Source organism: Myxocyprinus asiaticus, chromosome 34, assembly GCF_019703515.2.
Source record: "Myxocyprinus asiaticus isolate MX2 ecotype Aquarium Trade chromosome 34, UBuf_Myxa_2, whole genome shotgun sequence".
In the NCBI taxonomy this organism is placed as follows: Eukaryota; Metazoa; Chordata; class Actinopteri; order Cypriniformes; family Catostomidae; genus Myxocyprinus; species Myxocyprinus asiaticus.
In genome coordinates, this window is record NC_059377.1 from 21,355,524 (window position 1) to 21,427,612 (window position 72,089).

A 72,089-nucleotide genomic window follows, 5' to 3' on the forward strand; every position below is an offset into this window, starting at 1 on the left:
ACACACTTTTCCAATTATCTGTTACCCAATGTCTGTGTTTCTTTGCCCACTCTAACCTTTTCTTTTTGTTTTTCTGTTTCAAAAGTGGCTTTTTCTTTGCAATTCTTCCCATAAGGCCTGCACCCCTGAGTCTTCTCTTTACTGTTGTACATGACACTGGTGTTGAGCGAGTAGAATTCAATGAAGCTGTCAGCTGAGGACATGTGAGGCATCTATTTCTCAAACTAGAGACTCTGATGTACTTATCCTCTTGTTTAGTTGTACATCTGGCCTGCCACATCTCTTTCTGTCCTTGTTAGAGCCAGTTGTTCTTTGTCTTTGAAGACTGGAGTGTACACCTTTGTATGAAATCTTCAGTTTTGTTTTTGTTGTTTTTTTTTTGCCATTTCAAGCATTGTATAGCCTTCATTCCTCAAAACAATGATTGACTGATGAATTTCTAGAGAAAGCTGTTTCTTTTTTGCCATTTTTGACCTAATATTGACATTAAGACATGCCAGTCTATTGCATACTGTGGCAACTCAAAAACAAAGACAAGTTTAAATAAAGACAAAATTAAGCTTCATTTAACGACCCAAATAGCTTTCAACTGTGTTTGATATAATGGCAAGTGATTTTCTAGTACCAAATTAGCAATTTTGCATGATTACTTAAGGACAGGTTTGGGGAGTAACAAAATACAATTAACGGGAATACATATTTAAAATACAAAATATAAGTAACTGTATTCCACTACAGTTACAATTTAAATCATTGGTATTTATAATACAGTTACATTCAAAAAGTATTTTGATTACTGAAGAGATTACTTTGCATTTTATTGTCATTTGTTTCATTTAATATTTAGTCCTTTCAGATGGAAAACATTTATACATATAAATGATGCGATCCAAAGTGCATTTGAACAGTGGTGAAACACTTTCTTATGATGTGTTACATTCATACGAGCAGACAGAGAAGTTTGAAGTAAGTTTGGAGCAGAAGAAATAGAAATAAACCTTGTGTAAATTGTCAGCTTTACGCTAAGCTAAAATGCTATTTCTAGCCATTTTACATGCACGTTACCAGGCGTGATCATATTTTATCAAGAAAATTCACATTGGATCATAATTTATTTTTATAATAAGACCTTTGATATTAGGGCAACATCTTAGTCTTGATAATACTTTTTGTATTGTTTTCCTGTAAAAACATCTAAAAATCCTCAAAACAAAATCAATTTGATTGATCTTGCTTTAGAAACAACACTGCATAAGATATTTAGGTTTTTCAGAGAATGTATTTTTAACGTGTGTATTTTGTCTTACTGTACTGGCAGAGTTTTTATAGTCAAAACAAGTGAAAAAAATCTACCAGTGCTGAAGAAGTAATCCAAAGTATTTAGAATACATTACTGACCTTGAGTAATCTAATGAAATACGTTACAAATTACATTTTACAGCATGTATTCTGTAATCTGTAGTGGAATACATTTCAAAAGCAACTCTCCCAACCCTGCTTAAGGATAAGGTGTTTGAGTGATGGCTGCTGGAAATGGGACCTGTCTAGATTTGATAAAAAATTACTTTTTTCAAATAGTGATGGTGCTATTTTTTTACATCAATAATGTCCTGACTATACTTTGTGATCAGTTGAATGCCACTTTGGTGAATTAAAGTACCAATTTCCTTCTGAAACAGCAAGATCTGTACATTATTCCAAACTTTTGACAGCCAGTGTATATATATATATATAAACAAAACTCTGTCCTGGAGTGCCTTTTATTAGGTTTTCTTAGGGTTCTTATTGAAGAGAGGGAAGAAAATTCTTTGATTCAGCGCTTAACACCCTTTCTCTGCATTTTCATATAATCTTGGTGGCTGAAGCCAGAAAGCCCTTTCATCTGATTCTGCCAGTGCAGGTGGGATCAATAACACCTTGGCCTGAGACTGTGAGACACTTCCTGGATCACAGTCTCCCACCATCCCCACTCCTACTGATCTTTATTACTTCCACAGGAATTTGCTATCTTTCCCAAACTCTGACCAGCCACTAAAGACCAGCAAAGTGTCTCCATCCCACAAAGTTACCTCCATAATCCACTAGTGCAGTGGATCTCAACTGGTTATTGCTTCAGGAACCAGATTTCACATTGGACATCATCATCATTATTATTATTATTATTATTATTATTATTATTATTATTTTCATGTTTGCTAAGGATGAGGGCATAACACAGAATATTTCCATGTTATCATCTGCCAGATTTGGCTAACATCTACAAAGTGACAGATTAACTTGCTCCAAAATACTGTAGAGTTTGATCGAACACTCAACCTTTAACATTAACAAAAAAAGATATGGGAAACTACGCTTGATTATATGGTTGTTGCATTATTTGCATTCAGCCTTGTTTTTGTTTTGTTTTTTTCTACTTTCTGTGACCCTATAAGAACAGACCTGTGCACCAATGCACTAGTGGTTCTTCTGTGATCAGCCTGAAAATTACAGACTGTAGGAACACCGCTGCATTGAGAGTTAGTGGTTTGTGTAAACCCTAAGGTTCAAGGTTAAGTGTCTTCAAAACCCCAAAACCCCAAGCCTTTTTTGTAAATTGTGCTAAACAAGTTTTTTTATTTTATTTATTTATTTAGGTTTCATCGCTTCATTTTATCATGAAACTTCTGGAGTGTTGAAATAGGTTGTCTCTGCTGTATTGTAATGTTGACAAGGTGACATTCAATTTATGAAATTATTTATGCATTCACACGGTGAGCCAAATATGAAATTGTATTGCACATAAATCTTGCTTAGTGAGCCATGACTGTCTGGATTATCACATTCATCCCTTCTTTCATCTTTCATTTAATACTCTGGACCCCACCACTTCAAAACTGACCTTATAGTTGTATCAAGGCATGATGTATTGCAGAAGAACCAACACAATTTGGTCTGCATAACCCATATAATAGCATGGATGACACCTGAGTTCCATAAAGCATGTGATGTAGCTCCCCGGAGACAAAGATTAAAATGATGATGACTTGCACTTAATAAGTGATGATAAACTAGTCTACTGTATCTCAACCATATGACTGAGGCTGTAACCACCTTTATTCTCCTTATTCCCTCCCTCCACCACTGCCATTCAAAGACTGCAGCTGTGAGCTCAAAGGTGAAATGAAAAGGACGGTTAGAAGAGAAGAGTGATAAACAGAAGGCACAGCAAGTAAATGAGAGCAGTTTATTGAATGGCAAAGCTCTAAGGTGCCACTCTCCCTCACTGAGTAAGGCTAATTCAATTGCTCTCCCATGTCCCATCAAAGAGTGTGCCACATCAAATCCATTCCAGAAAACACAGAATGATTGTAACTCAATTGTTGCTGGCCCATCATTGATTGCACATTAGCATAAAGTCGAGTGCGAAGACAATACACTTTCCTGTCCTTTCCTGGACTTTGTAATCACCTTTTTGATGCTTTGTGACTGCGAAACATCCACTAATGCAAATAAAGAGAGGAACACACACAGGTCAAAAGCACCACTCAAATAGAAAATGTAACTACACATAGGTCTAATTCCAACTAGGGTTGGGAATATAGAACTGATTCTTTTTCAGAACTAGTCTCTTATTTATTTTTTTAATACCAAAACCTAATGATTTTCATGATGCTCGATTCCATTAACGGCTCTTGACATCTCCTTTCCTCTGCTGATGTGGACGAAATACCATAAAATACTGTTTTTTTCTGCGCTGTTACAAAATCTACAGCATCATGGCAAACACAAATATAGGTTTAATTGAATGTGATGAGAGAAAAAGACTGGCCATTGCAAAATAATACAAAGACAATTAATAGACAGTATGTCTTTTTGTTGAATTGTCCTTGGTGGTTGCACGAAACCAGTGTAGTTGGATTCATGAGCGAATGTCTCTCATGAGCCAGTTCTTTTAAAATAATAAATCAAAAAAACTTGCAAAGTAGTCTTTAACAATGAGTTATTAGTTTTTCAGCTATTTTTATTAATAGTTTTAGTATGTTTGTGTAGTATATAGTTAGTGTTTCTTCAGAAAAACTAATCATTATTGTAACTGTTAAAGAACCAGAATCATTCAGTGGAACTGGAATCAGAACCAGAATCACTAAATACTTTATGATTCCCATCTTTACTTCTCACAGTGTTGGTCATGTATATGAAGTCAGTGAAGTTGCCAATGCATTAATTGGCATGTAGTTTAGTGAATAATAGATAGTGTATGATATGTAGATTATGTAATAACAGACCTTTCCTAGCAGCATTTCAATAAAGGGATGCAATGGTGGCTCAGTGGGTAGGTAGCACTGTTGCCTCATAGCATGAAGGTTCCTGGTTCGAGTCCCAGTTCAACATGAGCCTCTCTGTGTGGAGTTTGCATGTTCTCCCCGTGTTTGTGTGGGTTTCATCCAGGTGCTCTGGTTTCCCCCACAGTCCAAAAAACATGTGGGTTAAATTAATTGGACTTCCATAGGTGAGAGTGTGAATGTGTATGTCTGTGTATGAAAACTCTGTGATGGACTGGCCACCTGTCCAGGGTGTTTACCTGCACTTCCTGTGACCCTACATAGGTCAAGATGCTCTAGAAGATGGATGGATTTCAATAAAGGCTGCACTTACAGTAGATCCTGCTCTCCTGACTACAATTATTACAGAATAACCAACCCATTTTATATGGATCCAACAGACGAACTCCTGCACATTAGGCATGATGAATATGGCAAGCTTTTCTATGCCCTTGCGAATTGTGTGGACATATTTGTGGGATATCGTTTTAAAAGACTCTTTTGTTTTGGTCTCAACAAGCCAATTAAATCATGTCTGCAAGGAGTCAGATGTGATTTTAATATGAAGCAGTACATTCACTAGGAGGAGGAGGAGAGAGTTCCCTGCTCCAGTGGTCCCAGAGACTCCTACGATGAAGGCCCCTCCGCTCTCTGGTTCGGTGTACCCGAAGACTCCTAAAACAGAGTCCCCTCCACTCCCTGTTCCGGTGGCCCTGGAGACTTCTAGGACAGAGGCCCATCCTCTCCCTGCTCCGGTGGCCCCAGAGACTCCTATGTTGGAGGTTCCTGCTGTGGTTGTCCCAGCTTCAGTGGTTCTGGTGGTCTCAGCTTCAGTGATCCCCGTGATTTCAGCTTTGGTGTTCCCAGTGGCCTCAGCTTCAGAGGTTCTGGGGGTTCCAACTTCAGTGGTCCCTGAGGTTCTTGACAAGGCTACTGAGATCATCCCTCAGCTTTCTGAGTTTTCTGTTATGGCCAAGGAAGCCATTCATGAGTTTCCTGTCAAGACCATGGAAGTGGTTCATGAGTTTCCTTTCATGGCTAAGGAGGGCATTCTCAAGTCTCCAGAGTCCTGTGTCGAGATCGTCGCCCCTCCAGAGTCCCCTGTCGAGACATCATTCCTCCAGAGCCTTGTGAGTTCCCTGTACTAGCTGCTTCCCCTGTCAGGTCCGTCATGCCTCATTCCACTGTCAGTCGCACTTGGTAATATACTCCGGTCTGACAAATACACGGTCAGTTTTGCTTACCTACTGAAAAAAGAGTTGACTATGATCCACCTGAATTCCAAGTTGCCTTACCCTTGCCTGGATCTTTGCCTGAGTCCCCCTCCTTGCCCTGGCCTGAGTCCTCACCTAAGTTCCCAGCTGCCTTGACCTCGCCTGAGTCCCCTAGCTGCCTTGACCTCGCCTGAGTCCCCTAGCTGCCTTGACCTTGCCTGAGTCCCCTAGCTGCCTTGACCTCGCCTGGGTCCCCAAGCTGCCTTGACCTCACCTTTATTCCCCAGCTGACTTGATCTTGTCTAGTCCCCAATGTAAGGAAATTTGGTAGTATAACTGTTCATGGTGTGGATTAAAGTGGCTGCATACCTCCATCATTATGTAGGGAAATTTATAATGGAATTACCCACGTTCGACAACCATTATAACAAAGATAAATGACAAATAATTTGATTATTTGTCTGAATTCCCCACCATTAAAATTGTAATACAACGTCCCGCTCACAATTTCTATTGTAAAGAATTAGCTTCAATAAGGGAATTATGAATAATTCACTTATTGGAGTAATATTATTCTCATGGCTTAATGAAAATAATTTCACAAATATTTGAGATATAAAGCAAGATCTTTTAAAATCATGTTATGAGATTATTTATCAAAATATACCACAGTCAACTTATTTTTGGATACAAACAAGACTTTATTGCTAATCTAAACATAAAAACTAATCTAACACATACAAACATGAAACAGGTTGGTGAGTAAAGTGAATGGAGTAACTTGAATGGAAATGATCTATACAGAGAAAAGATACTTTTTGGAGTCTGTAGAAAAAGCTTTAAGAACCATTGATACTTAATTCATTCTAACTCGTTTTCTCAGGTATCTCGAATTATATTAGAGAGACACCAGCACTTTCAGCAAAGTCTGGAGATGTGCTTGCGTTTCCTTGCGTTGCTTGGTTCTTTGGCTCTGGAAAGTTCTGGTTGTTCCATCAATGTTTTGGACCTCTGATAAGATCGTGGATGTCTGTAGCTGGGATGATGAGGCGGGGCTTTGAAGCGAGGCCTTCTGCAAGGGAGACTCGTGATTCCCATCACGTGCGTGTGTCATGGTGCAGAAAATAGAAGGCTTCCTCTAAGCTTTACTCCGAGCCTTCCTGGACTTCTACATTGCATGGAATTTGAGGAGTGCTGGGGCGAGGCTGCAAGTCACGAGGCCAAGGGCACGGAGGATGCAGAGCTGCAGAGGAAGTGAAGAAGCAAGAGAAGAGAAGAACAGAGCGTTCCTCCTTGGTACCAGAGTCTTGAGTGTAGACTAGCCGCACCCCAAATGTGTCCTGAGCCAATCAGAAGTGACTTTTCAGAGTCACATGGTCAATTCCTTCCTTCTCAAAGTTGATTTACAATCCTTTGTGTAAAGGATTCTTAAAAATTCCTGCTCAAAAAAGTACATGTTTTAATCATACATTTTATATCTTGAAAACGGTGCAAGAGACATCGTTAACATCAACATTCTCTACGTAAACAAGCAAGCATTTACATACTAAATACAACATACTTTCATGAATATTCATCATGCAAGTAACAAAACATGAAAATACCTGATTAAAAATCATAATGGTTAATTCTCTGGTTTACAACATGGATAATACAAGATTAAGGATCATAATCATTGATTTGTATTTTATAAGTGATTACAAATCACTATACATATTTTAAAAAGTACATCAGGCTATAAACATTAATTTGTCAGTTATAAAAGTGATCACATGTCATAACATCATTTTCAGAATTATCTAGCAAGGCTAGGTATTGTGTACATTTTGGTACAAACAGGTAGATTCTGTGTATTTAGAGGGTTAAACCACAACTTTTGGTTAACTTGTGTGAAATGTTTATGGCTTCAGATCTCGCTCTCTTGAGTGTAAATTCAAGAAGGAGGTTCCTAGACTGAGCGCTTCCTAATAGGATACCAGATTAAAAGTTATAATGGTTACTCCATTAACTTAGAGCATGGTGATGCTTGATTATCTGTTATTGTAGATGATATAGTCAATCGAAGCCTGGGATATAAAATGATCTTGTGCGCTTTGTCCAACATGCATAGAGTCAAAACTTCGGTGCCTGTGTGGAAAGTTCAGAAGGTCATGCTCCATGTCACTGTCCCGTGGGTTGCAGGGGCCTCTCTGACCAATGGCCCTTTTGTTTTAAATCATGCTGTTTTGCTGTTTCAGCAGAATGGTTGGTCTCCTTGACCAGCCATTTGGCACTCATTAATTATCTCAAATGAACAGCCTAAAAGGAGCTTCAGTCTCCCAAGAGGGGACTCCCTGAGGGGAGTGTGATCTTCCTTTGTTCAGTGAAAGGGAGCCACAGGATGCAGCTGGGAGACTTTCGGCACCAAATGTATAGATTCATAGTTTTATGGCCTAGAAAGGCCCTGAGGTTATTCTTCCAGAATGTTCCGCTTATTGCTTTGTGTGTCTTTTGGAATGTTTGCTGCCTGGTGCACTTAAAGGCACCATCTTTGGCAGTCTCTTAGATTTATGGCTTTGAGGAATTCCAGGGTCAAAAGGTTGGGTTTTCCTGGATTCAAGTCATTTTGCATAGCAATTGTTTGTTCTTCTGCACCTAATATACTACACCAAGCTGCCTTGACCTTGCTCTTGCCCCCAAGCAGCCTTGACCTCACCTTAGTTTCCCAGCTGACTTGACCTTGGGGGGTACTTGACCTTGTCTTTGTAAAGCTGTTGATTGTGATTTCCTGCCATGTTTCTTGTGTTTTGCTTAACAATACAGGCTGCTCTTAGATCCTGTTCTCTCTGGCGTACTACATTTCAGACATTTTGAGCTGTCCAAGAGGCCCAAGCCTCATGATATTTTTCATGAACATGAGACTAATTTACTTTACTAGGTCCTCATGTTGTATCCACTCGACTTAATAACAACTTGCAAAATCCCAGCATGGCTTAGTGGTTCGGGAGCAGACTCTTAACTTCCCATTGATCAGCTTGGAGTTTCCATTAATTGAGATTCCAGTTAATAGCGTGAGTGCAGGAGTGTGTTCCTTTGCATGTTCATGAACATACACACGTGTTGTGTGTGTGTTTGAATGTGTCTTATCCTGAAATCAATAGGTCCAACCCATCAAAGAGGATCATTCTGAAGCTATTTAGTCAGTCAGCACATTTGGTATGCTTCCAGTATACATTAATGAACTGAACATTTTTGTTTTGTGTTTAGTCCATATCTGTTAGCTTTGAGGCCATCTACACACTAGTGTACTCCTAAATGTTGAGAAAATTCACTTTTAGCAGATACTTGCATTTAAATCTGACAGTCTCTCTCTCTCTTCCAAGAATACAGACTTACAATGTACTCACTCATTTTGTCCAATCAAATGCACTCTGGAATGGGAATATCCTTCCCCCTAATACCACCTACTTCTGAATAGCAATAGAAAGTACATTAGCAAATCACTTAAGGTTATTTCAGTATGTCCCACCATAACTTCCTGTTTCAATTAAACCAACCCAGGAAAGAACTGTGCACTTCAAGACAGTTCACAGGAACTTGAAAAGCCATGTAGAAAAAAAGATGAGCAACAACCACAACTCTTCAGGTGGGTCTAAATTTGAAAGGCCTGGTCCATTTGAGGCATTTTCCACAGGTTGCATCAGATAAAATGTTAGCAAGTGGGGAACAATCTGGTGCAAAGGACAGAAATATCTTCAAAATACACAGAAACTCCTTAACACAGACAGCTGATATGAAGAGAGTAAAACATAAAAATGTGTACTCTCACAAACACACTCCCCTCTGTCACTAGTCCTCACTTCGACAGCTAAAACCTAGAAGGCTGCAGACATACTGAAGTTCTCTAAACAGCTGACTTGGCTAAACGTGACATTCTGATTGCCACAGCAATTAGAAGACGGGCCTCAGATTGGCATCTACTGGCTGAGGCCAGAGCAAAACTAGGAAGGGAAGAAATGGAGGTATAATGCTGCATTCCATTAAATTTGGAAAGTAAGAATTTCCATCTTCTTACTAGAAAAAAGTACAATGGAATGCAACTTGGAAACTCGTGTGGAAATCTTCAACTCCGATTTCACCAAGATGAAGGTGCGTGACATCACACAAACATGTCAGCACCCAGGGAGATGTACAAATTTAGTGATAAACATTCACTAATTTATTAAATAATATTGATCAATGAGTCAAAGTTCCTACATGATATTAAAGCTGGTTTAACAAACGTTTGCATTGACACGTGTACAAAGCATGGTAAATTTTACTCTCTTTTGATAATCGTATACCTGTAGCACAAATGCTAGTGTTGCAGCATTGTTTATCAATTGGGTTGCTAGGAGATATCTCTGGTGATAGTCGAATACCTGCTAAGCTAAGGGGAGTGTTGCAGTTTTGTTTCCTTACACGTCATCTTCTGTACACCTGGCAATGGAATGCCTTTCAAGTCGGAGATTGGAGATATCAAGTAGAAATATCCCACATCCAACTTTGAATGGAACGCAGCATGAGAACTAGGCCAATAGGGATTACACAGAGAATAACACAGCAATAACAGACCACCTCAGATGAATGCTGGTCTTGTTCGTGAAATAAAACTTTGATACACTTTTAGACAGGAAAAGAGCACTTTACATGGGATTATGGTCTGTTTTTAAACAACATCATCACTAAGTAGAGTTTTAGGTGTCCTGCAACACTGCTTCCCCTCACTTTTGAAAAAAATCCTCAGAATTGGTATTAGTTTTTTTTTTTTTTTTTTTTTTGCTGCCTACAATTAAACTTCTTGCAAGAGTAGAACTGTTCTTCATTCTTACATCTATTTGCATATGGAATTGTTATTTGGCATGTCTTCTTTTAAAAAGACACATATGTAAACGCACACATTAAATTTTGAGGTGCAGGTAATGGCATAAATATATAAAGGAAAAAAATATAACTGCACAACTTAAATGTAAGCTTATTTATTGATCAACGCTTTGGCCATGTCTTCCTTTTTATATATTTAACCATTTATAGCTGCCTTTATACTGCACATTGAATACATGTTGATTCTTACATGTGCAGACTACAGAAAACAAGATGCGCTTTAAGTGAAATGACAACGGCAAAGCAGCTCGGATGTAGCATGTCATGTCACAAATACCAATGCTAATACCAATATAAATACTATATAAATGGTTAAATATGTGCAAGGAAGACAAGACCACAAAAACAATTCAGTAAGCAAACGTTATATTAAGTGCTTAATAAGTGTATAAGTGTATATAGTGTCAAATTTCAGCACTTTCAAAATATGCTATTAATCACGATTAATTACAAAAAAATATGCGATTAAAATTTTTAAACCACTGACAGCACTAATTTTGAATGCTTAACATTTTATGTAAGAGTCAAAGAAAGATTTTCAAACTACAATGCTAAGTTAATTTTTTTTTTTTTTTTTTTTTAATATATATAAAGCTTTCAAAGACAAAAAACAGATAAGGCTAAAATGATGAAAATCAATTGTCTGAATTATCTGCAGAAGTTCAGTACTTGGGTTAAGGAATTTAATATTTGAGGAATATCAATACAGTGCTGTCTTGAAAGCACAGGTAAAATGTCAGTCAGTATGTTTACATGCACATTAAAAGTTCCATACAGTCGTACTAAGACAATAATTTGTCGTTTTAAAATGTCATGTAACACTTTAGTCCAACTGAAATCATATCAGTCCAATTTTAGTGAAGTCAGACTAACAGACCTAGATAATGCGATTGTAGCTTGGCTTTGTTCAGCATGTATACACATTAATCGGACCACACTTGGCCTCGGCGTTGTGTGCATGCTCTGAAAGAGAGAGGTGACACACAGTGTGTATTAGCACCACTTCCTCTGTTGAAGTCCTTCCTTCAAATATTTGTTTATGCATTGTGTCATGTATACTTGGACAGGCAGAGGAAGACTGTAGTTTGACTATGCAAAATCCCACTGTAGCTCAATTATAACTGTGCATGTAAATACAGTGCATCCGGAAAGTATTCACAGCGCTTCACTTTTTCCACATTTTGTTATGTTACCCGACTGAACATCTCTGGAGAGATCTGAAAATGGCTGTGCACCGATGCTTCCCATCCAACCTGATGGAGCTTGAGAGGTCCTGCAAAGAAGAATGGGAGAAACTGCCCAAAAACAGGTGTGCCAAGCTTGTAGCATCATACTCAAAAAGACTTGAGGCTGTAATTGGTGCCAAAGGTGCTTCAACAAAGTATTGAGCAAAGGCTGTGAATACTTAGGTACATGTGATTTTTTTTTCGTTTTTTATTTTTAATAAATTTGCAAAGATTTCAAACAAACTTCTTTCACGTTGTCATTATGGGGTATTGTTTGTAGAATTTTGAGGAAAATGATGAATTTAATCCATTTTGGAATAAGGCTGTAACACAACAAAATGTGGAAAAAGTGAAGCGCTGTGAATACTTTCCGGATGCACTGTATACTATCATGAACATCCCAGCACACACTTCTTTTTGCCACATTCACATTTTCACATGTTAGCATTTTAATGAAAATAACAGAATCACAAGGTGATGTGTTTTATAGCCATCACAATCTTAGAGTAAATCAAAAACTCCACTGACTGAAGTGTAGCTGCCACAGTTCCATCATAAATAACCAGTGTTCTTTTTTCTTCGGGCTATGTCCTGAAGGCTATAAGCAAAACAGACACACTCTCACAGACCATGCCTTCTGATAAGTAAGCCACACATCTGTCACAACACAGGCCTGCAGAGACATTACCCCTTTGTCATAGGAGTTCAAGAGTAGGAGATCAAGTTGCTGGCATTTGAGTTGCCAGGTACAGTATGACAAGTCGAAGCTCTGCTTCAGCAGGACACATCTACATTCATCTGAGGTCTGACTTAGACACTTTGTGACAGCTCTCCTTTCCTCTCCCCCTTGATACCACCCCATCCTTCCCCTGGTTCAGAAGAGCACAAGTCTTGACTGCTAAGTCACAGTCTCTCTCTCACAGCCTGTTTGCCAGTTTTCCCTTGCATGGGGATCTAGTCCTTCTCCCTGACTCCCACTCTCCCCATTATAGTATATTCTTGTCCATCTTGGTCTTTAGGTTCTGACCTTTTCTTGCTTCCATTAGATTCCTGCATCCACCTTAGTCGAGTCCGAGTCAAGTCCGAGTCTTTAAAAAATCAAGTCCAAGTTAAGTCTGAGTCCAAAAGGGGCCGAGTCAGACTCAAGACCGAGTCCATAACAGGCTGAGTCTGAATCGAGTCTGAGTCCGAATGAATCTGTTCAAGAATCTGAATTAAAATTTGTAGCCTTAAACTCAACATCAATATTTTAAGCTTATTTTAACCTTCACAACTAAGAAAAACAATTTGTAATATAAAGGCAAAAAAAAAATGATTAGTATCCTGCTAAACAAATTTCAAAGTGGATTCAGAATGAAATCATATGCTTTAGGTGTAGGAAGACAAAACTGTCTTTCAACACACTTCTTATAGCGTTATGTTGACATTTCAATTATTTGTTGCTTTTCCCCTCCACTCAAAAAAAAAAAACAAAAAAAAAACTTTCACTTAAGAAAGTGAAAGCTGTGTTAGTCATTACAACCAGAGTTATTATTTCGAATTTTTTATTTCTACTTCATTTTCAATTTGTCCATTCAATTTTGTTTTGTTTTCTCTAAAATTATGGGTGAAATACGTTTAATGTAATTAATTAAATACATTTAATGTGTTTAATACATTTAATAAATGGTAAATTCTTTTTTTATAATGCCTATAAAATTAAATACAACAACATAAAATAAAAACAGAAAAGATCAGATACTGTTAAAAAAAATATATATATATTTATATACTACATAACTTTTATGTATATAAAAACTACACACTTTTTAGTCCTCCTGCTGTGTCCAGGTGCAGCCTGCTTTCCCAAACTCACCTTGACTGACGTTTCATATTTTTCACATTATATTTAGTGTGGATAATGGGTGAATAGAGACTTCTCCCATCACTTGTGTTCTTCATTGTATTTTCTGACTTTTTTGCCATTGAAACGCAAGTGCCAGCTTTACAGGCAACACACACAGAAGTTGCGCTACAAATATGGACGGACGGACTGAGTTGTACAATTTCCATCATCTCTCTCTTGCTCCACCCCCCCCCCCCCCCCCTTTCTCTCTTTCTCTCTTTCTCTCTTTCTCTCTTTCTCTTTCTCTTCTCTCTCTCTCTTCTCTCTCTCTCTCTCTTTCTCTCTCTCTCTCTCTATATATACACCGATCAGCCACAACATTAAAACCACCTGCCTAATATTGTGTATGTCCCCATCGTGCTGCCAAAACAGCGCCAACCCGCATCTCAGAATAGTATTCGGAGATTCTGTTCTTCTCACCACAATTGTACAGAGTGGTTATCTGAGTTACCGTAGACTTTGTCACTTCGAACCAGTCTGGCCATTCTCTGTTGACCTCTCTCATCAACAAGGCATTTCCGTCCACAGAACTGCTGCTCACTGGATGTTTTTTTGTTTTTGGCACCATTCTGAGTAAAGTCTAGAGACTGTTGTGCGTGAAAATCCCAGGAGATCAGCAGTTATAGAAATACTCAAACCAGCCTGTCTGGTACCAACAATCATGCCATGGTCCAAATCACTGAGATCACATTTTCCCCATTATGATGGTTGATGTGAACATTAACTGAAGCTCCTGACCCGTATATGCATGATTTTATGCATTGCACTGCTGCCACAAGGATGGCTGGTTAGATAATTGCATGGTTGATTGCTGGTGTCAGACTGGCTGGTTTGAGTAATGCTATTCTGAGATGTGGGTTGACACTGGAAGAAGTGAATCTGTCACTGGCAATGGCAATTCTGCAGGAAGTATAGCCTAAATGTCACAACAGTACTGAGAAGTGCTAATGAAATACTTGGAATAGCACCTCATCTACCTGTAGTTTAAGGTTTAGTACATTAGATGTGTTAAGGGTTATTAATATTTATGATCAGTTCCATTTAGAGACACAAATATATACTTATTTAGAATCTAGCTGTGTAGTTTATCTTCTCAGCATGAGGATGAGTTGTAAAGCTATTTTCCACAGCTTCAGGATAACCTGCTGGCTTCTGAGAAAATGTTGATGAAAGGATAATGGAGCTTCAGCCCTCTCTAGTGGTGCTTCAGTGAAATTATCATGTACCATGATTCCCCCATGCTGAAGGTTGACTACTTGTCTGTATGCTCTCTGAATCCTAATTTTGCTGTTAGGGTGAATCTCACAAAAATGGTCAGCATGTCCAGGTAATATTAAACCACAAAATAAAATAAGAAATAATAAATTACATTATGATGAAAAATTAAATGAAGTCCATTTTAAGGACAATTTTCTCATTACCATAATGGCAAAATAAATACATAAAATTAAAAAATTATATTGTATACTATATATATATATATAGAGAGAGAGAGAGAGAGAGAGAGAGAGAGAGAGAGAGAGAGAGAGAGAGTTCTAATTAACTTTTTTTTTACTGTATTTCAGTAATGAAAATTTACTGAGAATAATGAAGAAAAAAATTAAATGATCAATCTGTATCTAGCTGTTAGGCTGATAACTGGGGATATGTGGGCAGATTTGGGACAGGAATAAAGTAGGAAGGAGATTAGGCCAAGCTAGTTTGTAAATGTTAGGTAACAGACATCAAAAAATCTTACTGATGGGCAAGGAGTTAGACAGTCTGAGAGCTGAGGTATTATGTATGAAAACAAACTACTTTTGACAGCACGACAGGCGAACGTTGTATCCAATTACTCAGGGAGAGACTCGAAGAAGCAACACGACATATATTCACCCACAGCACATACTGTAGCCATGACACCACCAGCCTGAGGAAGCAAATAGCGCTTCAACCCACTGCTCCCTCAGCTACTTTGTCCTTATGTCCATTGTGATGCAGTTTTTGAAGTAAATTCAAAAGTATTTTTCCTGGTTCTTTCCCTCACTTTATTACTCTTTCTTCCTTTTTTCTTCCTACTCTTTTTTTCCTTTTTCCCTCTTTATCCTTTTCTCTCCTCTCCCTCTTGTCGTATCACAGGTATGGATGCACAAAGCTTAAGCTGGTAGCTGTGTTTTGAACATGGTAGCTGGTTTCTAGCTGGTCTAAGCTCATTATGCACTGGTCTAAGCTGCTCAGTAGCTGGTCCAAGCTGGGAGACCATCTTGGACCAGCTACCAGCTGGTCATACCAGCTCAAGGTGGACCAGCTCATGACCAGCTTGGACCAGCTCAAGGACCAGCTCAAGACCAGACTGAACCAACTGCCATATTCCAAAACAAAGTTACCAGCTTAAACTGGATTTTACCCAAAACAACTAAATAGCCTCTCAAAAGGAAAATTAAACAAAAACACAGATTTCGTACATTTCTAAGAACATACGCCAATTCAAGTGAAAACACAGGAGACCAGAAAATGAAAACAAGCATCGTTATGAAACGTTGAACACTTAAAAAGAAAAAAGGGTTGATAATTCTATTTTTTCTCACTATAAACCATGAAAACATGGTAAATAAATAATAAAATTACTTAAAAAAAAAACAAAAACAAAAAACTTTAGCATTGATATTTCTATGCGAGTATTGATCCTCTCCATTCAACATCAGTATTGGAATTATTGATACTTCAGGACGGCCCCCCGTAATTTGTCTACACCTCAACTGAACTTCAACTGACATGAAAATATGCGTGCTTATGGTGCATACATGAAAAGTAGTCCAGCATTGGAATTGACTGACTAAAAATGACTAGCTACATTAAAGCATTACTTTCTTGCGCTTGATAGTCATTAATGAGCAAGTTGAAATCAAATATTATCACACCTAACTTGAAACATTAATCTCACCTAGGTTAACTAAAAAAATAAACCCATGTCATACCATAAAATGACATAATTAACATTAAATGGAACTTAGAACATACCATAACTATAACCCCCAATAATTTTAAAATGTTAATTAATAACACCCCCAAACCATCCCCAAAACCTGCACAGATGTACCTCATTAATTATGCAATGAAAATGGCCAATAGCAAGTCCTCAAGCATAAACAACAACAGACATTACTGTATATTCCTGGTAAGGACTACAATTCAGTGTAAATTCAGCACCTGGTATTCATTTAAATAGGTGAACGTGCCATTTTGCCCTTTACACTAAGAAAAGTGAAAATATGCAGACGTCTGATTGATCCATCTAACCACTGATCTACAAAATCTTAACTCTTCAAGTCACACAATGTCAAATGCAATATGCTGCTTTAAAATCAGCATAAAACACAAGGCATATTGTGCTTGTGTAACATATTTGAATGCAGACGCAAACAATAAAAAACTGTCAAACGATTTAATAGGCACATAAAAAATAGGGACCATACAAAAGAACATGCAGTTGAACCTATAAATTGTTCCCGAAGTATCTGAAACCAAAGACAGCTGCCTCATCAAAGGTATGTGTGAACTGTGAATGTAAAGATAAGTGCATAAGCCAGTCTTTCTCTGTGCCGGTGGCACAGAAGCAGATTTCAATCTCTTTAGTTAGATTATGTCAGCATTTGAACTGTGTATGGATATTTATGTAGATAAAATCTGACAGTCTTGGAAGCTGGTCTGGTATAAATTGGCCATACTGACTGTGGAATGTTGTTGTGATGAACAAAACCAGCCCAGTTTGAAACATTGGGTGAAAATTTGGCCCATCTATTTTTATAGAGGCCCAACCAAAAGTAATTTCCTGGCTACGCCCTTGCTACATAGTATGTAAAAAGCAATATGTCAAATGAGTAGGATGTTAAAAACTACTGTATTCGTGATACAGTAAACAAACATATCCAGATGACCTGCATCCGTGTACAACTAGTGGACACTTTGCTATGCCATAAGGCCTCAAGAGCTGAGGAGCCATTAGAATCGATCAGCTGAATTATATATATACATATATATTTACAGGTGCATCTCAATAAATTAGAATGTCGTGGAAAAGTTCATTTATTTCAGTAATTCAACTCAAATTGTGAAACTCGTGTATTAAATAAATTCAATGCACACAGACTGAAGTAGTTTAAGTCTTTGGTTCTTTTAATTGTGATGATTTTGGCTCACATTTAACAAAAACCCACCAATTCACTATCTCAAAAAATTAGAATATGGTGACATGCCAATCAGCTAATCAACTCAAAACACCTGCAAAGGTTTCCTGAGCCTTCAAAATGGTCTCTCAGTTTGGTTCACTAGGCTACGCAATCATGGGGAAGACTGCTGATCTGACAGTTGTCCAGACGACAATCATTGATACCCTTCACAAGGAGGGTAAGCCACAAACATTCATTGCCAAAGAAGCTGGCTGTTCACAGAGTGCTGTATCCAAGCATGTTAACAGAAAGTTGAGTGGAAGGAAAGAGTGTGGAAGAAAAAGATGCACAACCAACCGAGAGAACCGCAGCCTTATGATTGTCAAGCAAAATCGATTCAAGAATCTGGGTGAACTTCTCAAGAAATGGTCTGAGGCTGGGGGTCAAGGCATCAAGAGCCACCACACACAGACATGTCAAGGAATTTGGCTACAGTTGTCGTATTCCTCTTGTCAAGCCACTCCTGAACCACAGACAACGTCAGAGGCATCTTACCTGGGCTAAGGAGAAGAAGAACTGGACTGTTGCCCAGTGGTCCAAAGTCCTCTTTTCAGATGAGAGCAAGTTTTGTATTTCATTTGGAAACCAAGGTCCTAGAGTCTGGAGGAAGGGTGGAGAAGCTCATAGCCCAAGTTGCTTGAAGTCCAGTGTTAAGTTTCCACAGTCTGTGATGATTTGGGGTGCAATGTCATCTGCTGGTGTTGGTCCATTGTGTTTTTTGAAAACCAATGTCACTGCACCCATTTACCAAGAAATTTTGGAGCACTTCAGGCTTCCTTCTGCTGACTAGCTTTTTAAAGATGCTGATTTCATTTTCCAGCAGGATTTGGCACCTGCCCACACTGCCAAAAGCACCAAAAGTTGGTTAAATGACCATGGTGTTGGTGTGCTTGACTGGCCAGCAAACTCACCAGACCTGAACCCCATAGAGAATCTATGGGGTATTGTCAAGAGGAAAATGAGAAACAAGAGACCAAAAAATGCAGATGAGCTGAAGGCCACTGTCAAAGAAACCTGGGCTTCCATACCACCTCAGCAGTGCCACAAACTGATCACCTCCATGCCACGCCGAATTGAGGCAGTAATTAAAGCAAAAGGAGCCCCTACCAAGTATTGAGTACATATACAGTAAATGAACATACTTTCCAGAAGGCCAACAATTCTCTAAAAATGTTTTTTTTATTGGTCTTATGATGTATTCTAATTTTTTGAGATAGTGAATTGGTGGGTTTTTGTTAAATGTGAGCCAAAATCATCACAATTAAAAGAACCAAAGACTTAAACTACTTCAGTCTGTGTGCATTGAATTTATTTAATACACGAGTTTCACAATTTGAGTTGAATTACTGAAATAAATGAACTTTTCCACGACATTCTAATTTATTGAGATGCACCTGTATATATATATATATATATATATATATATATATATATATAAATGGCAGAGATCTGTGAGTTGAGCAGCTCTTTTCAAGTGTAAGCCACTCCACTTCTAAAAGTTAGTTCCATCCTGTAATCTGATTGGACAAGGAGAATTCCAGTGCTGAGATTTAGCATATCAGCAAGGGGCGTTTCATTGTTTGTATCACTCAGCTTGTCTGTGTTCGCAGGGTTCCAGATAGACTGTCAGTCTGTGTGTTGCTCAGCAATACACAGCACTTAGCATTTATCAAAAACAGACAAAATAACTGTCCATATGTGAATAAAATGTAAGCTACTCAATATTAACCTATTGTATTACACTCTGTTGTATCATATCTATTCATGCTATTGTATCAAATATAAGCACAGACACAAATACTTGTGCCCAAATCACAGCCATGCTGATATTCAGTAGGATTCAGTGTGACATTGCTTAATCATTCATGTCCTCTCTCGTCACGTGACAACATATAAGGACAAAGACAGTAGTGTTCTACCCTTTGATGGAATGTTGTTTTTAACCAGATTGTTTCTGTATGGTTTATAAATAAACCTGGTGCTCACTTTCAGTTTGACATCTTTTGTTCTGAACTTTTTGACTTTTTGATTGCTTTCACTTTCTCCAGCTTTGATTTCTTTTCTTTTTTCTTTTATTATTATTGCTATACAGCTCCTTGTGTCACACAGAATGCATTTTATATGTAAATATATAAAGACTAATAATATAAAAAGTCACATACACACATACAATATTTATTTATTTATTTTTTATTCACATTTTAGAATAATAGTAAAGTCATCAAAACTATGGAATAACATAAAAGGAACTATGGGAATTATGTTGTGACTAAACAAAATCCAAAATAAATCAAAACTGTGTTATATTTTAGCATCTTCAAAGGATTCAACCTTTGCCTAGAATTTTCAGAAAAGTACTCTTGACATTTTCTCAACCAACTTCTTGAGGTATCACCCTGGGATGCTTTTTAAACAGTATTGAAGGAGTTCCCATCAATGTTGGGCACTTATTGGCTGCTTTTCTTTATTATTTGGTCAAAGTCATCAATTTCAAAAACTTTTTTTTTTTTCATGACATTTTAGATTTATAATGAAATAAATTAATATGGTGGCACAATTATATTTTTGTCTACAAAACTAATTTCAAACATTTAAGCATACGCCTTCATATCAAAAGATTTTTGAGAAACATTTCAGTCAAGTATTACAAAACTTTTGACCAGTATATTTTTATATTTGTATTTTATATTTTTTATATCACATCTAAAGACAAATTTCTTCCTTCATCATTGACCCAGTCCTACTAATGCACTAACTTTCTTTATTCTTATAACAAATTACAAATCTATTCTTTCACCACTGTCTCTTGCAGTCCTCTAACTTGTAATTCTCTGAGCAATTTGAAACTTTTTATTGCAGAACTTCCCATATTATTGCCTCCTTAGGATGAATCACTTTTGCTGAATTCTTTATTTGTAAGTTGCTTGGGATAAAAGTGTTTGTTATGAATAAATGTAAATGTAACAAATTTTATTCATGGCACATCAGAAATGTGTCAAATATCCAATAAAATTATGTCCAGCTTTATGAGAAAGTATTTATTTCAGGAATATAAGATGATGTTTTTTTCCTTTAGTAAAACTAAATATTGTTACTGTATGCTATGAAGGACTCATCACTGTGTGCGCAAAGAAACACATTACCACACACACGCCTATAAACACATGCACACACACACAAACATCTATAAACAAGCACAAAAAAAAAAAAAAAAAATGCTTTCCTATGAACTACTGTACATTGGAGTTCTTTCAATCTTGAGTAAACTTATTTAAGTGTTAGACAAACCTTATGTACAGTGTGTATGCAGAAGCAAAGCCCATAGGGGAGGGAAGCTGAAACAAAATGACATTCGATTAGAGTTAAAATTTTGATTTCACTTAAGTACATAACTCAGGTGCTCATACTGTAACTCAGTCCTGCCTCCTATGTGAAAGGGCACAGCCTTTCACCAATCACGTTAGTCTTGATTGTCAAAGGAGAGATTTTCTTTTTAATTCCAGGAAACAGTCAAAACCTCATACAATTTATGAAACCCCATAAGGTAAGGACTTGTGCTTTTATCAGCTCCAGTAAGGAGATTTGTTTTCAATAATTGTTGCTATTATAGCTATTATAACTCCCCTCAGTTATTTCATAGATTAATTGTAAAAGTAAAAATGATTATCTATTTTTACCATTTGTTTTCCCAGCTGAACGTACTGAATTGCTTGGTATTGGTTGACCTCGGCAGTCTCATAAGTAAAGCCAAATGCTCTTTTTGGAAGTTGCTCTGGGTAAAGTTGTTTATATATATATATATATATATATATATATATATATATATAACAACTTTACAAAAACAATGTGTCACTCAGAAGCCAGCCCAGGAGTCTTAAATAAAAAATAAGAAATAATATATATATATATATATATATATAATTTCTTATTTTTTATTTAAGACTCCTGGGCTGGCTTCTGAGTGACACATTGTTTTTGTAATAAGGTTATGCGTCAATAGAATAATATGTTACCCTAACTATGTGAAGTATTTTAATGTCTAATTTCATTTCATTCAGTGAATGATGATGTTGTATTGACAACAATGACAATAAAACAATGATGAAAACACTGATGATCAATGTCGTGGTAAACTAACAAGGACACATTCAACAGATGCACTATGTGATGCTAAATGCAGAACAATTGAAAGAGACAAATTATAAAAAATTATTACGTTTAGATAAGTAAGGTACAGATCTCAACTCCAACTTTTTCTTGAAAACACAGTTTGATATTGGGCTCCTCGTCAGTCTAACAGAACAGAAAATGAAAGTCTTCAACAATGGATATGCATCTCTTTGCTGCTTTTAGAGGCATTTGAATTGTGCCTAAAGCAACAAAAAATATTTATAAAAAATAAAATAAAATAGGAAGTCTCCAAATAACAAAAGCGTTATCCATTGTTATGTGCAGCTATCAAATTACCAGCTCCTTCATGTAAAAAAAAATAAATAAATAAATAAAAAAAAAAAGTTGAAACGGTGTTGTCTAAATGCCATTCTGAAGCTTCTTAGTAAAAAAGTATGAGTGAAAAAGAAACCTAAAATATGTTGTGGTTATTTACAGCAGGGAAATTCTGAATTCTTGCCATGTCACAAGTTTATAGCTCATTTCTTAAAGCTCTTTCATCGTAGGCATCTTCACAACTGTTTGAAATTACTATACAAATATTTTTAATGTTTATGTAATATTTGTCTAATATTCTAATATTGGAAAGGTAAAAAACAGATATTTTGTTTACAAAATATGATGTTGACTTACATATAACAAATATTTTAAGGATACTGTATTTTTAGGGTCATTGGAGTTAAAAAATAAACTTAAAACCCCTGATCTTGACAAAGGGTGGCAACTTTAAAGAAGCTAAAATAAAAGATTGTTACATAACTGCCATACTGCTATTTTTTATTTTATTTTATAGTTTTGATGATTTTACTTTTAGTCTAAAATGTGGAAAATGGTAATAATAAGTGTGTCCAAAATTCTGGTTAAAGGAATAGTTCACCCAAAAATTTAAATTCTCTCATCATCATTTACTCACCCTCATGCCATCCCAGATGTGTATGACTTTCTTTTTTCTGTTGAACACAAATTAAGATTTTTAGAAGAATATTACAGCCCTGTAGGTCCATATACAATGCAAGTGAATGGTGATCAGGCCTTTGAAGCTTCCAAAAGGAGATAAAGTCAGCAAAAAAGTAATCCATATGACTATAGTGGTTTAAACAATGTATTATGAAGAGATCCAGTTGGATTTGGGTGTGAACCGACAAAATTAGAACTACTTTTTCACTGTATATCTTGCCATTGCAGTCTCTAGGCATGATCATGATTTCAATCTCTGTAACACTTCCTAGTGCATGACACATTCGCGGAGCACTAGATGGTGCTATAGGAAGTGTAATCAAGCTTGAACTCATGATCGCTAGGAGACTGCTGTCAAGATGTACAGCGAAAAAGGAGTTACATTTTGGTCTGTTCTCACCCAAAACCAACTGGATCACTTCAGAAGACATTGATTAAATCACTGGAGTCTGATGTATTATGTTTATGCTGACTTTATCTGCTTTTGGAGCTTCAAAGGCCTGATCATCATTAACTTGCATTATATGGACCTACAAACCTGAGATATTCTTTGAAAAACCTTTGTTTGTGTTGTGACGAAGAAATTTATTTATGTATTTATTTATTTGTAGGACTCTGATGTAAGACTCTGATTTGTGGTGGCAAAGATGAACTGGGTGTACCTACAAGCCCTGCTTGGTGGGGTAAGCAAATACTCCACCGTGTTTGGCCGTGTCTGGTTATCTGTGGTCTTCGTCTTCCGTATCCTGGTGTTTGTGGTGGCTGTGCAGCAAGTCTGGGGTGATGAAAACAAAGACTTCATCTGCAACACGGCCCAGCCAGGTTGTAATAATGTCTGCTACGACCAATATTTCCCCATCTCCCACATCCGTCTATGGGCTCTCCAGATCATTTTTGTCACTTGTCCATCCCTTATGGTGGTGGCTCACGTCAAGTATCGTGAAATGAAGGATGAGAGGTTCACCACTTCCCACCAAGGCTCACACCTGTATGCCAACCCAGGGAGGAAGCGTGGAGGCCTGTGGTATACCTACATAATCAGCCTGGTGTTCAAAGCAGGCTTCGATGCTGGCTTCCTCTATATTTTGTACTTAATTTATGGCTTTGACATGCCAAGGGTTACCAAATGCAATCAGGATCCATGTCCAAATACAGTGGATTGCTTCATCTCCCGTCCTACAGAGAAGAAAATCTTCACCCTCTTTATGGTGGTCTCCTCTGCTGTGTGCATCTTCATGTGTATTTGTGAGATGATCTACCTAATTTCAAAGAAAATTCACAAGTGCTTGCTCAGGCAGCATGAACTGAAAACTGTCACACATTCCAAGTCAGTTTATTCGAGGGTAGATCCAACAGCCTCTTCCACCCAGAACCTCAACAACTTTCAAAAGGCAAAGGCTGCAGCAGAGGTGAAGGCCTGAACTTTGATTGTGGAACTATCAAGCATAATAAACAGTACTAAGACACATTGAACACTGGAAAATAAAGTAGATAATCCACAGTAATCCACTACACCGAGCAATATTGCATTTAGAATAGCTTTCAAGGAGAAGACTTCATGTGAAAATAACTTTACTAGGACTATTTCACCGTCTATGACAAAGTTTTGACCAAAGAATTTCCATTACTTTCCCATGACCTTTCCAGTCACTTATGATTACTGAAATGAGGATTCAAATTCATTAAAATTCTGTCTGATTTTCCAATGAACTGATTCATTGAAATGAACTGACTCCAAAGAATGATTCACTTACATGCACTATGGCTTGCAAGGAAATTTCCACAGAAGAGCAGTATATAGCCAATGTTATATTTTAGAGAACTATTTGGTAGCAGTTTACAATAAGGTTCTATTTGTTAACATTATTTAATGCATAAGCTATCACAAACTAACAATGAACAATATTTTTAAACAGCATTTGTTTGTCTTGGTTAATGCTATTTGATAAAAAAAAAATGTTGCTTGTTAGTTCATGTCAGTGCATTTACATTAACTAATGTCAACATATACTGTACAACTTTTAATTTTAAATTAAAAGTAAATGTTGAAATTAACATTAACCAAGATTAACAAATGATTTGAAAGTATTGTTCATTTTTATTCACGTTAACTAACAAATGTAGTTAACTAATGTTAATAAATGGAACTTTATTGTTAAGCCTTACATTTAATATATAGAAACGTACATGACAATACCTTGATTTATAAGATTGTTAATTTTCAAGACATGCCTAAAAAACAAATTTTTCAAAATTCCTTGATATTTCAAGGTTTTCCAAGACTGGAGTCTGGGTAGCTCAGCAAGTGAAGACGCTGACTACCACACCTGGAGTCGCAAGTTCAAATCTAGGGTGTGCTGAGTGACTCCAGTCAGGCTTCCTAAGCAACCAATTGGCCCGGTTACTAGAGTCACTTTGGGTTAACCTCCTTGTAGTCACTATAATGTGGTTCTCGCTCTCAGTGGGGTGCGTGGTGAGTTGTGTGTGGATGCCGCGGAGAATAGTGTGAGCTCCACACACGCTAGGTCTCTGCAGTAACATGGTCAACAAACCACGTGATAAGATGCGCGGATTGACGGTCTCAGATGTGGAGACAACTGAGATTCGTCCTCCGCCAAACTGGATTGAGGCGAGTCACTACGCCACCACGAGGACTTAGAGTGCATTGGGAATTGGGCATTCCAAATTGGGGAGAAAAGGAGAGAAAATAAATAAAATAAAAAAAATTAAAAAAACAAATAAAAAAAAACCACCTTTTTCCAAGACTGTGGGAACCCTGATTATACTTCAAAAGTCACAAACCATTCAATTTACAAGTCATGGGTGATATTCTTTAGTCTTCCTAACTAAAGGAGCACACTGTCCCCTAGTGTACAGATGGTAAAACCCCTCGGATAACAACAAGGTGGGAGGAGACATCAGTAAGCATCCTGGCCTAATAAATGATTAAGTGTCCACACTTATTAATGTCTGAAGCTGTCCATGAAACACTGATCTGCAGCTACGGAACACTTAAGAAATTCAAACACCCTTGAAAGCTGGACAGCACTCACCTTGGAAAGCCTTTATATTATGCACTGTTTATTAATATATGTATCTACATGATTTGCACAAAGACCCATGAATAACTTTACAGCTATCAATATATCCTATGTATAAACGCACGTTTTGGTTTTGGTTTTATTTTGTACATACTTAAATAAAAGTACACACTATTTGTCCCATGTCATGTTAGTTCGACTTCAGTTACGGCTCGATATTATATTATATTATATTATATTATATTATATTATATTATATTATATTATATTACAGCAGCATAACATCAAACATTATGTGTTCTATGCTGGGGGTTTTCAAACTTTTTGGCATCATTGTCCCCCAGTTTTGATGATTGCCTTGCGAAGGACCCCCTTCCAAAAAATAAAGCCAGCTATTAATTTTAATGTATAAAGTCCCAATAATACTGTGTGAGAAAAATATGAATGATGATATAAACATATTTTTTCAAATTAAATAATTGTTTTTTATATTGTTATTGCACTAAAGACAAAAAGAAATAAGTAAAATATTAAAATATTTTCATAATATTATCAAATAAGTTGACAGCATATATTTTTTCTACACAACATCACAGTAATGTTAGATGTAAAAACCAGAAGCGAAACATTTTCAATTCAATTCAAATGCATTTTTTATAGCACTTTTCACAATACATATTGTTCCAAAGCAGTAAGTAAGCTAAATGTGTTGAGGAGAAACTAAAAGAATCTATTCTCAAACGTATGCATGTTGCAAGGGAGCAGATTAACATTTTTTTTTTTTTTTTAAGAAATATTTTTCACAAAGCAATATGTAGATTTGTTTTTATTACTGTTAACAATATGTCTCAATAGAATCATGACTAACCTCATGATTTTTTATCAGTCTTTAGAAAGCAAAATGAAACAGTAATTGTGTCAAATGTTAAACTTTTTTACTTAATAAAATAAATAAAATTGCACTCTTTTCTCTGAAATTTTATGTGAAACCCCTACCACCGTCTTGAGGCCCCCTGAGGGTCCCTGGACCCGTCTGAAAACCCATGATCTGCCAGTGATTCTTATTTCTGTTACATAAACTAATGTAATGTAACTTGATTGCTTTTGATAATTCATTACAAAACATAAATCCTCCTCCATATATATGGTTATTTTAACTAGAGTCAATGAGGAGTTAGTTTTACTAACTTTTTTCCACAACAGTATCAAGTAAAATGATGACTCTACTGTGACTCACAGTTTCTACTGTCAGAGATTTTCCATTGTTTTAACCAATCATGTGAAACATATTAGGGTGCGCCTTTGACAAACGTCAAAATGCACCAATCAGCGGTAGGAGGCGGGCCTTGTTAAACACAACCGAATCGCTCCATTTGCCAAGAATCTTCGCGGAATGAGTTATCAGTACGGACAGGTAAAGTCTGTCTTCCGGGTTTAGCTATTTTACTTTTATATGTGTGTTTTTTTGTTCCTGATTTTTTTTTTTTATTTGTCTTAATGCCTGAACTTTAGTGTTGATAAACATGATGCATACGTTGATTACGTTCCGATTCCGCTCGGGTTAACTTTGTAGAAACGACCACATTTTAGGCTAGACAGTTAGCCCTGTAGCTTCTCTAATGTGAAATACATTAATGCTGTTCTCATGTATGTTGATCGCGTGCTGCTCAAACGTTTATCAGATTGCAAAATTACCTTGTATATTAAACCTATCCATCCTCCTTATCGTGGTAACTACTGTATAATTGCCACCAAACAGCAATCGTTTCTACAGTTTATGTTACTACTATAAAATCATAATGAATAAATATAATCTTTCAAACAGTAAACAGAAACTTCCAGAATGTTTTTTTATTATTATTATTATTATTTTATTTTTTTATTTTATTTTTTATTTAAAAATGTATGTACATCTATTGTTTTGGTGACTGTGGTGGGTATTAGCACATTGCAGTTTTATTATAATAACAGTCATTGTAGTAAGTATTTATTTATTTATTTATTTGAATGAATCAAGGCTTAAAGGAAATGTTTATCCAAAAATGAAAATTCCATCATAATTTACTCAAATTTTTTTTTTCGTGGAACACAAACCATGTGTGAGGCAGAATGTTAGCCTCTGTCACAGTTCACTTTTATTGCATGTTGTTTTCCATACAGTGTAAGTGAATGGTGACAGATTGTCATCCTGCCTAAAACTTAGAAGAAAGAAAGTCAAGGTGGTTTGGAATTTAAGGGTGAGTAAATTATGACAGAATTTCCAGTTTGGGCTGAACTATCACTTTAAATACTGCTTGAGGAGCACTGATGATTCTCGATAGTTAAAATAAAAAATTAGTTATTGTAATATATTAACTTTTTCCATTATTTTTTATTTAAAGGGTTATCGACCAGCTGGTCCCCAACACTACCCTCCTCCAGGGACGCCCTATGGAGGTGGTCCCACTGGGGGACAGTATGGTGGTTCACCTTATGGAGGTGCCCCTCCAGGGCCACATTATGGTGGAGGGGCTGCACCTGGAGCTCCCTACGGTTCTTATGGCCAACCTGGTCCAGGAGGTGCCCCTGGAGCGGCTTATGGTGGTGGCCAGGCTCCAGGTGGCCCTTACGGAGGTTATGGACAGCCCAAGGGAGGACCATATAGTCAGCAGGCTCCCGCAGGTTAGAGACATTCAAATCTATTTCCTTTAAGTCGGGCTAAGTATCATATTGTAGAATATATAAATATATTAACTATATGCATATTCAGTGACCCCAAAGTGATCCCAAGTATTTGGTAACTTAAACCACACTTCATTGCATAAGAAAGTACAGTATGAAACCAAGTGGCATTTATTTTTAAGATAGATAGCACAAGCACCTTTGTTAACCTGAAGGGAAGTGCCTTCATAAATCCTCTATGTTATTTTGGGATCAGTTGGTTATCAATAATTGCAAAAATGGCTAAATAAAAGAGAAGTTTGTATACAGATGCCATTCAGTTGGATATTTAACGCAATGAATCGAATACATTTTTACATCTGTTTAAGAGTCCAAAATCTTTTTGGAGCCACTGTAAACATCATGTTCCATTCTCCCCTTTTTTTGCTTAATAGACTGTACACTTGAATGATTTTCAGACTTGATCATGATCAATTATTTAAGCATTATGGTAGCAAAATAAATGTAATCACATCTAAGACGAATGTTGTGCTCCTTAAGGCTATGGTTTGGCATATATTTCTTTTTATCCGAATTATTCCACAACTTCATACATCAGATCCACATATGCAAATGCACCGTAAAAGATACTGGTTCGGCAGGTGAATATTTTCACATGGTCTCAGGAGTGGCAGACAGCAGCTCCAGGCTTGGCTGACTGATGATGTCTGTGTGACAGTGTTGGCAGGTGAGACAGCTGCTGCTGTTCCATCAGGCGTGCAGTGGCCGAGGGCTGTGCATAAAAAATAAATAAATAAATAAATAAAATAAAGATAGGAATTTATGAAGGCTCTGCATTCAAGGTCCTTGATCCTCCTGCACTGCAGCTGTGTCGTAAACCCATCACTGAATGACTGATGTTGATACATTGCAGAATGGCAGCAGCAGCTTGTACTGATCTAGTACAGAATGTGCTCACGGGAGAATTAGAGTGATAAGTGTGATAATTCTGAGCGAAGTGGTACGTGTGTTTGTGTCCATCTGCATTTATGTTGGTGACAATGCTGTAATGTCCTGTGGGAAAGACTGTCAGAATCAGAGACTGTCCAATGAACAGTACTTATCCCTCCCAAGGGAAACCAACAAATTGGATGGCATATACTTGTCCCTCTTGGGACCAAGATGACACATCAGTGATATCTTAGTGCCTTGTAGTGTTTTCCATAAATTTTTCCCAGACTATCATTGAAGTGTGAAATCGAATTTTGAGTTATACTCTCACAGAGCACTTCATTAGGAACTCCTGTACTCCTTAATCATGCGATTATCTAATCAGCCAATCATGTGGCAGCAGTGCAATTCATAAAATCATATATGGGTCAGGAGCTTCAGTTAATGCTCCATCAGAATGGGGAAAAAATGGGATCTCTGTGATTTCAACCATGGCATTATTGTAGTCGCCAGATTGGCTGGTTTGAGTATTTCTGTAACTGCTGCTGTCCTGGGATTTTCAGGCACAAGTCTCTAGATTTTACTCAGAATGGTGCCAAAAACAAAAAAGCATCCAGTGAGTGGCAGTTTAGCAGACGGAAATGCCTTGTTGATGAGAGAGGACAACGGATTATGGTCAGACTGGTTCAAGCTGACAGAAAGGCTACGGTAACTCAGATAACCACTCTGTAAAATTGTAGTGAGCAGAATAGCATCTCAGAATGCACAACACGTCGAACCTTGAGGCGGATGGGCTACAACAGCAGAAGACCACAACTGGCACTTTATTAGGACCATAGTGCTTCTAATAAAGTGCTTGGTGAGTGTAGTTTTATTCCTGATTACACTTTGGCCACGAGGTTACTGAAGGTTTGCGTGTATAAAAGCTTGTGCAAATTTAATAGCACGCTAAAAAAGGTCAGCGTGGATCTACTAACGTAGTCTTTTAAGTTTTTCAGATGCGCAAAATAGCACATCTTGGCAATTTCTGCGTATTTCCCTGAAATTAAGACTGCCACATGATTGGCTGATTAGATAATCGCATGATTAAGGTGTACAGGTGTTATAAAGTGCTCTGTTAGAGTATAACTCAAAATTAAATTTCACATTTCAGTGATAGCCTGGGAAAAATTAATGGAAAACACTACAAGGCACTAAGTTGTCACTGATGTGTCATCTGGGACCCAAGAGAGACAAGTATATGTCATCCAGTTTTTTGGTCACTGTACCCCTGGGGAGGGATAAGTACTGTTCATTGGACAGTCTCTGATTCTGACAGGGAGTGCAAGTTCTGTATCGTGCAGCTTCCTGTGTCTCTCTTGTGCGCAGCTAACTTTGCCATGGTCAAGATAATATCTGTTTGAAATTCAGATTTCATTTAAGTATACATCAGTGGTGCGATGGCTTAACGTTGAGTTATGAAGATTTCAAGTGAAGAGTGTCATGTGCATTCTCATCAACTACTCTTACACTTGTTAAATAGCAAGGATTTTATGATGATATACAATCCTATAAATAAACTTCTAAATGCCATTTTGAATAAAAATAATATGGTATTTAGTGAGAGCTGTACTGTAATTGCATTTTGGTGCAAGTACCACACGCAAAAGCCTCCTTTTGGAGGGTGTGTCCAACATATTTGCACGTGTAGGTATTTGCGTGATTTTTCTTAGTAAATCACCCGCAAAATGCCCACAACGCACACACGCAGTTTCATACACTGCCTGGCCAAAAAAAAGTTGCTGTTTGGATTTAAAGAGCATCTATTATGGTTTTTAAACGTGCCTAATTTTGTTTTAAAGATCTCATACAATAGATTTACATGCATCCAAGGTCAAAAAACACTTTAAATTGCTCATAATTTAAATTACAGTATTACCTTTTTTTTCCCAGTGTCAAATGACTCGTTCAATGATCTGTTCTAAAGGATTCATTCTAAAATCCTCCTTTCAGAGTGCCTACACTGCTCTGATTGGTCAGATGTCCCAGTCTGTTGTGATTGGTCTACTGCTTAGTGTAGTGTTTGAGGGTGGGTCAAAGCTGTTCGCGAGCAGCCAATGAAGACCAGAGGCGGGTTTTTTGTTACCAAATTACGTAGGTTAGTACAGGAAGTCAGTCTGGAATTACTAACGACTCGTTTCAGGTGTTCAGAATCGGTTCTTTCTTTTGGGAGTCAATAACTCCTTTTGTCGTGCACCTTGATTTTTGAAACTTTGCAGACTTTTTTACATTCACAAACAGCTATATAACACAACATGAAAGGTCATATTTGAAAAACCATATTAGGTGCTCTTTAAATAAGCAGATACTTGAGAGCCTATGATTGGATAATATGTTTCAGCTGACAATTCTTTTAACTCTAACTGATGCAGTGTGTAGCTTCTCATTTCTTTAACAACCATGTCGGAAGACGTATCCCGTGGTCGTGGAAAAGAAGTTTCAAAAGGGGCAAATTATTGGCCTGTATCAAGCAAAGAAAACAATTAAGGAGATTGATGAAATCACTGGAATTGGGTTAAGAACTGTCCAACGCATTATTAAAACCTGGAAATGTAGTGGTGAACCTTCAGCTTCGTGGAAGAAATGTGGTAGGAAAAAAATCTTGAATGATTGTGATTGGAGATCACTAAAAGGCTTGGTGAAGTCACATGGTAAAAAATCGACAGTAGAACTCACTGTTTTGTTTAATAGTGAAAGTAAGAGCATTTCCACACGCACAATGTGATGAGTACTTACAGGATTGGGACTAAACAGCTGTGTGGCCACAAGAAAGCCACTTGTGAGTGAGGCTAATTGCAAAAAAACAACTTCAGTTGGCTAGGGAGCATAAAGATTGGACTATGCAGCAATGGAAAAAGGTCATGTGGTCTGATGAGTCCAGAGTTACCCCATTTCATAGAGATGGGCACATCAGGGTAAGAAGGGAAGTGCAAGAAGCAAAGCACCTGTCATGCATAGTGCCCACCGAACAAGTGGTATGATCTGAGGTAGATTCAGTTGGTCAGGTCTAGGCGCAGCAACATTATGTGGCAAAAAAATAAAGTCAGCTGACTACCTGAATGTACTAAAAGACCAGGTTATGCCATCAATGAATTTTTTCTTCCCTGACGGCATAGGCATATTCCAGGATTTCCAAGATTCATCAGACTCAAATTGTGAAAGATTGGTTCAGGAAGCATGAGAAATCATTTTCGCACGTGAATTGGCCACCACAGAGACCTGACCGTAACCCCATTGAAAGTCTGAGATGTACTGGAGAAGACTTTACGGAGTGGTTCGACTCTCCCGTCATCAATACAAGATCTCGTCCAAAATTTAATGCAACTCTTGACAGAAATAAATGTTGTGGTGTTGCATAAGGTTGTTGAAACAATGCCATGACGAATGCGCACCGTAATTAAAGCTAAAGGCGGTTCAACAAAATATTAGAGGATGAAACTTTTTTTTTTTTTTGTCCAGGCAGTGTAGATTGCAGAAGCAAATTAGCAACCGTTATTTGAGATCTTAGTAAATCGGGGCCTTTGAGTCCTAATTAGACATGATAATAAGTCATGACTCACAGAATTCATTGTTTTTCAATTGTTTTTCTATGTAAACATGCGCTAAACCAGATGGACATTTTTAGCATTGCGCCATGGCTCATGCAGGAGCACCAAGTTTTTTTTAGGTGCTGTGTCAAGTTAAAAATAACTTTTAATTAACATTAAAAATGTGCATCGATACACCTGCGTTTTTATTTTTTGCGATGTATCTAGATTTGTTAGCGCAAAATGCTTTCAGTCTGAACGGACCCTAACAAAGGTTGTTTTCATGTTGTAGGTAACATTCCTCCCGGGGTGAACCCCGAGGCTTATCAGTGGTTCTCATCTGTGGACACAGATCGTAGTGGTTACATTAACCAGAAGGAGTTGAAGCAAGCCCTCATCAATTCCAACAACTCTACCTTCAATGACGAAACCTGCATTATGATGCTCAGTGAGTAACTTTTGTTAACCTAATCGAATGTTCATTATCTCCTAAAAGGAGTCCAATTGTTTAATGGATTCCTAAATTGCCAAAAATCTAAATTCAGAACACTGCAATGTCAAATAAAAGACTAAAAATAGTCATTTGATAACATCTCTAGTGCTAAAGGACTTTATGGAGTTTGTGTTTTGTCATTATTTCCAGATATGTTTGACAAGACCAAAACCGGACGTATAGATGTATTAGGTTTCTCTGCACTCTGGACGTTTCTGCAGCAGTGGAGGGCATTGTTCCAACAGTTCGACCGGGACCGATCCGGTTCAATTAACAGCAATGAGATGCACCAGGGTGAGTGAATTAGAGATCATGGAAGAGGACCCAAGATAACATTTTTGCAGTTAGTTTAATAAAGGCTGCATGATAACACTGTAATGACAACAATCATAGTTTATAAGCATTGTTTTCTCTTATTATGATGTGCCAATGTTTATACCTAAACCTTACCCTAAACACAAGAAGTTTCCAATAATTCTGTCCTCTAAACTGTTAAAGTTGTTATTTCAATGTGCATTAAGTGATTGAAAAAGCATAATACTTATTTGTGGCATTTGCAACAAGATTACATTTTTATCAGCCTATAGATTACAGTTCCAAGAAGCACAAAGGGCAAAAGAACCACCTCAACTGCTCGGATTTGTCATATTTCCAGGAATATATCTATAATTTATATCTGAATCACACACATACACAAGTAGCAGCATTAACTGTTGAACCTTTGAAAGGAAAAGACAGCTGCTGGTCCTGTGTTCTCTGCTGTAAACTCATGTTCCATCTAGCAGTCCTGTGCAGTTGAACGCTGCAATATTTGTAAGGGGGATTTCATTGTTGAGGCGTTATGAGAAATTGCTTTTAAAATAACCCCAATAATGGTTTGCCGTCATCTTGCAGTCTCTTTTATATTCATTGATTTTGTATGAACAAGGCCATTCATGACTGCTAGAGCAATTTTTCATCTGCCATGATAGTTGTAGCTATCATCAAGTAGTGAATGTACACGGATGATTACGGGTGAGGGACAGAGTGGAGAAAACATGGGAACCATGAGGATACAAAAACAACGGTAGAATGGTTTAATGGGGTCTATGGAGAGAAAATAGGGCATTTAGGGAACTTTGGAGACTTCATTAGAGAGAAGTCCTTCTAGCATTGCTAATTACCCCTACTCGTATACTCTTTGTTGCTGACTCATTTCATGCATAAAAAGCATATCAAGAGCTAAATAATTAATTCCCCCAACACAGATTTATGGACCACTGATGGAATATGATTAGAGCTTTTCAATTAAACACATTTGATTTTACATTGTTGAATGCACTACTAAAATGTTTCTATCCAACCAGTCCAGTGGTTAGTAATAGTAGGCTTCACAAATCTCACAGGATGGGGAAGTATTCTCCATTTCATGTAAATGTTATGTGCATTTTATGTTTTTATTTATCTCTGTGTTTCTCATCCTCCAGCATTATCTCAGATGGGCTACAGTCTGAGCCCACAGTTCATTCACGAGCTGGTGAATCGTTTCTCTGCCCGTGGAGGTGTAAATGGAGTACTCCAACTGGACAGCTTCATTCAGGTGTGCACTCAGCTCCAGAGCATGACCCAAGCATTCCGCGAAAAAGACACCGCCATGACTGGAAATGTGCGGATGAGTTATGAAGATTTTCTGTCTTGTGCCATTACCAGACTGATGTAAAGTACTGTTTGAGTAATCAAGGAGGAGGACCTGATTCCGCTAATGGTTGTAGACCATTGCCTGTTGATGGAAAACATGTGACTTGCCAATTAACCCTTTCAGTAATGCCTTCCACTGCAGGTTACCTTGATTTCACCACATTGAGCTGCAAAACCACTGTATTCATTAAGCATTGCCAGTAAGCCAAAAATATAGTATGTATCACTAAAGATGACCTATGATATGCTTGTCTGCTTTAGATAGATATACAGTGTAATATCCAAGACTAAACAAATGCCAAAAAATGTCAATGGTACATGCTATTAGCCATGTAGTAAGCACTATTTACTGTTTCATATGAATATGACAGATATTTCCAATTAAATCAAGTGTTGATTCACAAATGAACAATTCTTTACTTTTTGAATATAAGAGTAGAAATTCTGAATATTTGTAATGCAAATTATTATTTTGCCCTTTTCTCCCAAAGCTATTGCTTTATGCTTAAGTTTGTATGATAATATTTATGCTTTCTCTACCTTTTTTTATTTCAAATAAAATAATAGGTGAATATTGATTTATTTCTATTGCTGGTTTGTTTACAATTAAACAACCTTAATTAAAAGAAACTAATTTTGTTGAATTTGTTTCATTTTAAACTATTTACTAAATGTTCTCATTTTTAAAATAAAATGTTTCCTTTTAAGATACTGTGTCTTAGTGGAATAAATGTATTCTTTGATGCTGATCATGCTGGCAAATCAACTGGATGAATCTCATGAGGAAAAAAATAAATAATATTTGCATAAAGAAAATGAAGCTGATTTGTTGGACCTTCTTTTTGTTCATTGTGATGTTGTGACAATTAAGCACACACACACATATACACTCACTGAGCACTTTATTAGGAATATCAGTACACTTATTCATGCCATACTTAAATCTGGTTTGAGTGTTTCTGTAACAAAATAGTAATGTCAAACCTTGAGGCGAATGGGCATCATATATATATATATATATATATATGATGTGGGGCAAAATATGACCTGTACAGTTTATTGACAGTTTTGATTAAATAGACGTGAATACATCTGATTCAAAATGTTTAAGTTTATGGTAAGGGTTTCTTGTGGACACTGGAGCACTGCTTTAAGGGGATAGCCTGTATCGTAAAAAAAGAAAAGAAAAACATCTGACGAATGAAATTTGTCAACGTCATTCTGACGTTCAGATTTAGCCAGTCATTTTGCTGTACGGAATGACGCAAGGAGGCAGGAAGTGGAATTGCCTGGAGATAGAGGTAGGTCTATGAGATATTATAAACACAAGCGTGAATAAATGTAGACAGTGTTTGAAATAATACACATTAAGTCGTCAGCGTATTTGTCATTGTGGCTTTTTGAGAAATATCTACACAGGAATATTTTGTTTTATCATGCCAGTTCAGAGCTTATGCTTTAACAACGGTGCCCTTGTAACAGTTAGGCTACATGACTCCTCAATGATTTCGTGAAGTTACATAAACAGGTTTAGTGAGACACGTTAACATGATGTCAAACTTATTTCCTTGTAGACCCGCTGATGTCACATTTTATACCCTATTGAAATTATATTTCTGTTATATTGATTGCATGAAAGCTCGTATATTTTTTAGACGTAAATGTGGCACTGGTAATAACTGAGCAATGTTTGCCTCCGCTTATGAATCAGAATATGTCTCAGCTTGCCAAAGTGATATTAACCTAATAAAAAATTCCTTTTTTTTTTTTTTTTTTCTTCAGTTGTATATCTGAGTCTGCAACAATGTGGCCAGTGATCTTCACTGCCATGCGCACCTATGCACCCTATGTGACCTTCCCAGTGGCCTTTGTGGTGGGAGCTGTTGGATACCACCTTGAATGGTTTATCAGGGGCACTCCTAATGCCCCAGGAGAAGAGCGGGGTATTGCAGAACTACGAGAGGATAGAAAATTAGAGGAACTGGCAGGTCGAGATGGCACACAGGTCCTCAGCCTGAAGGACAAGTTGGAATTCTCCCCAAGGGCAGTACTGGAGAAAAACCGACCGGAGAAGAGTTAAGTTTTAACAAGTGTTGTGAAGTTCTACAAGATCCCATGTGATGATGTGCAACTTGGCCTACTCAAACCAACGTTGGTCTCACCTTGTCTTCCCAAGTTCCCAGAGATGGGAACTTGGGAAGCGTAAGATCAAACTGAATTTGTGGGATTTCATGTCCAAGCATATACCACATCATTCTGCCGCCCTAATTACATGGAGTCTTTTTGTATTGTAATATTCACCACACCAGCTAGTGGAACTTGACTACTGAGAGAATGTTTAAAACGTTCATTCTTTGAGACTTCTCAATATGCATCTTGTGCCCCTAGGCACAGAGACACATGACTGCATTGCCCAGGCCCCAACTTGGAAAGCTTTGATAAGATTTTCATTTGTGCTTCATGACTGATGCTCATGAGACTGAAGCTGAAAGTAAGACCACATTTGTTAAGTTTGTGTGTATTTGAATAAAAGTCCATCTATGCAAGGCAATACTTGAGTGTGAGTGGGACTTGTAAATGTTTAAGAAGTTTGAACTGGGTTGATAAAGAGATTCAGAGTGTCCAGGACATCAGAAAAGGTCCCTCATTATTAGTGTAATCTTCTGCTTATTAGTAATAATAAAAGTAGTGAATAGGTAGGAATGTTGGATGCCTAGTTTTGCCTCCGTGTTCAATGTTTCAGGTTCATCTTTTCATATTAGAACCAATATGGCATCTGTTCTGCATCTGCCTACACACATGTACTCTCATGTAGTGCACTGGTTTCTAAAGCATCATTACTGCTAAAAATGGCTGATAATCACAAAATCTCTTTTGTGCTAAAGTGTGAGGGAGGTCTGTTGAAAATTGCTTTGTTCTTCATCTTGAATGTCAGTCTGAATACTTTGGTTTGCCACTGCAGTGTATCACTGCACTGAAATATAATGTGATCACATGGAATAAGTGTGTTTAATGACACAATTTACTCCTGGTGCTCTGTTTAGCAGGTAGAGTAAAATAGTTAATTCTAGTCATAAAACACATTAACTTTTGTATTCAAGTTGTTTGTGTGTGTGCATATATTTCTATGACCTTTGAGTGCAATATTTTGTGCATGTCTGTGCCACACAGTTTTTCCCCCCTGCAGCATGCAGCTTAATTAATAGAAACCAGAAAAGAGAGCAAGACTTAGAAATCCCCAGAGCAAACATAATAGAGGTAACCTTTACATTTTTCCAGCTTAAGTTTTGCTTTACTGTTGCCAAAAAGCTAGGAAAACTTTATGATTGCTGATCTAGATTTATATCAACAAAGTGCATAAATGCATAAACCAACCTCCATCGACTTGCCTGGCTAAAACCTATATTTTAAGTTTAAGTTTGCTGCAGTATTGCAGTTGAAAGTGAAATAATGGCATCAAATTGGCCTTAAATGAATATTCTGGGTTCAAAACAAGTTTAAGCTGAAATGAAAGCATGTGTGGCATAATGTTGATTACCACACACACAAAAGCAAATAATAATAATTTTGACTCGTCCGTTTTTTTTTTTTAAGCAAAAGTCTAAGTTACAGGGAGACACTTACAATGGAAGTGAATGGGGCCAATATTTAGAGGGTTTAATGTCAGAAATGTGAAGCTTTTAATCTTATAAAAGCACTTGCATTAATTCTTCTGTTAAAACTCTTGTATTATTTGAACTAAAAAGTTGTTAAAATCATCTTTTTTAGTCATTTTAGGGTTTTAGAATTTGTTGACATTACATCGTCGTGGCAATGAAGTTGTAAAATTGGCTGTAACTTTACATAGAAAAGGTTAGTAAGGGATTTGAATACACTACAATCATGTTAACATGAATATTGTTTACATCTTATGGCTATACTTTTAAAACAGTGAGTAATGTTTATGGTTTGGCCCCATTTACTTCCATTGTAAGTGCCTCACTGGAAACTATATATATATATATAATATATTATTTATTTATTTTTTATAAGGAGGGGCAAGTCAAAATGAATTTTTGTGGTAATCAGTATTATGCCACAAATGCTGTTGATCGAGTTTTACCTGTATTGAACTCTTAATATTCCTTTAAAAACAATTCCACCACATAATCCACACACAGTGCATTCAGAAAGTATTCAGAACCCTTCATTGTTTTTTACATTTTGTTATGTTGCAGCCTTACGCTAAAATGCTTTAAATTATTTTCACATCAATATACACTCCATACTTCATAGTGACAAAGCAAAAAACAGATTTTTGAAAACTTTGCAAATTTATTAAAAATAAAAAACTGAAATATCACATTGACATAAGTATTCAGACCCTTAACTCAGTACTTAGTTGAAGCACCTTTGGCAGCGATTACAGCCTCAAGTCTTTTTGGGTATGATGCAACAAGCTTTGCACACCTGTATTTGGGGGATTTTCTGCCATTCATCTCTGCATTCACAGATGTAAACATGGTTAAAATGTGTTAAACAGGTCTGTTAAACAGTAATATATTTGTAATCATAGTTGATAGCATAATTTTGCCAAAATATTTAATTAACAAACACAAAGTTTGGGGGTATGCAGAACATTGCAAATGACTGGCATCCAAATAATGCAGATTCCATGTGGGCCTAGCAATTGGCTATAGCAGATATACCAAAAAAATCATGCTGAAATAGTACTAGATAAACCTGTTTTGTGTTTAATGCCAGGATAAACCCAAACTTTCATGTACAACCTTCCATCTAGCAGAGCTTTAGGTATAAACATTTGACCAGTAAAAGCAAAGTGAGTAATAATTGGGCAAAATGGAATATGAAGAGGACTGTTAGGGTCCATCTTTGTCAGATAATTTCTAACTTTCCTTTGGTCAGTGAAAGCAGCATTGTAATTGCACAGATATTTTTATTTTATTATTATGTTAAATTGAGTCTTGCTGATTATGCAACCCATTGAGAATGTCATTGCCTATCAGATGACCAGGGGCCGCATGTATAAAACTCTGCTTAGATTTCTTCCTAAAAGTGTGCGTAAGCACAAAAGTCAGATTTTGCTTACGCACAAAACAATTCAGGTTTATAAAACCGTTCGTATGCCAGAACCTGGGTGAAGTTCTCTTAATAAATCCCAGCTAGCGGAAGATTGTGTGTACATGCACATGATTCATTCCCCACCCCATCTCCTCCCCAAAATAACCATATGTGGAGTGTACAACACATGTTTTTACTATGCATATCCTCATCTGCATACAATTACCATATGCATTTCACCATCCAGACACGTGATTACTGTGTTTAACGGTATGAGAAACTGTATTATAAGAGATAAGACTGTAAATGTCACATGTGCCCAAAGGTTAGATGCTGCACCATGAAGAAACATTATTTATTAAATTATGAACTTGTTTTCAAAGAATATATTTTGAATATCCCTTGGCAAAATGTTTTTATCTTTGCAGACATAAATCTAACCTAAGCATTTTTGCTTCTCTGAAAACCTTTTGAATAATTTTAAGGGTGTTTTTATTGAGAAGTGAAATATTTAGTACTGGAAACAAAATGAAAATTATTAAAATTCTTTGTGCTGCATGATATCATTGGATTACTAAGATTTTATATTTGACTGGTATTTTATATACCCCCCATCCCCCCTGGAAACTACTCCCCTGATTACAGATAATCTTTATCCAGATGCTGTACTTATCTCATTACATGATTGTAATAGAACAGAAAATATCTCAAACGAAGAAATCTTCACTGTCATATTTAGTTACTGTATGTTCCTTCTCTTTGATGACACAGGAAAGTTCCCGAAATGCAGCGCATCCCAAACCAATATTTCCTTTTTACAGCTTATATTTGAATTCCTTTTCAATTAGTTACATAAATATATATATATATATATATATATTGATAACGATTACTTCAAGTTTCAAGTGCTTAACTACATATTTTTTTATTCTAAATGTGAAATAAATGAAAAGTTTATAATCAGTCTGTTCAGTTCATTATTTTTCCAGCTGGAGTCGCCAATCCACACACACCAGTAAAAGAGTGCGTACGCACAGTCAAGAGTGTCCGGACGGTGCGCACATATTTATGCCAAATTTTATTTTTTATAAATCATGATGTGTTCATGGGAAATTGGTTACACACTGTTCAATGCCCATTTTGTGCATACGCAATGTTTATACATCAGGCCCCTGCTGTATTTGTATGAGTACTGAAGGGGCAGTGGTGGCTCAGCGGTTAAGGCTCTGGGTTACTGATCAGAAGGTTGGGGGTTCAAGCCCCAGCACTGCCAAAATGTCACTGTTGGGCCCTTGAGCAAGGCCCTTGACCCTATCTGCTCCAGGGGTGCTGTATCATGGCTGACCCTACACTCTGACCCCAGTTTAGCTGGGATATGTGGAGAAAAAAAAGAATTTCACTGTATATGTATGTGCAAATGTGTGATAAATAAATGTAATTAATTAATGTCCATCCAGTAGGTTAGTGAAAAAGGATGTGCTGACTGGATTGTTTGTGCCTAACCAGGTAGGAGACAGAGGGTTTGGTGCTCACTTGAGAACAAACAGCCCAATTGTTCCTGAGTGATAGGAAGGAGGACTGACACCTGCTGCCCTCTCTTACCCATTCAGTCAGGATTTGTACAGGCTGTTTGCACAATTACAGCATAATTATTTATGCTAGCAAGATTCCCATCAGCAACAGGAACAATGGAGACTTGACTGTTCAGTTCCCACAACCAGCTTGTCCTGTCCCTTTTTGAACCTTTTTAGATAGTTGCAAAACTGACTTCCATTTCCCTCGACATGGGCCTCTTGGGGCTTAGCAATACCTCAGTGTCACATTCAAGAAAATCAAATGATTATGACACTGTGTGTAGTGAAAATGTCATGTCCTACAACTTATTTTGGCAAATGCCATGGAGGTTAAAGTCTAAAGTCTTGAGTTTAAAGTGTTGAATTCAATTCTAAATGTCTTTGTATTTAGAAAGTCCACTTTTTGCTGTAATGATAGCATGCATTTGAGCTGATATTGGTTCCACAAGTTTGTGCAAAACCTAAACGTCCATGCTATCCAACATGATTTCAAATATTTCCAAAATGCATCTTCAACAGAAGCAAGGAAATCTGACCTTTTGTACAAATGAGTTAGCATGGTCAGTGTCACCTGTTTGATCAGTGAGCAAGAAATACTGAAGAATCTTAACTTTGTTTTATTTATGTCCTAGTTTAAATTAAACAAATCCCAGCCTTTAAACTTTTGGATCCCACTCCATGCAAAATATAATTCAGCTATACTGAACTTACATCATGGAGACATTATTGTTTCTGTTTATACTCTTCAAGAAATAATCATAAAATTCTAATAACCATGGGCTGCTTCTTACATTTATGATGGAATTAACCTCAATCATTTATTATGAAAAAGAAGGAATGTAATATTGTAGGTTTTAAAAATTACCATATGCAGCATCAGGCATTGATCTTCATTAAAAGTTTCATTATTGAGCATTGCTTGAGGCTTGACATCTGAGAAACCGAACTGTGATTCATGGTTTTTAGTCAAGATGTTCTAATGATGACTCACAAGTCTGCCTTGTATGACTGTTTACAAAGTAATCAACTCCTTATCTCGATTAAGAAGCAATGTTCTTTGACTCATCACTGTATGTCAAACATTAGTTTCGGTTCAGTCAAAACAATACGAAAAGTTCACAGATCATATAAAATTATGAATAAAAATTATGCTTACCACTTTTCTGTTTATTAGTGGTGCTTGATAAGGCAAGAATTGCTATTACTATAGCTCAAAATTAAGGTTAGGAATTTGAATACATTTCTAACATGCGTAACCCAAAACAAAATTTGCACTTCGGACATTAAGGATTCCCTAAATTGTGCAGCTTGTGGAGAGTTGTGCTATTGTATCCATTTGAAATTCTGGCTGTTGATTGGATAGATTCTGAGGGAATAAAAGTCAGGCCTTTTTTTATTATTTATTATATTTCACCATCTTGTACAAATTAACTATGTTGAAGTGTCCCAAGCTATATCTAGGGACCAGAATATCATAGAGACTTGGAGGTGGTCTCTTTTGACTCTTTAAGCCACCACCCACCAGCATACCCTAGCAACAGCATATTAGTATTGTAAGCAACCACATAGCAACACTCTTGCATCATGTTGGTGAGTTTTTCATGTGCAAGCCCCACTCACAGCTCACACTTATTAAGAAAATATACAAATCTAGTTTAGTATTGCTTTTATCCATAATATGTGGTTTGAGAAGTTGGCCATAACATCCTGAAACAGCTGCAGGTGGGATCTTGACCTATACAATGTAACAATGCACAATGTTGATCCATTGTGTGGGTGAACAATCGTTTTAGCCAATCCCTGGAGTGAAGAATCAATGGAAGAATCAGGAAGCAGATACAAGCCCATTTACGTCTGGTTTTCTAAATAAATAAAGCACCCATGTGTTTGGCCAGCTGAGGGCAAGGGCATTTGTCTTATGAGTCAAAAATTGCAATTTTGATTGTTGTGGCTTGACAGTTCAGCATATGGCAAAATGAATTTTTCTTTTATTCTAGCCAACAAGCATTTAAACAATGTTAAGTCAACGTTAATATCATTGAATTAATGTTACAATGGTAACAAAACCTTCAGTTCTACAGTACATTACTTTTGCACCCCAGTTAATGTTGAAACAACACTGAAATGTCTAAAGAAAATTCTGTATGAATGGTAGAATTTGATGTTCTACATGACTTTTGTTGAATCGCTGTTAAAATCTAAAAAAAATACAATAAAATCACATCAATGCTGAATCAACATTTTAATCTGATGTTGATTCTACTGCACATCACTTTTACACCCTGCTTTAATGTTGAAATAACTATTTCAACTAAAATCCAATGCTACCTCAACCTCAGATTTGTCCCTCAGACTCGTTTACGCTCTTGAGTGACATTGCTTTTTCTTCCTATGTTCCTAAACTGTGAAACTCGCTACCTGCTGATATTAGACAACCACAGACCCTGAGTTTATTTAAATCATATTTTAAAACATATTATTTCAGGAATGCTTTTACTTGATTGATTATTTTTTGTACCCGGTTGTATTATTTACTCAGTTTTTATATGCATGTTTATATTGTGTATATTTTATCTCTTTCTTTTTCATGCTTTTTATATCTTTTTCTTTTCTCCATGTAAAGCACCTTGAGAAGCTACCTGTTGGTTTGGATCAAATTGAACAATGTATCAATGTTACCTTGTTATCTGGGATGACTGTTTAATGGCTTCCTTGTCCATCAATAATTAGTTAAATAAATATATTTAAAGGCTATTTTAATCTGTAAAAGTAATTTTATTTTAATATATATATTCCACGCAAACACAGGCACACTAATTTTCAACAGTGCATTGTTAAAAAGACTAAACATCCCTGTTATTTTAGGCCTGTATTTTCCTGTGATAGAGTTGTGTGTTCTTGTTATGGTTATCACTGGGAAGACAAGGGTTTTAATCATTTCAGATGGCAGGAAGTACAAGTTTGACCATTTTGCACCACATTCATTGGCACATTTGCTTCATACTGCAACCCTCAGAACCCCTATAGAAAGAATGTTGGTACTCAAGCATAACTCCTTGGGAAGCAGGTTGAATGGCCATTCGAAGCCATGTTTCATCCAGAAAACACCCACACACCCACACACAGCCCAAACACAGCACAGGCTGATGCTCCATATATCTAAAGGTATGCACATTTTAATAGAATGATTTAAACCCTTTTTGTTTGTCCTGTGTGCCTGTGTAAACAATGGTTGGTAAGCAGGGAAAGGGAAACGCATCGGCAGTCAGCACAACAATATCAGGATGCAGGAAACAGGCCAGTAAGTGTTGCAGTTCATTTTCATTAGTCCAACTCAGTGCAAATCACCTAAGGGCAAGCAGGCAGGCTGTGTCCCTGCTGAGTTTCACAAATAGAATGACCTTTGTCCAAAAAAAATAAAAAAGTATATGGCAAAGTAAACTCCTAATGACTCAAAGTGAGCAGGCATCTGTGACTTTTTCATTTTTTGGAGCTAAAATGACACACATCTGTTCACCTAGGTAAAAGAAGATTGCTCGTCTGTTTGATGCATGTGTGTGCACAGTAAGCCACTCTAGGCAATACTAAACAGAACAGTTTCACTATTTGCTCTAGGCCACGATTCAGCTTTTGAAGGTGTTATGTTGAAGAAATACAAAAGGAAATGCTCCAGAACTACTCTGTTCCACCTTAAATGGTTTTATCGGATAGTGTACGGGAAGAGAAAAAGTTTGATAAAAAAACAAGAGAGGTGTCTGGTGGACTGCCTCTCCATTTACTTGGCAACTGAGGGGAACTAAAAGGGTCTGCCCTCACCAGCTGTTCACTGACCCACGCATCTTGTGTAGCACCTCTGAAGCCTTGTGTTGGCAAGAGGTAACAGGCAGACTGTTCTTGCTGGGCAGCTGCTATAGAGAAAACTATGCTTTGGGCAAAGACTACAGGTTATGGTTGGCAACCCCACAAGTACAAGACTTGTTAATCTTTCATAGACTGGAGCCCAGCCATGCAGATAACACCCACTAATAAAACATGATTTCCATTAGCCAGCAAAACAACTTTTGAGGGTGTTTTTTTCACTCTTTAAAATTGTAATTTTTCTTCTTACTATATTGTTTTGATTTCATCCCTGATGTCAGCTGGTGAAATTCATAAGAAACTGTTCCACCTTTTAAATTACCCATCATTCCATTTTTCCTGTTACAGATAACTGCTTATCAGTGTTGACACAGCTCGAGAATAGATGGAAATTACTTTTGTGGGAGGTGCTTCACTCATGACAAGACAGAAAATTGAACAAAGAACTGGTGAACAACTCCTCACTTTGGTAGACAATTTGTGGCCCCAAAAGTATTTGGACACTTTTTGATAAGCCACTTAAAAATGTTTTTATTGGATGTATGAAGTTAGTTCCCCTCAAGTTCACAAAAGTGTCCTAGCAGAGTGACTACAGATGTAGATCCTCACATTAATTATGTTCCACTAACGTTTTTCAAACAAAATGTGTCACAGTACTTTTTGACTTCATTTTGAACAGTTTAAATATTACTGGAACTAAAACTAAAAGAACTTACTAACTTTTGTCTCAGCCTCAGACACGATCAGAGGTTTGGTGCTTTTAACATTTTGTACTTTAAACGTGATTTAAAAGAAAATAAAAATAAAATTGTTGATCTCTTTTGGCTTTCTGTAGTTCAAAGCACATTGTGTACAACTAAGATTGTATTATTTATTTCGTCTGGATTTTTTAAGTAAGTTTAGAAGTTAGCAGGATGTATATAAAGTGTATACAGTGAATTAATTACTTAAAATTAAACCTTATTTGTATTTTAGTGTCAACTTGACACCAATGTACTGGTGTATCTTCAAGACAACAAAAACATTCTGGACTTTTCTAAAAACATTCAGGACTTGTACTGCCTTTACGTTATATTGGAATTATCGTAAATATGAGTTTCTCACTCTGAAGTTGCAAATGAACGACCCCTCAAGCCGTAATTACTACTGGACAACTCTGAGATAAATTTGATACCCAAGTTTCCGAGATGGGAGGAGTCCTAAACTTTCAACATGGCGGAGGAGAGTACAGTTTCTGTAGTGAATGACAGGTTTTATTAATTTGTCTAAATACAGCTAATTGTTAGCGCTTACCGTTTGGGTCATATTTAAGTATATATAAGTATATCAGCAACAATTTGATGCATGTTGTAAGTTTTTACATTGTAAAAATAGCTTGTATTTGACCAAAATTCCATTATCGTCAGCAAGCTAACTGAGTAATATTTTTATGGTGTCAAAATAAAAGATATATATTAATTAAATTTTACGACAACAAAGTACTTGAACATGGCATACTCGTAATTACCACTTCAGAAGTGTGAAGTAGGAAATTCCGATAGCACATGAAGGCAGCATTAAGCCTGGGTAGCCCAACACTAGCTTCACCTATGTCTATTGTTTAATAATTTCAAACATCTGTTTTTGATATGTTTTGCTTGAAAGTGTAATTGTGCTATATTTCTTTAAAATAGATGCCACTTGGTTTGAAATTGTGTTATATAATGCAAAGGCATTCATACATTTTTAAGTGTGGGCTTAAGTGTGCAAATATGTTTTGCCACCACCGTGTATCATTGAAATTTGGCTAAACTAGTAGGCTACAATAGATGTTTAAATTACAAGTTATGTTATACACACAAAGTAGTATAATACATGAATACTCATCTTAACCTATTTAGTAAAGAGCTAATAATTTTTATGGAGTTTTAGAATTTTGAAAGTGGAGTGAAAAAAAACTTCCTTTAATCCTTAAAAATGTAAAGAAAATAAATATGGAATTAATTACAATAAACAATATAAAAATAATTTTAAATAAATTGTAAATACTGGACATACGATTGATTGGCACATAGTTGCCTTTGGTCTCAAATACAGTATGGTATTCACTACCTTAACTGTACCATATCCATCAGGTTTGGCATTTTTTTGGCCATTGTGCTTGTTTCTAATGGGCTCAGTGGTTTGAGTATTTCCTGACCTTGAGCTTCTCAGAACTAATCAGTGCTTGAGAGGGGCCCTGCATCTGGCCACAGATCACAAAAGAAAGTTAATCCCAAAGCACAACCCATTTCCCTGTCTTTCTAAACAAAGGAAATGGCTCTCAAATGCACAGTAAACCACTAATGGTTCTTTATATGTATCTAATCCCTCATTTTAATATCCCCAAAATGGAGCGCTGGTTCTCATTTTCAGCACCTCAAACATAATGTCTTGGTTTGGAGTGTTTGTCATCAGTCTTATGATGTTTTTTTGTTTGTGCCAGATTTCATATTGTTTATGAAGTTTAGGTAACAAGAGAGCACATCCTCTGCTAAATAAGGATCTTCATTGTCCCAGTCCAACCCTGATGCAGGGTAGCCATTTACTGTTGGGAGAAAGAGATTATCTCTCTCCTCAAATTACGATATCTGAGCATTTTCTGGTACTCTTCTAGAACGAGTCTTCCAAATAAGATTATTGATCTCCTCTTCTGCCTGACATCTCTTCTTTAGTCGATGTGTTACCGCTAGCTGAAGCAAATATAAAAGCTCCACAACATTGAGGAGAACAGAGACTACAGCGATGACCTGTGTGTATATGGTGAAGATAGTTTTTTCTGTGGGCCGTGAGACAAAACAGTCCACAGTATGAGGACAGGGGAAACTTTGGCACTCATACTTTGCCTCGATTACAAATCCATAAAGGAACCATAGACCCACAATGAAGCCAACTTCGAGAAGTACCTTTAGAGCTATGCTAGTTGCATAAGCACACAGAAGTCTCTCTTTGAGCTTTGGAGTTTCTGAAACTTTACCTTTCTTTTCTACTATTTTCTTCTTATCTTCTTCATCTTCCTCTATTATTACCTCCAGCTTACGGTCATCGTTTTTTCCATATCTTTGTCTTCTACCCTCTACTTCTGGCTTCTCCTCTTGGCTCGTCTCATTTTTCGTCCTCAGGGCCACATAGCCAAAGTAGAAAATGGTTGGTGTTGAGACGAAGATGACTTGCAAAACAAAGTATCGGAAATGGGAGATGGGAAAGGCCTTGTCATAGCAGACAGAAACACAGCCAGGCTGTTTGGTATTACAGACAAAGTCAGACTGTTCGTCATCCCATGCAGATTCGGCTGCTGTGCCAAGCACAAGCATGCGGAAAAGGAAGAGCACAGTTAGCCACACACGGCCAATGCCTGTCGAATACTCCTGACCCTCCTCTAGCAGGTGCTCCAGAAAACCCCAGTCAGCTCTGGACATCCTCTGCACTGGCAGAAACACAAAGGTTATATAAAGTGAACATGTAAAGAGAGATATTTAGCCAGGGAATTGTAGCTTAAAGGAATAGTTCACTGTGACGAGGAGGAGGGTGTGGCCGGGCCGTGAGGATGCACGCCCGGCGCTGAATTGTCCTAACCAGCTGGGAGGGGGATAAAGACGAGCTGGAGGTACCAGTTTGAGAGAGAGAGAGAGACACATGCAGCCACTGTGTGTGGGTGCACTTTATGTTATGTCTAAGTTTCTTTATACCATTAAAAGTTTACGTTGACTGCTCAGCCGGTTCCCGCCTCTTTCTTTCCCTTAAGCAGAGACTTTACCCTTTACACTGGTGCCGAAACCCGGGAAGAAGGAGGGATGCACTGTCGTGGAGTCCTCGCCACTGCCATCCGAGGCCGTCCGCCAGGGGATGGGGGGAGTCACTGCCAGCCGCTGGGAGACGGAGGAACCACTGCCTTCCGCCAGGAAGTGGAGGTGCCGTGACTGTCTGCCAGGGGTTGGAGGACTCACTGCCGTCCGCCAGGGGAGGAGTGGCTGTCGTCCACCAGAGAGTGGAGGAGTGGCTGAGGACCAGGCGACGCCGTGTCCGGGGACCGGAGAGCAAGTTTTTCTCTCTCTCTCTCTCTCTCTGTCACTCCATCTTGCTCTTTCCATCTCCCCTCTCCCCTCTCCCTCCCTTCATCTCTCCCAGGGCTCTAGAGAGTTGGGGAAGACCTGCCAGCAGATTGATGGCCAGAAGGGCAACACCTCCCCTCCAGGAAGGGTGGGGAAGGGAGTACCTCACACCAGAGGTTTCCCCAGCCTGAATCGGGTGGTGGAGGAGTATGTTGAGGAGGAGGGCGTGGCCGGGCCATGAAGACGTACGCCCGGCACTGAATTGTCCTAATCAGCTGGGAGGGGGATAAAGACGAGCCAGAGGTGCAGGTTCGAGAGAGAGAGACACACACACACGCTGTTATGTTTCAGTTTCTTTATACCATTAAAAGTTTACATTGACTGCTCAGCCGGTTCCCACCTCCTCCTTTCCCTTAAACAGAGACTTTAGCCGTTACATTCACCCAAAAATGAAAATTATCTCATTACTCACTTACCCTGATGCCATCCCAGATGTGTATGTCTGTCTTTCTTCAGCAGAACACAAATTAAGATTTTTAGAAGCTAGAGCTCTGTCAGGTCCTTATAATGGAAGCACACGGGTGCCAGAACTTTGACGGTTCAAAAGTCATATTTAGGCAGCATAAAAGTAATCCACATGACTCCAGTCGATCAATGAATGTCTTCTGAAGCAAACCGATAAGTTTGTGTAAAAAATAAATCAATAATTAAAATGTAATTCACTTTTAAAAAGCGCTTCCTGCCAGCAGCTGATGCATCTCATAGCGGTAGCGTGACGTAAGTGCGTCGGCGAGATCATGCGATAATTCGGAAGCGAAAACTGGAATTGCATTTATACTGCCTAAATGTGACTTTTGGACCATCAAAGTGCTGGTACCCATATTTTTCCATTATAAGGACCTGACAGAGCTCTATCTTCTTCTAAAAATCTTAATTTGTGTTCTGCTGAAAAAAGACAGTCATACACATCTGGAGTGGCATCAGGGTTAGTGAATAATGAGAGAATTTTCATTTTTGGGTGAACTATTCCTTTAATAAATGTCATACATCCATACATCTACAGCTTCTCCGAAATCACATTATATCACATAATATTGAATGAAAGGCTTGAGTAGCAATGTTCACCATACATTATAAGTTAACCAGATGGCAAAATAGTAAGATATCATTCAAGTTAGCTTGTACAAAAATGTACAACTTATGAATGTACAGATTCGAATAGACCAGATATGAAAGCTATATAGCATCGGAGGACCTGGAATATAGTGTCTGAATCATATGGATTACTTTGCTGGTACTTTTTTGGAGCACAGCTCCAGTTCCTATTTACATAAAAATTTAAATTCTGGTTAGGTTTAGATTTGGGGTTTAGGTTAGGACTTAGACTTGTTCATTGGTTGGTTGAATTTTCTACAAGGGAATTAAAATTGTACGTTTTTGACCGAGCCAACTTGAACAATTGCTTACAATTTTGCCATCATGGCTAACTCAATAGAATTATTACTAGTTCATGAGATAGGGTGGAAAAACATGTTGTTTCTATTTTCTAAATTAGCCAGATAGACATCAGTAAACATCATGAGTCACACTTTGGACAACCTCAAAGATTAATATCTCTGATCGTTCAGGTTGTCCAGAATTAACGACATACAGACTGATTCTGTTTCTTATCATCCTCTCCAATAAATTAAGTGAGTTGGATTTGGTAACATACGTAGGCTATTTTTTGTACTAAAGTGATTCCAATAGGTTGAGACATTGTGCCCATCGAATTGTTAACCCAGTTACGTTTTACACCAAACTATTAAACGTATTTCAATAATGAGCTCCTTTTTTAATGTAACAAATTCCATGTATTGAAGGCATATATTTGAACACTGACAATAACATTTTAATTACTAAATTCTATTACATTGATTGTTTTAATTATTTTGTGTAATTATCAGGGCCTTTTAACTGTAACCAATGTAAGTATCAAGTAAATGAGGCTAAATTACCTTCAAAACAATGCTAGAGAGAATAAACTATGGATGACCTGCTCTGGCCTCATTGCAATGAGAGTTAGTAGGGAGCGTAATAATATGTAATCATGCATGTACTTCTAACAAGAAAGCCTGTCCCTTTTCACAGAAGGCCCATGGGAGTCCATGCACCGTATTCCCTCTTGGAATGATTCGCATTTGTGTAAACATCCCATCAACACTGTTAGTTCTCGAACTTTTCTTATCTGTTTGCTTGTTTATTTTCTCATTTATTTTGGCTGAAGGCCTGGTTTGTTTGTTTCCACTTACATGCACACAAACCAGATCTGTTTAAAAAAAAAAAAAAATCACAATTAATGTATTATTTCAATAGTTTTGCGGACTGGTTAATGGACTATCTTAAATAGATTTAGCTGAAACAGTGTTTAGCCCAAGGGAATTTCTGAAGTTTTTATGTTTTATATTATAAAGAAAAATTAGTTCTCAGAAAGTTTAGATCACAGACATGCAACAGTGCCAGGAAACTGGTTATCACTATTCATCTTCAAACACCACTAAACAATTTTCAAAAACAGCTTTTAACCCCTTGTCTTCATTATTCAAGTGTAGTTTTTCTTTCTTTCTTTCTTTCTTTCTTTCTTTCTTTCTTTCTTTCTTTCTTTCTTCATAAGACATTAAAAGCAAATAACAGAATTAATTTCATCAGTAGCTTAAACAAGTGTAAAAAATGGCAACACTTACAATAAGGTTCCATTTTTTTTAAATAGTTAACAATATTAGTTAACATGAACTAACAATGAACAATACTTTTACAGCATTTATTAATCTTGGTTAAGTATAATTTAATATACTAGTACAAATTTTTATTTTAAAAATGTATGTTAACACTATGAACTAACGTGAACTACCAATGAACAATTGTATTTTTATCAACTAACATTAACAGATTAATTAATTATTTATAAAAGATATTGTTCATTGTAAGTTATGCTACCTAATACATTAACTAATGTTAATGAATGGAACCTTATTGTGTTGCCAAAAATTTATATATTAACAAACATTATACACTGTTCAGTAGTACATTCAAATATGAATATATATGAAAAACATGTTTCAAAGTTGACAAAATATTAAATTATTTGAATATACATTATGTTTAGCATTATATAATGTAATTATGTTATTAATAAAGTGATTATAAAGTGTTAATTTTAGTTAAAATTAAAGTGTGGGTATAATATCATATTAATTGTTGTGTTAAGAAGGTAGATTAACTATTTTCTCTCTCATTAAATGTTCAGAATAGACTTGAACCCTACGCAAAGAAAACATGGCTTATTGTAAATGATGAGTCTTACCTGTCAGCCCTGCTCTGTATTTATCTCCTCCTATCCGTGTGAAGAGAGTCTGCCACTAAGAGTTCTACAAGCACTTGTAGTTGAAGCAGAGACCCTTAATCGTAAAAGAAACAACTGAAGGAAAGGACATTTTCCCATGATTTTTAGTGGCCCTCCCACAGGAACTCTGTGCAGGAAAGCGAATGGATGCATTCAAAAATAGATTCTCTGGGCTGTGCCTTTCAAAGGCCAGTTTTGTCATGGAGAATTGTGCTGGAACATGCACTAAATTGTGGCCTATATGAAACTTGGATTTCCCTTACAAGAACACAAAAGATTTGTTTCAGTTTACATCTAAATTACATTTTTGGCATAAAACTACATCATAGTTTAAAATAACCGATTCTACTTGTATATCATTGTTGTTCAGCTCTTTTCACCCTATTTAATCTCCAAATGGGGTCTGGTAAGAGATTTACAGCAAAGTACAGACACAGGCTGGTGTATTCTCTGTGATCACCACATGGTGTCGCTATAGACTAGTGGTGAAAATATGCTCATGTGACGGCTGCCTAAACGGAAAGAAGGTACTGCGAATTGTGTTTTCACACCAGGTCAAACACTTAAAATGACAGACAAAACTTTAACCAAATGTATTTTTGAGCTATACTGTATACTAGCATTAACTTGTCTTTATCTATCCCCACGCACTTTAATGACCAACCTGAAACGAGATGCCACTCGTCAGCTAAAAGGTGTAGGCTAATATACTGCATTTATAGTCAGAGTGCTTCAAAAGTTAAAACTAGGCGTTCTCATATCAAATGTTTTTATACCCCAGTAAATTTGGTCGTCAAAGAAGTGTTTATCCTTTGACTAGGTTGTTCCCATGACTCAGATTCTGCGATTTTCCTGTTTTTCCTCAGCAAAATCTATGTTTATAGCCCCAGAAAAAGAAAGAAAAAAAAAACAATCTGTTTAAAGTGATTATTTAATTTAAACCGAGCTCGTCGTGGCCGGCTTGTGAATTTTTGGAGGAATTAAATTAAATTAAATTAAATTAAATTAAATTAAATATTCATAATTATAATGCTTTTCATCCACTTTTTTTTTTTTTTTTTTTTTTTTGTAGGCTACGGTGACCAGATGTCCCTGTTTTCCGGGGACAGTCCTGGTTTTTGACGGTCTGTCCCCGACTGGAGCTGTCCCCAGAAATGTCCCCGTAATTTTACCCTGTTCAAACCAGTCCGCAAAGTGAAAATCCACCTTATTTAGCTAAACTAAGCTAAATAAGCTAAACTTATTTAGCTAAACTAGGACGCCGCCATTATTAACCTTGAATGTGGACCATTTCCGGTATAAGCCACTTCCAGCTATTTTAGCAATACAAAAATACTACATTATGCTGCTTTATATCACAGGCTGGCAATATATATTGTCATATTATTATCATTAATTATGATTTTAATAAACTCATTGGTTTTGAACGCATATAGTTTTACCGTATATCGCATTTTGCCATCGTTTAAGCACACTATTGCACAGGCAGAATGAATGAAATCAGGTGCTGACAGGACAGTCCTCCGTGCCATCTGACACGCCTCCACAAACTTTACACAACCAGCAGAGAGAAGAAAGATGCCGGGAAAATGCTGCTTTATTTTTCTTTGCACCAAACCTGCATCTTGTTTCATCTTGGCAAATTAATAAACACATTTTACTCTCCGTTCTTGTCAGAGATCATTCTCTCTTTCTTAGCAGTGTGTAGTAAACAGACACGCATATCTCGCATTCAGCTTGACTTATGAGACATCGGCTTTGGAAATAAACAAATAAAGGCATCATTGGAGGTTATGCAGGTACATATAAATGGAGGTTTACATGGAGACGAGAAGCACTGCATCGTCACGATCTCGGTTAAGTAAGAAGCAGATTTTATTGCCGTCTCTTCAATTCAACACACAGCAAAAAATGAATGATTTACTTACTCTTTTACTTTAAATGATGAAGTTAGAAAATTATCTGACATTAGGCCATCATTCTGCTGTACATGCTGCGATTGTGTGATAGTTTATAAACTTATATCACTAAATTCTGGTATTATTATCCTTCTATGTATTTACATTGTGGTTAATGACTGCGGAACTTTTACACATTCACCAGAAATGCAGCCGCTGCTTACTTCCACGTGGCAAAATAAGGTCTTATATATATATATATATATATATATATATATATATATATATATATATATATATATAAAACAATGTCTTGTACACAGTTTAAATGAATTTAGATTCTTATTTTCATAATCATCAGCTTTCAGCAGAGAGGTAAATCCCGCTGAGTCTCTCACACGATTTGTCACTCGTCACTCATTTATTTGCACGAGTGCCTAATCTAATCTTAAAGTCAGTATCGAAGCCTGAGTTGACAGAGAAAGTTGATGAGCTGCGTCAAGGTATCAATTAAGCCTGATTGGATTGGTTTGTATTTGTTAACCTGAAACCAATCCTGAAACCCTGAGTTCGTTCAGCAACTTTCATGGTACAGGCCTCAGGGAGCAAGAAACAGTGAGGCACATACTAGCTATGTTATAAAGAAGTTATATTGTTATGTATTATATAAAATTAATGCATTTAAAATAAGAATAAGACATTAATAACATGGAAAAATTTATTAAATGTATAATAAAGTATTTGCAAAGAACAACAATAAATGTAAGTCATCACATTACAGCATAGATTACATTGCGCTTTGCTGGGAAACAAGTGACTGAAAAGAAGCATCATCAGAATGCATAAGAGTTGATCAAAATAAAAGTTATAATTAAGAAAAAAACAGGTCCATATGAGATACCATATAAGATCACTGATAGAAACAGTTAGGTGAAATGGTGTAATAATAATAATTATTATTATTATACAATATAGAATATCTTTGTGTCATGACTACATAGTGGAAAAAATCCCCAACAATATGAGGCATCTAAGGGGGCAACCCCCCCTTTGATTTCAGTTGTAATGCTGAGGGAAATGGTAGTCAAGTGAGCTCATTTCTTTTGAAACTCAAAAACAAGTTAACAGCCTACCTTCTTTTAGGAAAGTGTCAGGTAAATGTGAAGGAAAAGAGGAGAAGAGAAGGAATTTTATAAGAGAGTAAGACGACTGATGTAAAGAGTGTGACCAAGGGCAAGGGACCCTTTGCTGTGGAGTCAGCTGCAATAGCTCCAAAATTCAACCATTGTTTATATATGTTTGTGTTTAGTTCACTTTTATGCCACAATGTTGTCTACTGTATACAGTGTAGAAAAGAATAAAGTCATATGTTACAGATCATTAAAAATGATCAACTTTACCGCCGTATCTGAATTTCACTGAGACATATTCAACAGAGTATGATATACCATAGTTCACATTAGTGTTGTCACGGTACCAAAATTTCAGTAGTCGGTACTAGAGCCTGACCGATATGGGATGTTTGAGACCGATTCCAATTTTAGAGGGGGAAAATTGACTGATTACCGATATAGTGTCTGATATAGTAAATTTTTGAGCTGGAATGAAAACAGACCATTTCTATGTGGATTGTGCACTGATTTTGCACTGATATGACTATGCAAAGGTACTCAGAAGGCTGCTTTCTTAAACAAATATTTTTATCAAAGAATATTTGATATTATTATTGTATATTGTCAACCAATTCTAGAAATGAACACTGAAAAAATAAAGAATAAGTAAAAATACAATAAATAGGTAAATAAACATCAGTACTGTTTAGTATCAGTCAGTTGCTGACCATTTAAATAAAGAATAAATTCAAATACAATAAATAGCTAAATAAACATCAGTAATACTGTTTAGTATCAGTAAGTTAGGGGCAGGTTGTAAAACAAGAAGCATTTACACCTGCCGAGTCAAGAGATAAACAGAAGTGGTGTTACACCGTATTCTGCTATACAAGTTCAGGGGAAACGGTGGAAAACCAGACTTTTAAATATTACATTTTGTAAATGTAATGACTGGAATTGTTCGATTGCAGGGGGTACCAAACTGTGAATCCTGAACAAAACAGTTTGGTGAATACATGTTTACACATTAGCTTCCACTCAGCTGACAAGATATGAAAGTAGCTACGTGGTTATCTAGTTAGCTATAAGCTCGTTGCCACGAAGAGTAAAAGATGGACATTGTTTATTTACTTTCCAGCATTGCGTCTCACCAACTAGGTAACAACGTAGTGTGAAATCAACACTCAACAGACACAATCCTCCACTGCACCGTTGCCTGCTGAGCTGCAAAATGATGCTCTGCTTACCTTTCAATCTGCTACTTTACTGACTGCACTGAAAATCTATAGCTGGCTAACATAGCAAACAGATGTGATAAACATGACATGGTTGTCAGGGACAGGGTTAACGTAATATTAGTTATATTGAAAAGAGAAAATGATAGGGTCATTGTTTAATAACTTTCCAGTATGTATTTCACAAACTAGTTAACAACTTACCCTGAGGACACCGCTTAACACCGCACTGTCTGCAGAACCACCGTCAGCTCAGCTCTGTAAACAATGAAGTCGGAGCACGCTTTGCTGGACAAACTACGTTATGACACCAACTCTAAATCACCCCAAGCATTGTCTTCTGCATTACATTAAAAGTTTTCATATCTGCGCATATCGGAAAACATATACGCCGATATGATATATCTGTGAAAGCTAACATCGGCCGACCAATAAATCGGTACCAATTTGACATTTCAATACCAATTTCAATGCCACAGCAAAAATTTTATAATATGATAATGTGCTATTGAACACACCAGTTTAGTTATTTTTAATAATTTAATAATTATTTTAATAATTATTATTCTTTTCCAGAACTCCATGTTTGAAATTTTAATTTAATTTCATTAAAATGGTGTATAATCAATTAATTCTTAAAATTTTAACAAGTGAAAATAGAACTTTTCAATATGTTATTACATTTTATTGGAGATGGGGTGGAGGAGGGATGTCAGGAGAATTGTCACAGGAAGCAGGTAAGCAGCGGCTTATATACTCCTACTCGCGGGCCGTGATTTGTCAGATTAAAATTAACATGCTCCTCCCGAACCTCTGTTAATTAACTCCATTTTAAGTCATGTCTGAAATCTCATCTCTTTACACTGGCCTTTGAGTCTGACAAATGAAATGTAGGACACAGTTTTGGAGTGTCTGTATTTTAGATTACTGGTGTTTGTGTATGTGGTAATTTTGAAATGTTTTGTTTTAAATGTTATTACTCTGAAGCACGTCGGTCAAATTTGTTGTTTGAAATGTTATATAAATAAAGTTTGGTTGAGATTAAAGTGCAAATGCTGTGATTTAATTATATAAATATATAGTCTACATGTAATATGTGTTTTACAGTGTATTAATGCTCTGCTTTGTCAACTGATACATGAATGATTCTCAATGTCTGTGGAGTTTCTAGTGGATGAGCGGTCGGATTTATACAGTACACAGCTCATCCAAGCCAAAATTGCAGCCTTTAGCAGTTTAATAAATTACACTAGGACATGTCATGATTTTAATTTGATAAATTTTTCATTTCAGTGTAAAAGGAGTAACAGAGCACACATTCAAAATAAGCCTGTGAGCATTTTAAAGCAGTTGTGTGTCAGTCATACTGTGCGCTGGTTCCGGATAGAGTCGGTGCTCAGTAATACCGGTACTGCAGAAACACATCTTTTATTATTTTAGTATCGACTTGGTACCGAAGTACCGGTACGTTTGACAACACTAGTTCACATTACTACATTCATCATGGTCAAAATACATATCCAAATTGTCCCCCTTTTTTTAATTCATAGATAAGTAACATGAAATTTCAATGACATATTTACCACTGAACTAGAAATGTCCCCGTTTTACATTTCAGAAATCTGGTCACCTTACAGTTAGCACACACTAGCGGTTAAGCTTGACATATTCCTGAAGCAATTTCTAGACAACTCAATGAAATGTTGGAGCATTTATGCATTTTTCTTGTGTACTTCCATTTGTACATGAACTAATGACCCCAATGTTTATTCCCTATGGTCATCTTTTCCTTGTACTCAGCATCACAGAAACCAGAAACAGTTTTCCCGCGAACCATTGCAATCAGTGCCACACCATAAAAACTGCCAATATGCTGATAGGTTACTGACATAAAGACCGGCTCTGTTTAATCTGCAGGTTAAAGGCAAGAAAGCTCTTCTAAAAGCCAGTAAATTGACAGTGAATCACCCTGGCAAACCGCCCTTTCTGTGTAAATTCATAAATGAAGGCTGTAAGCTGTAAAATGTGCCAACATAAAACCTAACAATTACTACTAGTTGTTTATGACATGATTTTGTAATTCTGCACAGTCTATTAGGCAACAATATTGTAATAATGAAGAACACTCTTTGGTAATGCCTTATATTATTATTAGTATTTTATTGGCAGAGGCTATTTGCACTTAGTGCAAATAGCAACAAAAGTATCTACTTTGCAGGGGCGATGTTAAAACTTCCAAGGCCCCTAAAGCAACCCTCAAGCCGGGGCCCCCTTTCAACTTACACAGTGGGAAATTACATAAATGTGATTTTAGATCATAATTTTAAAATATTTTTTTACAGCCATTGTAGCCAAGAACATTCAAAATGTTTAATGAAGGAAAAATCTAGATAAGATTATAAATGAATGTTTTCCACAGTTTTTCCACTACATGAACCCAAGGGAAAATTTTATTTATAATACAATAAATATAATTTATATGCACAAATACAGTAATACAAAAGCAATATTTACCCACACACACACACATACATACATACATACATATATATATATTTTTTTTTTGGGGGGGGGGGGATACACTGTCACCTCCTACATTTCTGTGGTACTGTGTTGCATTTTTAGATTTGTATAACTTTAAGCAGATTCAAATGTTTGGAATTGCGCAAATGTGTGAACCCTCAGTACTTTGCCTTCACAATGCATTTGAACCGCTCCCCTTGAGCGTTTTGCTTAGCTTTCTGACCGGGGCGTCAGGGGCTCCATGCAATTGTGTGGTGGTTAACACTGATATTGCTTCTTTGTACTAAGTACAAATAGTGTTAGATGCTATTTGCACCCTGGTGCAAATAGTGGCAGATACTATTTGCACCCCTAATTAAATACAAGCATACAGTTAAGGGGCATTACTGCAGCATGTTTATTTAGAGTTCCATAGACACCCTACACCAAGCTCTTTCCCTAAACCTAACCCTAAGCTTTCCTTACAAAAATTAACCATGGTTTTGCTACAGTAACCATAGTATCACCATGGTGTTTTGTAGTATCATAGTAACCACAAAATTATTAAAGGTTACTACAGTGTAAAAAAGATGCCTCTGATAGAATACAGTATTTTACTAAGTTCTTAGATCTTACTTGTGATTTGACTTTGCTGAAAGGGAATGAGACCGTTTTACCAGTTGCACTGAGACCTCTTGAATGATACCAAACATGTATGATCAGAAAACCTTTTACATTACAGAACAGGATAAGTCATAACTTAGTTTTTGGTGACCCGAAAGTGACTTGATGTGAGAGAGGGGGCAGATGTGAGTGAGATTTGCGTTTATGGTCCTTAATCAGTAGGGTGTGTTGTCTCAGGAGGAGATGCTCATCTGTGTGAGAGTTTTATGACGTTGGCTCTCACAGAGCCTTTTGGGTGTAGACATTCTGGTGCCAGCCTTACAACAGTATATTAACACAAAATTAATTTAACACGTTAATTGCATTAAAAATATGGTTTTCACCAAAAAACATGGTTACTAAAATATTATTATAGTAAAATCATGGTTAATTGTTCTCGGCTCAAACTTTCAACACCCCGAACTATGACCAAATCACTGCGCAGAAATCAACCTTTATATTTGTTTTTATTTACTATTATATGTAGTATTAAAGGCAATATTAAAAGAAAAATAAAGGAAACATTCATAGTGGAGACAGGAAACAGAATAGGGAAAAAGTGGGACAAAAGGCAGAATCGAACCCAGAGGCCTGTACCATGAAGTTCACTGAATGAACTCAGGGTTTCAGGATTGGTTTCAGGTTGACAAATTCAAACCAATCCAATCAGGTTTAACTGGTACCATGATGCAGCTCATCAACTTTCTCTGTCAACTCAGGCTTCTATCCTGACTTTAAGATTAGATTACGCACTCGTGCACACGAATGAGTCACGTTTGCAGTGCACAACCAGTCGTGTGAGAGAACGCGATTCACTTCTTGTGAGAGACTCAGCGGGATTTACCTCTCTGCTGAAAGCTGATGATTATGAAAATAAGAATTTAAATTCATTTAAACTGTGCACAAGACATTGTTTTAAAAATATATATAAAAAAATCAAATGCATTTATACTGCTCAAGAGTTCAGCATGAAATCATGAAGACTTAACACATGATTTACACAGTACAAGGGATAACTGTAAAATTATGAAGCAACTAAAGACATTTACACAACAAGAAGAAACAACGGCTGCTACAAGAGCTCAAGAGGACAACTGTAAACAAATTCTTAACGTGATTAAAAAAATATAAAACAGCTGGTATATCAATGAGTAAGTGAATTAATATAGGCCCAAAACAAGAACACACAGGCTTATTTATTTTAAAAGGTTACATTTATTTAAAATATAAAAGCTTTTATATTTATTTGAATTGAAAACTTTATATATCATTCACAACTCTTACAAATAAATATAGGCTACTACTGATTTCAAAATGAATAGAGACTATAAAGATGAATATTCTCCCTAAGTTTATTTTCCTTTTCCAAAATCTACCAGTTAGTATATCAAAAAGTATTTTTAGACAATGGAATAAACTACTTTGTAAATATATATGGAATAATAGGAAACCTAGAATTAGTCTTAAATTGTCAAAAAGGCTTGGAGGACTAGAATTCCCAAATTTAATAAATTATTATAAAGCTGCCCAAATTCAACCTATATTGATTTGGATGAACGAAGAATCTAAAGTGAAATGGAGGAAGATGCAAATTTATCAAATGGAGGAATCTATTAGTATATCCCTGATCCTACCCAAACAAAGCAACTAATTTAAATCAATAGATAATATCTGTATTAATAGTAATTTTAGAATTTGGTTAGAAAAAAAGAAAAATCATAAAATTGATAAAGATATAGTTAATTTACAAGAAATTGCTAAAGATCCTGATTTCATGCCAAATAGATTAGATAATATATTTAAGTTTTGGGCAGATAGATGTCTGAAATATATCACCAACTGTTCGGTGATAAAGGAATGGATAACTTTTCAAACCTAGCAAAAAACTATGAGCTTCCAAATTCACAAGTTTTTAATTATTTACAGGTAAGAACATATTTATTAACAGAAGTTAAAGTAAAAGAAATAAAAAAGGAAATGCATCCATTAATAAATTATATATAATTGATACATCCAATACAACTAATCCAATAAAAATGTTAGGAATTTTAAAGAGTGCACTTGAGATATACAGGGTACTCTGAACAAAATTATATGTAGGTGGGAGGATGAATAAAAATAAAAATTAGTCAGCAAGACTGGGAAGAAAAATAATATAATACATTCCATACTACTCAATCCAGTGTTTGGAGGGAATATTCTTGGAAGATACAAATGAGATTTTTTTATAAAACCTTTTATTCAAAGTAAATACAACAGCATGCAAAAGGGGAAGGCTCATAAGTCAAATACTATATGAGTACTCTAAATTGACAACTTTTTTGGAATGATGTGATTAGACAGGTTAATTTGATATTTAACTGCACAATAGAAATACATCCAGAAAACCTTATTTTGGGTAAAATGCCATTGTCCTTAAGAAACAAAATGGAACAAAATATATTTATGGTAATCAGAATAGCAGCTTTGAAACCCCCAGGACCCTCACAATTTCAAAGATGGAGAGAAAAGATTTTGGAAATATACCAAATGGAGAAAGTAACATTTAAAACTAATAATAAAAGTGTGGAATGTGAACATAAATGGGATTTGCTTAAAAATATTATAAATTAATTTAGATAGATTGTTTCCTCCAGATTCTTGATTTTTGAACAAAATTAGTTAAAATATGACAGATGATGTCATATCTTATACGCACGCCCGGCCCCCAGTCGGGTTGATCAGCCGAGAAGAGGGATAAGTGTAGTGAATGCGGCAGTTCAGGAGAGAGAGAGCCACATGCGGCTGCCATGTGTGTATTTATGTTGTGTGTCTTTTTGTTTCATTAAATATTATTTTGACAGTTCAGCTGGTTCCCGCCTCCTCCTTTCCCATCCTTAACCATGTTACATTGGTGCCGAAGCCCGAGAAGGAGGAGGGATGCACTGTCGTGGAGTCCTCGCCACTACCAGCCAACCCAAAGGAGCAGCCGCGGCCATCCGCCGGGGGACAGAGGAGTTGCTGCCGACCACCTGGACACGGAGGAACGGCCGCGAGGGGAGGAGAGGCTCGCTGCCGGCCGCCTGGAGCAGTGGAGCCACTGCCAAGGGCAGAGTTCCCTACCGGCCGCCAAAACTCAGAGGGGCCTTCCATCCTCCAGGGGTCAGAGGACTTGCTCTGGTCCGCCCGGGAAGGAGCGGCTGTCGTCCGCCAGAGGTTGGAGAGTGGCTGAGGGCCGGGCAACAGCGTATCTGGGCACCGGCGAACCAGGTTATTCCTCTCTCTCTCTCACTCCACTTGCCCTTTCCCTCTCCTTTTTTTTCCCCCTCCCAGCCCTAGAGTGGTGGGGAAAAAGCCTGCCCTCAGGCAGTTCCAGAAGGGCAGCACCCCCCCATAATTTATCATGAAGAATTGATTTTGTAGATTTCTAAGATTTTATTTGTAAAGTGTGCTTTAAGAGACACGGGGGAGTGACTTGATTGCTAGAGATTATATTTTACTCACAGCTGATTGGTTCATTAAGTGATAGCGATCTGGGTAGGGTTGCACCAGTTGTGTGTAAGGTCTCACGAAAGTTGGGACGTAAAGTTCACACTAAAGGGCTTAGTTACAAACTAACTGGTTGTACCACCTGTTCTTAAAGCAAGACTAGTAGGTCGTAAGCTCTCCGTAAATGATACGTAGTCACATAATATGACATTTACCTGTATTTATCCAATAAGTAGCCTTCAAATTTGTACACAGAAGTGTTTAAAAAGACATGAATTTCAGTTTGATCTTGTTACGGTTGATGTTCAAACCTTGTTTGCTCATAACTATCAGCTGTAATAAATGATATCCCCATTAAAATATGATACGTAATAAAGTAGATTTAATAGATAGGGAAAATATACTGTGTAAATAACAATATATAGGCTAGGAACTGTATGTAAAATAAATAAGGTGTGATAAATAAATACTAATACAACAGGCTGGGAAAATAGATATTTATTCATTTTAATATCCTATATATATTTTGAATGTGTTGAAACTTGACACTGGGCGACTCATCCTGAAAAATGCACCGTTTGAACTGTTTCATGCTGAAGATCCGCTTAAATGTTTTTCTCTCTCTCGTAAATGTTAGAGAGTGTAAATGTCAACATCATAATGCATGTCAAAAGGACTGAAGCCTGTCACGCAAAACATGAGCTCATTTATGTCAAAATATCAGTCTGCTTTTTTTATTCCATCCATTACTCCTGGTCAGAGGCTCCTGTAAATATTTAGTTTATACGAAGGGTTACGTCCTACTAAGTTTAATGGTGCAACGCTCATATTTAGTAATGTGTAAATTGTGACTTAGTACCTATTTATGCCACAACTGGGCTAAGTTGTAACTTACATATAGCTGGTGCAACTGGCCCCTGTAATCCAGAACTAAACCTGCTATGAAGCAGGTTAGCCGTGTAGCGTAAGTTGCTATGGCGATGAACATCGCTAAAAGCTGACCAACTTTCATGGTACCTAAAACCCAGAGTTCAGGCAAACTAAACTCAAACTTACCTGGATAGCCACCGAAACCAGCTTCATGGTACAGGCCTCAGGTCATCCGTATTAAAAAAAAAAAAACTCATGATAAATAGGACCCAGACGCAGGAGTAAAAATATAACAATGTTTAATAAATGATCAGTCCAGAGATGAGGTGGGAGAAGATGTTAGTGAAGGAGTCTTAGTGATGGACTCTGACGGCGACAGCTGCGGCGGGGAGAGAGTAGAGGTAATATTCCAATGTGTATAATGGCAGCGACTGGAGCAGAGAGAAACACCGGTGAGTGATCCGGTGAATGGAGGAGATGGAAATGGCTGGAGCACAGGAAAAAGGCAAAAATATCCAGACTGGAGAAAACAAGAGAAAGGCGTGAGAAACACGAGTCAACATGGAACATAACACAAGAATGATCCAATACTGAACTCATGCAAAAGGGCTGCTTATAATGGAAAGAGAAGATAGTGTGCAGGTGCTGAGCTAATCAAGCAGCGGCTGGCAATGAGTGTTGCTGGGCAACGCTGCCGCGTGATTAACCCTGCACCTGCAACAACACGAGGGAGACACAGAAATATACCGATAGAATGAATCCTCCCATGACAAAAACAAAAAACAAAACAAAAAGCACATCCACATTGCCATTACACCCTACGCCAATGCAGCGACACTAGGGGTGCTGTTTGTCTTCAATTTCTGTGTTTCCACCAGACGATTGGAGTGCAGAATGGCGTGGGCAGGTGCTATTTACACCTAGTGCAAATTGTCACTCTGTAATTCTTTAGCTATTAACAAACGTTATTACATTATATTTATGCATAACAGATCATACAGTAGTTAAAGAACATTCAAACAGTTTAGGATGCCATGCAACTCTGATTCTTATATATTTTCATATATATTAATATTTGAATATATTTGAACATATATATATATATATATATATATATATATATATATATATATATATATATATATATACACTGTAAAAGGTGAAATGTGCAGTTTACCCAAAAATAAAAATTATGTCATTATTTATTGACCCTCATGTTGCTTTTAACCTGTATGCCTTTCTTCCATGGAACACAAAAGTTTCAGTTAGTCTCAGTCACCATTAATTCTCATTTTATGGAGAAAAAAAAAATGCATTGAAGGTGAATGGCGACTGAGGCTGTCAGTCCCTAACATTCTGCATTTTGTGTTCCACAGAAGAAAGAATTTCATACAAGTTTTTAACAACATGAGGATGAAAAAATGATGACAGAATTTTTATTTTTGGGTGAACTATCCCTTTAAGGAGCTATTTCTACATGGTGTGTCACTTTAAACTGACTTTTGTTGGTGTAACCTTATGTAACATGGTTGATATAGTCTTACTGAAAAATATTTTTCACTTCAGTAGCTCCAGTTAATTTAAATGTTACCACATGAAAAACATTTTAAGCACTGTAGCTATAATGTTTGCGTTGACCTCGCTTTTTGGATAAACATTCAGGTCCTGGCAAGAGAGGGAAAAGACAGCTGTGTGGGGGCACACGTCCGGGATTGTTCAATAACTGTCACTTTTTTGTGTCCTCTGATTCAGACTACACATGGGATGAGGAGGCTGTGACCGCACACTAAATCTAGAGGTGACCTTTAGCTATAATGTGACACAAGCCTCTGTGGAAATTTGATTTCTGTTTCACTCTGTCTTACGAATGCCAGGATCGACTGTGTGATGGAGACGTATTGTGATTTGTTTATGTGCTGTGTATCACAAGGCCATGTGATTGCTTGAGTAAATATCAATGTCCCTGCTGCCTGTTCCAGAGTGTGTCATTTATGACTGCATGAAACAAGCATGTGGGCATGATATGTAAATATAACTGTTTATGAATGATGAAATAGCTTTAAGCATACCAGTATCCAACCAGTAGCCTGACTGTGATCTAGAAATAACTCAGCGAGATTTACATGCTTCAGATTGTGCCGATTGTTTAAATATGCATTGAGCTTGAAGGCTCTTTATATTATTACTGCATCCGACAGTAAAGAGTCCTGTTTGGGGGATGTTGTCACAGTGAAACTTGCCCAAAAAAACAAGTGGTGTAGTAACAGTACAGAAAGACTAAGGCAATATTTTAAAACAATACAAATTTTATATATATAAATGCAATTAGTGCCTGTGTATAAATAGTCAATGAGTTTGTTAGCTTTCACATGGATGCACTGAGCAGGCTAGATACTGAGCCATGGGGAGCAGTAAAGAACTGTCAAAAGGCCTGTGTAACAAGGTAATGGAACTTTATAAAGATGGAAAAGGATATAAAAAGATATCCAAAGCCTTGAAAATGCCAGTCAGTACTGTTCAATCACTTGTGGAAAATTCGAGGATCACTTGATACCAAGCCAAGGTCAGGTAGACCAAGAAAGATTTCAGCTACAACTGCCAGAAGAATTGTTTGGGATAAAAAGGAAAACCCACAGGTAACCTCAGGAGAAATACAGGTTGCTCTGGAAAAAGACGGTGTGGTTGTTTCAAGGAGCACAATACGACGATACTTGAACAAAAATGAGCTACATGGTCGATTTGCCAGAAAGAAGCCTTTACTGCACCAATGCCACAAAAAAGCCCGGTTACAATATGCCCGACAACAACTTGACACACCTCATAGCTTCTGGCACACTGTAATTTGGAGTGGCGAGACCAAAATAAAGCTTTATGGTCACAACCATAAGCGCTATGTTTGGAGAGGGGTCAACAAGGCCTATAGTGAAAAGAATACCATCTCCACTGTGAAGCATGTTGGTGGCTCACTGATGTTTTGGGGGTGTGTGAGCTCTAAAGGCACGGGGAATCTTGTGAAAATTGATGGCAAGATGAATGCAGCATGTTATCAGAAAATATTGGCAGACAATTTGCATTCTTCTGCACGAAAGTTGCACATGGGACGCTCTTGGACTTTCCAGCACGACAATGACCCTAAGCACAAGGCCAAGTTGACCCTCCAGTGGTTACAGCAGAAAAAGGTGAAGGTTCTGGAGTGGCGATCACAGTCTCCTGACTTTAATATCATCGAGCCACTCTGGGGAGATCTCAAATGTGCGGTTCATGCAAGACGACCAAAGATTTTGCATGACCTGGAGGCATTTTGCCAAGACGAATGGGCAGCTATACCACCTGCAAGAATTTGGGGCCTCATAGACAACTATTACAAAAGACTGCATGCTGTCATTGATGCTAAAGGGGGCAATACACGGTATTAAGAACTAAGGGTATGCAGACTTTGAACAGGGGTCATTTAATTTTTTTTTCATTGTTGCCATGTTTTGTTTTATGATTGTGCCATTCTGTTATAACCTACAGCTGAATATGAATCCCATAAAAATTAAAGAAATGTGTTTTGCCTGCTCACTCATGTTTTCTTTAAAAATGGTACATATATTACCAATTCTCCAAGGGTATGCAAACTTTTGAGCACAACTGTATATATATATATATATATATATTATTATTATTATTATTATTATTATTATTCTTGATTTAATTATTTATTTTTGCTAGCACTGTTGTGGTTTCTTGAGCCAATTAGAGATAGTACAGTGCAGTGGTCGCTGGCCAATGTGCTGAACATAATTTAATCATCTCATGCAGCAAAAAGAAGAATTCACATGTATAGCATCCTTTTTTGAGCATCTGTGTAATTGTTCCCAATTTACATGTAACAGATTATTACTTTGGAATGTTTTATCCAGTTTTCAAATATATTCCCGTAGGCCTGCCTGCTAACGTGTGTGCAAAGTCTGTGAAGTGACTCTGCATTCATTTGCACAAAATCTGAGAGCTGACACCGGAGGCTGTGAAAATAACACTCCACTGCTGCCAAAACTGTGTCTGAGCCAGATTAAAAGAAAAAGTTAATGTGTGATATTCATTTTACAGAATATTAAATGGTTATTAGTGACACTATGATAGCACAAGGCTGTGGGAATAAAATTAGGTCCAGTGATTAGTTTTCTGCATTTTAATGAATGACCAAGATTAGGAAAGAAATAAACCTGACCAATTTTGCATCAGTATTTAAAGTGGTTTAAAGTGTTGACCTTAAAAAAAAAGTGCTCTATCTCTCTCTCTCTCTCTCTCTCTTCATATTCCTTGGCCTTATAAAAAGCATGTATCAACACATGTGACCATTTCAGTAAAACCCTGAAAGTTTTTATTGTGTTGTTGTGTTGTTGATACTAAGATATAAATATATTTGAATATTAGGTCATATATATACTATACAGTTAATTTTAATATAAAGAATATATACAATTGCTGTAAATGTCAAACACAAGGTAATTATGTAATGCATCTGGCACGCACTTCTCTAAAAAAGTAAATGAGTCGTAAGATTGTATCATACATATCAAATTGTCAACAGTAAGTCCAGGTCTCAAATCTGATGCTTCAATATTTTTATCACTGCTTCTCCTGCCACTGCTTTCAAAATAGGGGTGGGGATTTTAATTAATCGTTTCAATCATTGGTGACACATGATTTCATTCACTGGTCACTGGAAGCACTTTACAATAAAGTTTTATTTGTTAAAATTAGTAAATGTATCAATAATTAAACACTATCAATGAATAAATATATATTAAAGCATTTAATAATCTTGGTTAATGCTCATTTATTAAATATAATGTGCTGGTCCATGTTAGTTTATAAAACACTAATGTTATAAACACAACTTTTGATTTAAAAATGTATTAGTATATGTTGAAATTAACAAACCAAGTTGCATACATGCTGTACAATTATTGTTCATTGTAGTCAACCAGTAAAAACTTATTGCAAAAAAAAAAAAAAAAAAAAACATTTCTGGAGATTGCATATTACGCCAGTAGGTGGCGACAAATGAGCTGTCATTAGCTGTGTCCGAAATCGCTCACTTGTCCACTTATTACTATTTTATATACAGTGGATGTCAGTGAGTGCATTATATGAGTAAGGAGTGAATGAAATGAGTGAGTGAATTCAGATGCTAACGTGTACACCGTGCGTCGGAGAGAGAGCTGGAGCTGTCGCAGAAACAACTTGCATGTAGCATAATAATAATCCTAATAACAACAATAATAATACTTGCTATTCTTAAAAAAATGGTATACGGTATATACTATACATCATTCTGTTTGTCATGTTTAATATATAATAATAATAATAATAATAAAAAACTTTATTTTATATAACGCCTTTAAAGAGGCCTCTCTAGGCACTTTACATAGAAAGGAAAAATTTAAATAAAATATAAAAATACAGAGCTTAATACAAATGGATAAAACAATTAATGATAAAACACAGTAAATAAAGTGATAGTATTAAATTAATTGAATACAATAGTATAAATTAAAAGCCTCCCAGAAAACATTAGTTTTAAAACATGATTTAAACTCATTAAAAGACTGAACTTCTCTAAGTTCTGAGGGTAGAGAGTTCCATAGCTTCGGAGCATAAGAAGAGAATGCCACCCATAGAGCATAAACGAGTCTGAGGAACAGTTAAAAAACCAGATTTAGAGAAGCGGAGATCGCGCTTTGCTGTGCACATAGTTAAAAGCTCATGCACCATGCAAAGCCTTCTAGGTAAGCATAAGAATTTTAAAATCAACACGGAACCTGACAGGGAGCCAGTGCAAGGATTCCAAGATAGGAGTGATGTGATCACTTGCCCTGGCCCTAGTCAGGATTCTGGCAGCCGAGTTTTGCACATATTGCAATAATAATGATATAATAATGATATATTTTCATAACGATTAAAATAATAAAAAAATAAAACAACTGCCAACAAGAATGAAAAATAAATAAACTAGCATACATTATTGGATTATTTATTATTTATAAGCATAAGCATATGTTATTTATAATAAGTTATAAATAACATAACATCCATTGATTGTTAGATGAATACATTACCTACACGTAATAACAGAATATTTTAATAATTGCCCCAGTGGAATCACGCAGTGGATTATGGGCAAATTAGCGTTGGCGAGTGTACATCGGCTGGACACTCAAAAGTGAACAAATGTAGGGAACCACTACAAAATGGCCGACACCCAAACAAGTGCACTATATAGTGGATAGGGGGCAATTTCGGACACAGCTATTGACTCAACTGACTGTTTAAAAAAAAAAAAAAAGAAAAAAAAAAAACTTCCCTACTATATAGTATGCCAATAACATTATGCAAATGGAGAAGTATGAATGAATCATTAAAAAAAAAAAAGTACGTGAAAAATATCCGGATAACCGACCTATTTCTGGCGAGATTCTGAAGTGCAGATTGACTGGACACTTTGCTATCATGCTTGTTTATAAAAACAAGAGTAGATTATTTTCATGGTTGTTGTTATTACGTAATATATTCTGGTTATGAGACAACGCCGATGTTCCCGGATGTAGTATGTCCGGAATCTATTCATATGACTCACCTGCATGAACATATTTTTTATCGGCTGAGAAGTGCATCGATCACAGTACGCGATTTTGGACGCAGTACAAAGTTTTTTTTTTTTTTACCACATTTTCCTTAACAACAGAGAAGTGGCACATTCAAAAATTATTTCACACATTCAGAAATCAGAATTTATGCACTTCTGCAAGTTATGTAGCTATTTTATATTACATTTTTGAAGTCAAAGAGTAATCTCTAATTGGGTCTAATTTGTGTAGGCCCATGCCCGCCCTGGCCCACCCTTGACTACGCCACTGGAAGCGTAGGTCTAAACATTGAAAATGATTTACTTGTTTGTTGAACTGTTGGATAACCATTGAAACAGCACTCTTTCTCGATCTTAATTGTGTAACTATTTTGTGAAAATGTCATGGTATATTATACATATGAGGAAAAGAGATTAGAGTAGCCTGTGCTCCTTATTGTGCTCCTTTTGTTTCAAAGTACTCTAGTTTCGTTGCTCCTTTACCCGATTGATCCAATATCAAGCAGCTCTGGCATTGCAGGCTCATCATAA

The 72,089-nt window shown here is 36.8% G+C and overlaps 4 protein-coding genes across 7 annotated transcripts; 3 read left to right on the forward strand and 1 right to left on the reverse strand.

Moving 5' to 3' along the window:
* The first annotated feature begins 21,221 nt into the window (after positions 1-21,221).
* On the forward strand, positions 21,222-26,902 carry LOC127425331 (gap junction beta-5 protein-like). The gene is made up of 2 exons (XM_051671184.1): positions 21,222-21,280; positions 23,475-26,902. Exon 2 carries the CDS (start codon positions 23,511-23,513, stop codon positions 24,282-24,284), a length of 774 nt encoding a protein of 257 aa, XP_051527144.1. The 5' UTR covers positions 21,222-21,280; positions 23,475-23,510; the 3' UTR covers positions 24,285-26,902.
* Positions 26,903-27,248: 346 nt separating this feature from the next.
* On the forward strand, positions 27,249-36,047 carry LOC127425329 (peflin-like). Its single transcript, XM_051671182.1, has 5 exons — positions 27,249-27,318; positions 28,286-28,565; positions 33,354-33,509; positions 33,705-33,848; positions 35,021-36,047. The coding sequence occupies exons 1-5, from the start codon at positions 27,298-27,300 to the stop codon at positions 35,251-35,253; spliced, it is 834 nt and encodes a 277-aa protein (XP_051527142.1). The 5' UTR covers positions 27,249-27,297; the 3' UTR covers positions 35,254-36,047.
* Positions 36,048-36,467: 420 nt separating this feature from the next.
* On the forward strand, positions 36,468-41,785 carry LOC127425332 (small integral membrane protein 12-like). 4 transcript variants are annotated; one of them, XR_007894603.1, is made up of 3 exons: positions 36,468-36,532; positions 37,014-37,722; positions 41,064-41,785. XR_007894603.1 is itself a non-coding variant. In XM_051671185.1 (3 exons), exons 2-3 carry the CDS (start codon positions 37,036-37,038, stop codon positions 37,697-37,699), a joined length of 351 nt encoding a protein of 116 aa, XP_051527145.1. In that variant the 5' UTR covers positions 36,468-36,532; positions 37,014-37,035; the 3' UTR covers positions 37,700-38,393. The 4 variants fall into 4 exon arrangements, 3 of the variants coding, with proteins under 3 accessions (XP_051527145.1, XP_051527148.1, XP_051527147.1); XM_051671185.1 differs by lacking the exon at positions 41,064-41,785 and having other exon boundaries at positions 37,014-37,306; positions 37,620-38,393; XM_051671187.1 differs by lacking the exons at positions 36,468-36,532; positions 41,064-41,785 and adding an exon at positions 36,542-36,759 and having other exon boundaries at positions 37,014-37,306; positions 37,620-38,395.
* A 19-nt stretch (positions 41,786-41,804) lies between these two features.
* On the reverse strand, positions 41,805-49,171 carry LOC127425328 (gap junction alpha-4 protein-like). The gene has a single exon (XM_051671181.1). It carries the CDS (start codon positions 49,159-49,161, stop codon positions 48,325-48,327), a length of 837 nt encoding a protein of 278 aa, XP_051527141.1. The 5' UTR covers positions 49,162-49,171; the 3' UTR covers positions 41,805-48,324.
* Positions 49,172-72,089: the final 22,918 nt, after the last annotated feature.

Bases quoted from the DNA above. Each gene is read 5' to 3' on its own strand.
- LOC127425328 (XM_051671181.1), bottom strand. From the start codon at position 49,161: ATGTCCAGAGCTGACTGGGGTTTTCTGGAGCACCTGCTAGAGGAGGGT.
- LOC127425331 (XM_051671184.1), top strand. From the start codon at position 23,511: ATGAACTGGGTGTACCTACAAGCCCTGCTTGGTGGGGTAAGCAAATAC.
- LOC127425332 (XM_051671185.1), top strand. From the start codon at position 37,036: ATGTGGCCAGTGATCTTCACTGCCATGCGCACCTATGCACCCTATGTG. The intron at 37,307-37,619 runs GTTAAGTTTTAA...TTGTGCCCCTAG, and splicing joins GAAAAACCGACCGGAGAAGA to GCACAGAGACACATGACTGC.
- LOC127425329 (XM_051671182.1), top strand. From the start codon at position 27,298: ATGAGTTATCAGTACGGACAG. The intron at 33,510-33,704 runs GTGAGTAACTTT...CATTATTTCCAG, and splicing joins AACCTGCATTATGATGCTCA to ATATGTTTGACAAGACCAAA. The intron at 33,849-35,020 runs GTGAGTGAATTA...CTCATCCTCCAG, and splicing joins CAGCAATGAGATGCACCAGG to CATTATCTCAGATGGGCTAC.